Source organism: Sardina pilchardus, chromosome 3 (genome assembly GCF_963854185.1).
Source record: "Sardina pilchardus chromosome 3, fSarPil1.1, whole genome shotgun sequence".
Classification (NCBI taxonomy): Eukaryota; Metazoa; Chordata; class Actinopteri; order Clupeiformes; family Clupeidae; genus Sardina; species Sardina pilchardus.
This window is the reverse complement of record NC_084996.1, coordinates 34,275,350-34,346,318: the sequence shown is the minus strand read 5'-3', so window position 1 is coordinate 34,346,318 and position 70,969 is coordinate 34,275,350. Positions and strand designations below refer to the sequence as shown.

The window sequence follows — 70,969 nt, the reverse complement described above, 5'->3', positions numbered from 1 at the left end:
TGTCGCAGACATCTTTGGTGCACCTGCTGAAGACGGTGCGTCTGCTGCGTTTGCTGCGGCTGCTGCAGAAGCTGGACCGCTACTCCCAGTACAGCTCCGTGGTGCTGACCCTGCTCATGTGCGTCTTCGCCCTGCTGGCCCACTGGCTGGCCTGCGTCTGGTACGTCATCGGCTACAAGCAGCTCGAGAGCAATGACCCGCTCACCTGGGATATAGGTATGTCTAATGTGCCTCTATGTGTGTGTGTGCATGCACATAATGCATGAGTCTGTTTCCATGTCTGGGTATAAAAGCCCTGTATATGAATGTGTCATTCATAAAGAAAGCTAGACATAAACACATGAATAGTATCTATTTATGTTGTGTTTGTGTCCGTGTCCTTTTGTGCGCTAGGCTGGCTGCAGGAGCTGGGGAAGCGTTTGGAGGCCCCGTACACTAACGGCACCACGGGGGGTCCGTCCATGCAGAGCGCCTACATCGCCTCGCTCTACTTCACCCTGAGCAGCCTGACCAGCGTGGGCTTCGGCAACGTGTGCGCCAACACGGACGCAGAGAAGGTCTTCTCCATCTGCACCATGCTGATCGGGGGTGAGCCTGCCACACTCACACATGCACTCACATGGATGTACACACACACACACACACACACACACACACACACACACAGACACACACACACACACACACACATGGACCATGCTGATTGGGTGTGAGCCTACCACAGTCACACATGCACTCACATGGATGTACACACACACACACACACACACACACACACACACACACACACACACACACACACACATGGACCATGCTGATTGGGTGTGAGCCTACCACAGTCACACATGCACTCACATGGATGTACACACACACACACACACACACACACACACACACACACACACACACATGGACCATGCTGATTGGGTGTGAGCCTAACAAAGTCACACATGCACTCACATGTATACACACACACACACACACACACACACACACACACACACACACACACACACACAGACACTCACATGGCTCTTAAGAAAGCCATAACAATCATGTCAAGACTTGTATGGACTTCACAATTTAAACCATGAGGTGAGATACAGAAAGAGATGATTAGGAGCCGTAATAATAACCCCCCCCCCCCCCCTCCTCTCTCCATCTCTCCCTGGCAGCCCTGATGCACGCGGTGGTGTTTGGGAACGTGACGGCCATCATCCAGCGCATGTACTCGCGGCGCTCGCAGTACCACACGCGCATGAAGGACCTGAAGGACTTCATCAGGGTGCACCGGCTGCCCCAGCAGCTCAAGCAGCGCATGCTCGAGTACTTCCAGGCCACCTGGTCCGTCAACAACGGAATCAATGCCAACGAGGTATAAAAAGAGCCTCACTAATGATCCCACCGGATCCACTGCCCCACTCCCCTGGACACAGCCATGATGTCCTTACGTGGGGGTAATGACTCAAAGCTGGCCAGCAGCTGATAGGTATAGACTTGGTGCAAGATGGCGGTTTGGGAAGGAAGGTGGGAGAGGCTGCAGGATGGAAATGGAACAATCAATGTGTCTTACTTTTACCTTGCTGCTGCAAGTAGTGGTTAGTTTCTTCATAAAGCAGATTCTTGACTAATAAGCACTACTGTTACACTTGGAAAGATTCTCAGCATATCCCAAAATAATGTGATCTAAGAATTGCACTTTTAAGTTTGAGAGCACAAAGAAGCTATTAGCCCCACAAGGTCACAGGTTTTTAGAACAGCAGGGGTGTTGCAGGCACAGCATGATGGGGCTTATTGGTGACATGATGGTTGCTACATATACCCGGCAAGATTTCCTAAATATCATCACAACATCAACACATTCAATGATTTATTCATAGATACTCAGTCTTCCACCTAGAAATATATTTCTTTTATCAGAATGGTTGCCAAGCAACGCTGAGACACAGCAACTCCAACTTTTGTCTGAAGTCATGGCGCAGTGAGTTGGAGTTAAATGCAGTCGTGCAGCCTTGGGTTTTAGGATGGCATTGAACATGATTCAGCCAATCATAATCAAGGACTGGGACTATTCATTTAAAAATTCAAGTTTGAAAACCTAATCCAGGACTTGAGTGGTTTTGTGGATCCATATATATTGCACAGCAGGGCACAAGAAGAATACCATATGTTCTGTATTGTTTCTTAAACAGGCTGAACTGGCTTGCAAATAAACAAAAAACATGCAAACTTATTCTCCAGCATATAGAAATATTATATGTAAATATTATTATGAACTACAGTATGTGGGTGTGATCACAGGCTGCGCTGCTGCAGATGTAGAAACTGTGTAGGCGTCTAATAACCCCAAAATAAAATGTGAAGCCTGTGTTATATCCACCTTTTCCACAAAATTGCTAGCCTCTCCATTGGGAGTGAAAAAAGACCTTTGTTTGTGATGATGATGGTGATGATGGTGATGATGATGATGGTGATGGTGATGGTGGCGATGATGGCCATTTGGCCCAGTTAAAAAGAGCTGCAGATAATTAGTGGCTCAGCGACAGCGAAGCTGCAGAGGGTGGACTCTTTTACCCACACCCCCATTTAACACCAGCTAGATTTATGCACTGATAAAAACACACAGTCACGATCATACACACATGGACACACACACGCACGCACACACACACAAATGTACACCCACACTCAACACACTCTCAACAGACAGTTCACAGGAACTCTCTGAATTTAACACCCCCTAATAAGTTGTTGGCACTCAGCCTTTTTTGTATAAACACGCGGCACCACGTGATTTGGGAAAGTTTTCCATGAGATCAGTGCAGTGTGCTGAACATGTTTCAAAAGAGAGAGTAGCACATTCCTGTGGAGTTATGAGTCAGGATGACTTTTTGGGAATCAGGACGAATTAAAATGGCATTACTCCAGAAAAGTAATGAAGTCATGGCCTAATTTGTGTGCATCTTTTGTCCCTAGACTTGATGAGCTTTATCCTTGGTGTCTTCCTGAAAGCTTGATTTAGTGTACCATGAATAGGCCCTTGATTGGTTCGCCATGCTCGTTCTTGATTAGCGCCAATTTGTTGTTCCGAGTTCCATGATTATAAGCACCTAGTTGACTGGTTCTCACAGAGTCGGTTCTGATCAATAGAGCTTGTTTGGTTCTCTGCAGCTGCTGCACGACTTCCCGGATGAGCTGCGTGCCGACATCGCCATGCACCTGAACAAGGACATCCTGCAGCTGCCGCTCTTCTCCTCAGCCAGCAGGGGGTGCTTGCGCTCCCTCTCGCTCCACATCAAGACGTCGTTCTGCGCCCCCGGAGAGTACCTCATTCGCCACGGCGACGCGCTCCACGCCCAGCACTTCGTCTGCTCAGGGTCGCTGGAGGTCCTGAAGGACGGCATGGTGCTTGCCATATTAGGTCAGTGGTTGGTTGTGTACCGGTACATGGAAAATAAATTGGACGTGTACCTCTTCATAAGTGCCAGAAACAAAGGTTTGGCAAAAGGATATTCAAATCAGGTAGTTATGTGGGGCCTTTGCCAGTTTCATTACGGTAGATGTAGATAGGCATTACTGTAGTACAGTATGATTGTGCACTCATTGGTTTCCAGCATAAGCCAGTCATCTGGTAGCATTGTGAATGGGTTATATTGAGTGTGCTGATCTTCTTAGTAACTGTGATTTGATTTGTGCTGAGACGCTCTCTCTGTGTGTGTGTCCCGTCCAGGTAAGGGAGACCTGATCGGCGCAGACATCCCCGGGCAGGAGCAGGTGATCAAGACCAACGCAGACGTGAAGGCGCTGACCTACTGCGACCTGCAGTACATCAGCATCCGCGCGCTGCAGGAGGTGCTGGAGCTGTACCCGGAGTACGGCCACCGCTTCACCGCCGACATCCACCACAACCTCACCTACAACCTGAGAGAGGTACGCCGCGCCGCACCGCACCGCACCGCACCGGCCAGGGGGGGCAGTCACGACTCACTCTGTAGTCTGTAGTGGGTAATGTGACCGCTGATGGACTGAGTGGCTCTTCTTGTGTGAGTCATGACATGGGGGCTGAGTTTAAAGAACTCATTGACAAAATTGTCAAGAGCTTGTGTGTCACATCAATTTCTGTCCTCTCCACACACACACACACACACACACACACACACACACACACACACACACACACATATGGACACCTGTTAGTAAATCCTCTTCTGTTTTCTGGTTTTCATTTGTAGGGTATGACGAGGTTCTCTCGCTCTCCTCGACTTTCACAGGTACTAATTGCCTCAATAAACCCAGTTGCAAACACACACACACACACACACACCAAATGATGTCGTTTCGTTTGGTGTCACAAAATGAATGTGTTTGCACGCTGTGTGTCCCGGCCTCGTCTTTCATCCCGACATCAAAAGCACTGAGGCAGAACAGCTTATGTAACATGCTCACTGTGATTCTGGGAGGTGGGCTGGGAACAGTCCGTATCTGCACCCAGAGTGAACACAGAGCCAATATGGACAGAGAAAAATGAAAATTAGTATTCAGACTGACCCCTCAGTTACACACACACACAATTATGAGCAGAACAACAGCGCACAACCAGCTGTGCCACCTGCCCCACAGGCCACCCACATTAATCTACAGTCCGTCTGCTGCTGTAGCGCACTTGCTGCCCTCACTGTTATGGGAAACTTGGAACTTAATTATCTCTGTGTGTGTGTGTGGGGGGGGGGGTCTGTCAATTTGTCTGTCTCTATTTGTCTACCTGTCTAAATTAATCACACAAGTCTGGGTTCTGAGGGACACATCAGTGAATCTCAGACAGCTTGTTCTTTTCTCTCTTCACTCCACAAGCAGACACTGTTTCTTTTTCTCGCCCACTATGTTCTTAAAGGATCGTGCAGAGTCATCATTGTCGAGGAACTCAAAGCTCCCCTTTATCATTAAGTCTGAGGAAGAGGATGACCTCATCAAGGACACTGGGTTCTCCTCCTCACCTGGCCGATTGCCCCTGCACTCCAGTTTGGGCAGCCCCTGTCGACAGTCCTCCCTGACCACCATGTTGGGGGAGGAGCTACGCCACATGAACATGCTCCGCCACTGCCGCTCGCCCACTCAGGGCTTCCGAGGTCGGAGTCCCTCCCCCCAGCCAGCCAAAGAGGAGCTGTCCCCCAACCACTCCACCAACAGCAGCTCATGCCAGAGGCCAGCCAAACTGCTCATCCCATCCCTGACCTGTGTGAGCCCACTGGACCTGAGCCCCAGGTGTGATATACACACACAAACCAAGCATGTTGTCCTAAAGACATCCAGACTTCCTGTTCATAGAAGCTTACATAGATATTTTCAGTGTTTTTAATGTTTATAATAGGTCATGTTTAGCCACACTCTAAGAAGAGATGTGTCATTTTGACACATTTATGTGTGTGCTCAGGGACGACACATTTTGTGTCAATTTCAACACAGCAATTGTGTGGCTGGCTTGGTGAAAAACAGAGTTCAGCTATCTTAAAACAACAAACAGAATGTGTATCTACAAAAATATGTAACTTTTTGTTTTTTGTTTGCTTGTTTATATTGTTTTTGTAGCTACACGAAATTAACACAAAATCGTGTTGTCCCTGAGCTCACACATAATGTGTCAAAATGATGAGAATTTAACAACCATGCATGACCTATATATGTATGACTCACCGCTCACCGTTCACCGCTGGCTTTCCGCTCCAAACAGAGTTGTTGATGGCATTGAGGATAATGGGAGAGCTTTTCACTTCAATGTGGAGCAATCTGCAGGTTCTGCCAACACAGGAGTCAAAGGTGAGATTAGCAATACAACTAGATACATAATATCTAGTACATAATATGACTGTCACTCAATCCTGCATGCTCTATCTGCAGATAATAGATCGATTTCTTTCCATCCCCTACTCATGTAACGCAGGTGTGTCTGTGTGTACATACACTTGTGTGTGTGCCAATGTGTGAGTGGGTGACAGACCTGCTTGTGCTTTGTCTCTCTATCTCTCGCCTTGTAAAATGTGGGCGTCGAGCCAGGTGGTTCTTGACAGTGAGTCAAGACAGATATACTGTAGCAATGCATGACTTTGTTCTAGTATTTCAACTAATGTATTATTGATATACTGTAAGTCAATTTGGACAAAAGTGTCTGCCTAATACTAATGATATATACACTGTATTGCCAAAAGTATTGGGCCACCTGCCTTGCCCCCCATGAACTTCAGTTACATCCCATTCTTACTGTAATCTATAGGGTAGAGAGAGAGAGAATGTACAGTATGTGTAATAGAACATGTAATGGCTAGCTAAGTTTATTGTCAATCTTTTCACTGATGGACATCAAATCTTCCTACTCTGACTCCCATCCCCAGACCCTTACCAGGTGAGCGCCAACCTGCTGCTGGAAACCGAGGATGTCAGACAGAGTGTCAACCAAATCAACAAAGAGGTACCTATTCATGAGGGCGTGTTTCAAGTAGATACACCTATATGAACACACAGATATATAGCACGAGCACTTGTTCCTAACTTGATGACTTTATTCCCCCTGTTCCAGATAAGTCATATGAATCAGGAGGTGTCCAATTTGACTAAGGAGCTCCATGAGATGATGCACTTTCTCCAGACTCACGTCACCCTGCCACACTTCCACTCGCCCCTGTCCTCCTTCCCTTCCTTCGGACTCCAAGTGGTGCCCACTCCCTCGGTGAGCAGCACCCTGGCTGCCACAGCTCCAGACTGGCAGCCCCGGATGCCAGTGAACATGCCCACTGGTCCCGCATGTGTTCACCCAGACTCCTTGACCAGGGACAGCCTGGCCCACAGGGGTATGTGGGGCTGTGGTGGAAACACTGCCCAGGTCAGGGCGTCCGTGGTGGGCCAGGAGGGAGAGACGGCTAGCCAGCATCCACCCAACAGTCCGCAGTCCCCCTGTCCACACACCTCTTGCTGCTCGGACAGGGACCAGGCTGCGGGGCTTGGAGCGGACACCCAGCAGAGTCCCTTTCAGACCTCCAGGACAACGCCGAATTCTCCCTATCTGAGCCAGCAACATGCCCAGCCAGCACCAACCCGACTGGGCCTCAGCCTCTGCAGCTCTGGGCTGATGCAGCCAATTAGCTTTGGCGGCTCAGTGGCAGCCCCAAGCCCTTCACACCCCATTTACTCCCATGGCAACCTCAGCCGGTCCCACCCATCCCTTAGTTTACCAGTGACCCCTGAACTCTTGAGACCACACTCCGGAATCCCTACCCCGATCCACACCTCCCTTACACCGATGGGGCAGTCTCAGCTCCATACTGTCGTCAGCCCTCTGATGCACACTGGGATTTGTAGTCCTGGTTCTAGTCTCGAGCTGTTGCTGGGCCATGGGCACCCAGCTGGATCCAGACAAAACAACCTTGTGGGTTCTAGTCCAGTCCGCACGCCCCCATCCTCCTCCACAGCAGAACCACCTACATCAGAGAACATTGAAACATCTGGAATGTAAGGGCAGAACTTTGGCCCTAATGATTATAACAATTATCTGAAAATACTGTGTGTTGGAAACTACAGTATTTGAAATCTTGAATGTTGTTGGTATCAGCTAGTTAACTATGAACTATCCAAGTGATACCAGTAACTAGTGGTACTAACAAGACACTGTTCACTAATTGTTTTGTGTTTCATCTTGTGTGGATCATGTTAACATGGATTATCCAAACTGAAGCACATTTGCTGACAACATGCTAACAGTACACAATACGGTACAATAGGTTTCCCAGGCTTCTGAGCCACGGTCTGGAACCTAACAGTGTCAGTGGTGATTCACTATGGAGCAGGTTTAAAGGCAGAGCTCATGGTTTAGGTGAAAGGTTGTTGATAGCCCACCACGAGTTCACGTACGGAACATACTGTACATGAGGAGCAATTTGCAGAATTTGAAAAAAAGTGTGTTGGATTGTATAAAGTATTGGACTGTACTATAAAGTGATGTCTTAGTGTTACAGGTATAATGCCAATCAGTTACCAATTAGTCTAGTTAATAGTTAACAAGAACAGAAGGCTGAAAAGACATGATGATACAGGGGTCAGGTGGAATGTTATCTATATGTTGTCATATAATCATACTCTCAACTCTTCTAAAACATGTTTGCGCATTGTCATTGAATGTCACGTCATGCTGGTAAATGTAAAAATAGGCTTGGTTGTTGATGGGCCACAATGGGATATCGACTACCTATATCACAAGAAATTTGACACTATTCCTGAAATGAAATATACTTGCAAAACCGTACAAAAAAATGACTGCAGTACATTTGCGTGCATTCTTGTTTTCTGACATGCATGGGTTCATATTCTGAGAACAGTTTCATTGGTAATGTATCTAAAAGGAGATGCATCTTTGCGCATAAATGTTTTTCATTTCTGAGTCAGGGCAAATTCAAGACCGGTATTTATATTGCCCATAGTGATCCTTTATACATTTGCTAAATGACAGTATCTCTTTATGGAGGCATAATAGCGATAATCAGCTATATTCAGCTGATGTGAAAGACTATTCAGAAGATCTATACTTTCCAAAAGGTACCAAATCTGAGATTATGCCTATAGTTGGTTTGACAGACATGCAGATGTGACATTGGGCCCTATTTGGGTGATCAGAAAAGATGGTCAGAGACGCATAGTTTATAGACATTAAAGGTGTGTCCAGTCCATATTCACTCATTTAATGGCGTGATTTGGGAGATCAAATGCTGGGCGCCAGGCACAAAAGAATTGTCTTACATCTCTTAATCATTCATGTGTTTTGGGCGTGACACCCTTTAAAACAATGAGAATGTCATATCCTTCCTTTTAACAGCAAGAAGCGCAACTTCAGACAGCAGTATTTTAATTGTCAGTGGTGCATTAGAAAGAATCTGATCTGCTTGCACCTGAGACTGTATGGAACAGGGATTCTACTGAACCTTGCTTTACTAAAAACCTGTTTGTGACCAGCAGAGTATAGCCTGTACGCATCTGCACTCGCCTATTTGAACTCATAGTCAAAGTGAAACTAACTCTACCGTGGTCTCATACTGTAGTTAATGACAAAACAGTTCTACACAGTTAATTACTTTCACTTTTGACTGACAAAGGGTTACCATTGAAAATATAGCGTGAAAAAAGGAACACTTACTTAACCCAATAATGTTGGAATAACTGAATAAAAATCTTAAAGATATTTGCAGCGGAGTTGCTGCTTACATCTCATGAGTTCGTCTTCAGCTGTGTGCCTTTATATGCACACTTATAAACCAGGTTTTTCTGGTCAGTGCGTAATGATTTTAGAGGGGTGTAAGATAGCGATTTTTCGATCAGGCGCCAGACCATACTGTACCTTATGTTGTTAATTGCCACACCCCTGGGCGCAAAATGTAACAAAGGTGGAGCGCATGGCAAAAAACTCCTCACTTTATTGAGCGTGAGATACCACCTTGCGGCCGGTGCGCGCTGGGCCCATTGGGTTTCTGCTTCATGTACTGTGTATTGTACCAAGTGATTGTACAATGTTGTGTTCACTGAAATTATTTCTTAACATCATTGACACTATATGGCACATTATGTGTTTTTGTTTACTTTGCTTGCCTTCATTTGGAAAATGTAAACTGTGGTAATAAGGCCTATAACTACTGTAACTTTTTATATGTACTTGGGTATATACTGTAGACTTCATTATAAAAGCTGAATCTGCATACAGTATCTCCCACTTAAATGGATTCACCACAATAAGAATGAAACCCCTTAAACATACAGTGGGGAGCATATGTATTTGAACCATGCTAAAGTAACATGAAACATGCTAAAGTAACATGAAACATGGTAAAGTTGACTAAAAAGAGGAATATAAAATCAACATTTGACAATTGATCTTAATGGCTTAATTAAAAATCTAAGGACACCAATTTTTTTGTGATTGAAGAATGTATTGTAAATAAATAAATGTTCTTCCTTAAATACAGGGGGCATAAGTATTTGACCCCTGTTAAATTCCCATGGGAGCAGGAGGATTTTTTAAAATATGTTTTTATTTTTAAAGGCCAGCTATTTCATGGATAGAGGATATTATGCATCCTGATAAAGTTCCCTTGGCCTTTGGAATTAAAATAGCCCCACATCATCACATACCCTTAGCTAGAGATGGCATGGTGTTTTTTCCAGTTAGCCTATTAGCCTGTTTGATTTGCATTGAGCTCAATGAGAATTTTTAAATTAAGGCATTAAGATCAATTGTCAAAAGATGATTTTATATTCCTCTTTTTAGTCAACTTTAGCATGGGTTCAAATACATATGCTCCCCACTGTATTCATCAATGACAAACAGTTGTTAAAGATTATGCCTTGTGCAAACAGTGGGGAGAGACCATGAGACCAGTGTTTGTCAGGTAAATCTAAAACATGGCACTCATTTTAATCTCAACCAGGGACAACATGTGACATATTAGTGTCCTCACAGTGTTCACTCTGTCCCCAACAAAATCAATTGTTCTGGGACCTGTGAAGAGCTACAGTATACAGTATATTGTTGTTGGGTTTATTTAAGAATGTACGCACTTTACTCTCCACTCCTTTATTACAGTCCCCTGACCGCATAAAGGATCTTAAAGCTCATATCAAATAAATCACTATTTTCAATGGTATTTCCTCAGTTGTCACGTCCAAGACCAACTTTCTTTACCTGCAGTTCTTGGATGCCCTGTTCTTTATTTCTATATTCATGCACTGATGGATAATAAATAGAAAATAAGGGTGTGGGCATTAAGCCATGCTCAGGACTTGTTATGACATCGCAGTATACGGATAATTCAAATAGTCCAATTGTGCCTTCTAATTCACAATGAGTATGGACTGTTTCAGAGCAGTAACTGCTGGTATAATTTTGATTCACAAGAATTCAACAGCCAACAACAAGTCTATGAATTAAATTGGGATATGGCTGATGGTTTCACAGGCCTTCTTATTTGTAGATAATTAAATAAAATTCCATTCAGCGTGATAGGAGCTGAATGGAAAACTGTAAAAAAAGAATTATAATAATAATAACTGCAGAGCTTTTTAAACAAAGCAAAAATCAAAATACAATCAAAGTAAAAAATCAAATAGCCTACAGTTAAAGAAATAGGTTTACTATATGAAAAATAAATCCATTGCATCAATGTGTTAAGATTAATTCTCCTTGTTTTTCTTAAATGCTTTTGGTGCCACCCTTTGGTAGCATGGAGTGTGGCCATGGTATGAAACGCAGCTTCCTTTAGACATGATCTTAATGATCTTAATGATCTTAATGATCATAATGATCATAATTATATAATTAGTAAGACTGAAACAAGAAAACAATCACATTACATTAGATGTCCATGCTGTTCAATCATTTGATTATAATAAGATGAAGGCTATGTCAGTATTGCATTTTAGTAGGCCTACAGTCCCCCAAAAAGGCCTTTTTTAGATACCTCCACCTGAGGTAAACACAACCATGTTTTTTGTATCTGAGCTATGTGCAGTTTATTAAATTGATTGTTGTATAACAAAATTTTACTGCTCAAGTTTCTTTTTGGATGGTATTTGGATCCTCCAAAATTCTGGACTCTGAGACTCTGAATCTTTTGAAATACCACATTTGGATTGCATGTCCATTTGGATTAAACAATGACGTGATAAATGAACCAGTTTTTTAACAAATACATACAGGGCCTATAGAAAGTCATCATACCCTTTTGAAATAGTTACTTTTTTTTGTCTTACAGCCTGAAATCAAACCCATTCAACTGTACCCTTCAACAGATATTGAATGTAGACAGTAATTGAAAAGGTAAAGCATATGACATAGCCATATGTTTGCAATTTAGAAAATAAAGGCATTACCATTGAATATAATTTACAGTAGCCTACCCTCTGGTGTCACCAGCCACCAGCATTGTGCAGTTAAAAAATACAATGGGGCCCTATGGGTGTAAATAAGGGCACATCATGTAAATGTACATTGTAGAGGAACATAACATTTTAGAGGAACATAACATTTGTGTACAATATTACTACTACTACTATATGAAATGTGGGTCTATCATTTTAGTGTCATATTACCCTTGGCAGGATAATAATCAAATTAAATGTACGCATTTTCCAAACATTATACGTCCTTATTTACACCCATTGTCATTTTTAACTGCATGCACGGTGCTGTGGCACGAGATGTTTGGTGGCTAGAGACACCAGAGAATCAACTGAATTGTCTAACAACTAAACAACTTGTTCCTATGAGCTGATAAAACCATCTCCTACTTGTAAATTAGGCCTACATTTTAATGGTGATTTCTGTTTTAAAATGACAAACATAGGCTTGGCTAAATAGTCATTCCTTGGTTATGTCTAATATGTTTTATTGTCAACTAGGGTCCAAATTTGGTGAGTTTGTCATAATTTCTAAAGATTAAATGACAAAACCAAATAATGTCCTTGACTCCTTTCCATAGATACAAATATTTTGGGGACATAAAAGAAAGTATAGGCTACAGTAAAATATGTTTTACACAACAATCCATTTCATAAACCACATCAAGTTTAGTGTAATGGTGTGTTTTGTTCTACCTTGGGTGGAGATAGCCTATCTCAACTTTTGAGGAGCTCTGTTTCTTTAGCCTACCATTTGGCCTGCCCTCTGGAATTGTCAAAATAGTTACTTGTGACTTCGTTCACACGTGTCAAAAAGTGGGAATATATTGCTGATGATGTCCCAATTTAATCCTTTGCGGTAGGCCCTATTTGCCTACATTTCCCAATAACTGTGAAAAGTGGCCACATAGCATATGGTTTACTATTGATCACTGAGAATGTCTATCAAAAAATAATCCCTCCTATGAGGAAGTAGAAGGATCACGGAAGTCGGTTTGGTGTAGGCGGAAGAGAAGGCCTGGGCCTCTGAGTCTGATGCAGAGTAGCTGAGAGCTGCGAAAGGGAATTTTTGTTTAGGGCTGGATCTGTGGAGATTTGGGTTTACAGAGAACACTCTGGCGCACCAATAAAAGACGCTCATATTGTCTCTAACAAGAGGTAAGCAATATGTCTATTTGCTTATAAACTTATGTTGTCCAGTGTTTTTTCATGTCCCCTGTATTTAACGTTAGTTGAGTAGCAGTCAAGCTAGCGTCAGGCTGCTGGGTGCTCTCTGACTGCGAGACAACTCGTCAAGCAAAACTTCGATTTATTTTCGATAGGAGAACGAGTAGTTGGGAAAATCAGATGACAGATATTCTCGGAATATCGGTCTTTGGAAAGTGAACCAGATTGCAGTAGAGATCGTGAAGGAAACTGGACCCAACTTACAGAATAGTCTTAGAATGTATCTATGTAATGAGTGTGAGAGCAGGAATTGCTAGCCAACGTTAACGTTAGTTTATCTGCTAGCTGCTGGCGGCTGGCCTGCTAATGCTCGGATTGCTCGCAGTAGTTATTGCAGTTTCGATGGTGACGGTTTTTGATGTCCTTATCTAATGTTAGTTTTCTTATTAAAGACTTATCTCAAGGTAGTCAGTATTGCCTATTTTGTTGTTTTAACGTCTCAATGGATACGTTGTCACTGAATTATTCGCAGCGGTAACGTTGACGTTAACGTTTTGATAGGTGAAAGCCTCCCTAACATTAATGTTAGCTCCAAGTTACCTACGTTTATGTTTGATGTGTGTTATGTGTTCTAGTTGATTAAACAATGAAAACCTGGTCAGTGCTCAACGGACTTCAACATAAGCGATATGTTGCATTTTGTAAGCTTATGTGTCAAATATTTGCTGAGGTTATTCCCATTGTGTTAATGATAGCTTAGCTAGCACCGACCTGTCCATAAATGGGTTTGGCACGCCAGGTAAGAATGACTTCAACACCGCTTTCCTAGGCAGTCTGCATACATCATAGTTATCAATTTAGCAAGTGATCCATTGGCTACAATGATCTTGTGTTCATTTTATGATCATAATCACTCTTATCTTGTTACAGCTACATTACATGCGTCGTGAACGGCGTAATGTTAGCCAGTAAGGCAGACTGCAGATTTTTATGGAAGCTTGCAAACTAGTTGACTGTCAGGTGATGTCGATGTCAGCAGTCTTACAACTTTGCACTTGTACTCGAGCCGTTAACTTTACTTTGAACTTGGGAATGGCACGTTGACCAAATTATTTAACAATTGTCCCACACTTCTTTGTCCCTAACGTTAAGCATATTAAAGTTTATTTTCAATTTCAATGCCTACCTCAGTCAGTTGAATAGTTATGAGTAATGCATCACATTTGCATTATTAGATTAAGCGTTGGCTAATAATAACAACAATAACAATGAAAAGGGTGTCTGTCAATGTGGGTGAGACACCTGTCACATCACGCCACTTTTCAAGCGAAACTATTCCACATTCCCGTTAGCAGTTGGTTGCTGTGTCACGCAGCTGAGTCATCGGTCGGGTATTCTCTGAAATTGTCGATGTTGGTAGATGGAATAATTCAAAACCTTGAAATATTTCTTTTTCATACAGACTGTAGGCCTTGCGTGTTTATTTTTGTACTTTTTTTGATGGTGATGGGAGAATTTGTGTAAAGGTTCATCCTGAAGTTAACCTTTGATATGAAAAGGTTTTGTAAAGCATGAACCTCAAATGTCTCAGACAGAGGACTGACTGCGTTGGACCTTGGCCTTTAGAGAAATAAATGCTCCGCAAGTTACAGGAGTGAGCTATACGATGTCAGCAAGAGAACGGTTCTGTCTGTGTATGCTCCGTGATGATGGACACCATTATCTCACTTTTCCAACTCTCGTGGTTCTTTCATAGGGTTCTTTTCAGCTTTCCTCTTTTACCTCTGCCGTTTCCTCTCGGTAGTAGGTCCAGTGTCGGCAGGCCAGGCAGGGACGTTCAGTGGTGCGTCAGAGCTGGTGTGAAAGGAGCCTGAATGGGAAAGCGTGTCAGAGGAGGAGCCTACTGAACTAGCGCAGTGGTCACCCGTGAATCATAAAGATAGCGTTGTGACTCCAATATGTGGGAAAGGTATCTTAAAAACATTGTGTGTGCTAAGTGGGATTAAGTTGTAGCAAAATATATAATTATCTGTTAAATGTTATGTATTCGGCAGAGAGTATTATAGTGACAACAAATACAGTGTGTGCAGTAAAATAGGAAACTAGTAGAGAAACTAAAACATCTAATCCACTTTGTGTGCATGCATGTGTACAGTATACTGCTGCATCTGCCAGATTGATGCTGCTGCTTGTGTTCCTTAGAATTACAGTACCTTTAAAAGTACCTGCAGCTAATTTACTTGGTAGCGATCTGAGCCTGGTAAGCATTCTCTTGCTATCTTTTGCATGCACACACTGACAGAGAGGCACACACACACACACACACACACACACACACACACACACACACACACACACACACACCTACCTATGATGGAGCCAAAGTGGACATTTAATGACCACTTTATTTCCATTATGTTCTGTGACTGTAGGGTCAGGCTGCATGTTTACGTGCTTCCCCGACTGAGATAAACCAAACCGATAGGGTGACCATTTTCAGAAACAGGAAATATCAAAAATAATCTTGTATAGCAGTCAGCTAGACAGACAAAACCATAGAAGCCTCATAGCTGCTTTAACATCCTTATTGAGTCAGATAATAGGTACATGGCAGAAGCGGCTTAATTCTTTTAATAATAGCCTTAAGCCCAGCAGGGACCACACCCTGACTTGGCGGTTTTTGTGTGTGAGAGTGACTAATACCACGCAGAACATTTTTGATCCTTGAAGATGCATTCTCTTATCACCTTGAGCCAAGCCTGTGTGCTGCCAGATATCATTTAAGTCACTCTCTCTTTTACCAACTCTCACACGTGTACACACACACACACACACACACAAAGGAAATGTTTTCTTCTTCACTTTCACCCTGGCTCAACCTTTGCCAACAATGGATTTTCTGCCACTGCATCTAGACCTGTATTGCCACTATATATTTGACTGTTTTCTGTCAGGCTCACAAGGAGAAGGCCTCAAGAAGCAGTACCCACACTACTGGCCATTTTAATTAGGGTTTAGAGACCACGATAACATCATTTTGTGTGGTTTATGTGAATTCAGCCAACGTTTAATTGAATCTATACACTTGCAGATTATGTGTTTTGAAATTGGTCATCCCAGTGGGTCGGACTGTGGAGAACTGCATTGTTGAGATGTCTATGCTCAGTTCAAATGCTCCCCAGCAGGCCCATATCACTGGCAATGCTGGCTGCACCTCTGTATCTTTTGCTCTCAGATCTTTTCTGGCAAATGGCGTGAAGTCGCTGTCAGCTGTGTCTTTGAATATCGTGGATGAATTAATTAAAACGCTTAAAAATAAAGTCTCTTTCTCACATGACACTATGTGAGTTGCCGTAACAAAAAGACTAAAACAAACTGTGATGGATAACTTTTATGGCAAAGTTATGGGACTCCACATGAAGGCATTTAACAGGTTTGAATCTCTGTGCGTACCTCTGGAGAGGAGTGAACTTGCCAGAGTTATTATGTTGGCTACTCTAGCTGCACTAGTTTGCTGTGGTACAAATGGCTGCAGTATCTGTACCTCATTTGGGCCTCAAGTTCCCCTGGGGCCCCATTTTTTTAATCTGATCCGTGGTCATTTCCCGATCCCACCTTCTATCTCTCTCGCACTTGCTTTCTGTCACTCTTTGCTATCTTATCTGATTGAAGGTAAAAAGCCCAAAAATACACTTTACAGTTCATCAACATCGTCAGATATGAACAATACATGTGTGTGTGTGTGTGTATGTGTGTGTGTTCCTTGGAGAGTCTCTGACACATTTGCAGATGAACTCGCTGCCGGAAGCTGAGTGTTGCCACTGGACTGCTGAAATGACACAAATGCTAAATGAGTAATACTTGTTTGAACATCTTCAGTCTTTAGCCACAGACTCACACATTGTCCGCTGTCCTCAGCTGAGGAGGAGCCAAACATTAAGTTCTTCATCTGTCTTTGTTTGTCTTCACTAAGTGCCTCACTAAGTAGCAAGGGAGCTGAGCATAAATTTTTCATTCTCTCTCTCTCTCTTCCTTTCACTCTCTCTTTCTCTCTCTCTCTCTGTGTCTCTCTGTCTCTTTTGACCCACTTCCATTGGTATGCCATTAATTCTTCAGCGGAGCGGAGCTGTGCTGTGGTGCATGCTGGGCCTATGGAGGACTGATTGAATCCTTTGACTGAGCGCTCCTGTCTATAATGGCCCCACCGTTTCAGTCTTGAGATTCAGAATATCATTAGGCCCAATCATGGACTGACGTTTGTTGTTGGGAGATTATTGCTCGACCCTGGCCCAGTGTCCATACATTTCAGTTTTGCGCTGTGGTCACTGCAGAATCACACTGATGTGAAGTCAACCTCTAAAAGACACACACACACACACACACACACACACACACACACCTCCTCGTCTCATTATTGCAATGAAGAAGCACTGACCTGACAACGACAGGCACAGGATCAGTCCAAAGCATATTTTACATTTCTCTTTTTTCCCTTTTTATCTTTGTCCCCTTTTTCTGTGGTTCATGGCTTCCTCCTTCAGATAGTGGCAGCACATTTCAAAGTAGTGAACCCGCTCAGACAGGGTGCACACACTCATACACAAGTCACACATGCCATTTTGTCCTTGAATATTGAGTGTCAGCAGAAGCAATCCGTTTTTTTCCTTTCTGGAGTTCTTTAAGAAAACACATTCAGGATTTTACCTACAACTTCCTTTTTGAAAAGGTGATGGAAATGTTGAATGACATCCTCAAGTTCATTCAGATGGGTTATGGTCATGGGTAGAAATAAGAATCTATGATGGGTTCCAGTTGTTCCAGAACCTGTTGTACATTTTTCAATCCATCAAATCCGTGTGTGTGTGTGTGTGTGTGTGTGTGTGTGTGTGTGTGTGTGTGTGTGTGTGTGTGTGTGTGTGTGTGTGTGTGTGTGTGTGTGTGTGTGTGTGTGTGTGTGTGTGTGTGTGTGTGTGTGTGTGTGTGTGTGTGTGTGTGTGTGTGTGTGTGTGTGTGCATTGTCTGATACTCCTGATCTCCTGTCACATGCAGTGGATTAGACCTGACCTAAAGGCCGGCTGCCAAAAGCAAGTCTGCTCTACGCTCCTTTTTCCTCCACTCCCCTCTTCCTCCCTCCCTCCCTCCCTCCCTCCATCTCCTTTCTTCTCTCCTGCCCTGGTCCGCCTTGTCACTCCACACATCCCTCCGCTCCCTCTTCCCACACCATGCTTGTCACTTTTCTTTACCCCTCAATTTTGGTCAGTTGCCCCCCCTGTTCCCTGATTGCTCCCTTCTTCCCCTCCTCCTTCTCCTCCTCTTCTCGTTTCATCTGTGGTGTAGAACTCTGTCTCAGTCCTCCGAAGTCTGTCTGGGTATGTTATCTGCTCTGGCCTATAGACCGTTCAGTGGCCAATCAGGAAGTAAGCCCTGAGGTACCCCCCACCCCCCCTTTCCCGCCAGGCTGTGTTTACCTTTTATCTCCGGTAAATATAATCAAATGATAAGGCCTCCCATTCCCCGCCAACCTACCTGTCCTCTGTGAAGCTGGCTAATGTAGGTTTCTGTGTCATCAGACGCCTGTTATCACAAAGAGAACAGGGCATATGTCCTAGGAATGGCGCAGGGCTGTCAGGTTGTGTGCATCAGGTGCTTATGAGGTCGTCTCATGTCCGATAAGACCAAGGGTACGGAGGGGCATTTGGGTTTGTGGTTGTTCTAAGAGTATGAGATTACTAATGCAGTATTTTGAGGGAGGTGATGGGATGATTTGGACAACGTGAAGCGACATGACAATTAGGATGACAATGATGTTGATTATATTATACTGTACTCTGGAAATGATACCGCAAAGATTTGCATAATAATGTAACTGCGCACTTATCCATTTGCAGAAGAAAATGAAATTGCTCAATGCATGTTTTCAGTCCTAAAACTTGGGAAGATGATGGCCTGTTTATATGATAGTAACATCCCATGTTCTCTCTGTCCCTTCCAGACTGCCTTGCACTGCCCGTTTTTCTGGAGACTCCATTGGCCCGGTCCAGCTTGGCACAATACAGCCTAGTCCTGTCCAGTCCTGTCCTGTCCAGACGAGAGACCCTTCCTTCTCACCCACGCGGTTCTTCTCTCCACACACCCACTCCTCCAGATCCCTCGGACCCACCCTTCCACCGGAGTTAGCCCAGCCTCCCCTCTCCTCTCCTGGGGTTAGCCCTTTCTGCACAGCATGGCGGGTCGCGGAGGACCAGCACGGACCAATGGGGCAGCCGCAGGCAACAAGATCTGTCAGTTCAAGCTGGTGCTACTAGGGGAGTCGGCGGTGGGCAAATCCAGCCTGGTGCTGCGCTTTGTCAAAGGACAGTTCCACGAGTACCAGGAGAGCACCATCGGAGGTACTGTGTGTGTCTGTCTGTGTCTGTGTCTGTGTCTGTGTCTGTGTCTGTGTCTGTGTCTGTGTCTGTGTCTGTGTCTGTGTCTGTGTGGTGGGGATTGTTCTCTGTGGTATGGGAGCATTTTTCATGTCAGATGAGGGTTAGCTCAGTTCACTTTCTCAGGAGTGCTCTCAAAAGAGGAACTGTAATATTTGCTGAGCTCTTGGACGGTGGTCCAGGCCCATGACGTCATCTCTGCCCTCGTCAGCCACAGTTCCGATATGATAGCTCTGAGCTGCCTATCACATGACTGCAACATGAGCACACACACACACACACACACACACACACACACACACACACACACACACACACACACACATTGGGTACACAAGGAGTATGGAGGACGTTGGTGTCAATAGTCTCCTCTGTACAAAGGAAGGAAACTGACTAACAATGGTGGCTTCCTCGATCCAGTCTGCCAGCGCCAGACACTGTCTTTAGGCCAAAATGTGTGTGTGTGTGTGTGTGTGTCTGTTTTCTACCTGCGACTTCCTGGACAAAACACAGCAGGAACTACCACAGTAGGTGAAATGTAGAGATGGGGAGAGACGAGGAAGAAATACATCAGGATTGGGAATAAGAGCAGTGCACTAGTCTGATAACTGCTGGCAAGTGTGTGTTTGTGTGAGAGAGTGTGTGATTGAATGTTAGAAGACAAAGTGCAATACGGTGAGTGAGGGGAAATGTGACCAGTGACCCATAGGATGAATAGACTGGCCCAGAGCAAGTCAAAGAGAGAGAAAGAGAGAGAGAGACGGGGGGTATGGGCTTGGCTCTGAGAGACAGGATATGGGATGCTTACAGCAGCATGGGTGAAGGAAAGCGTCAGCAGGTTTCCTTTTTCCCCCCTCTTCCTCCCTCTCGCTGTGGTTGTTTCTTCAATATGCCGTCGTCAGTGGGCTGGTCAAAGGCCATGAGGCTTTATTGGTTAGACAGAGAGAGGGGCGAAGTCATGTGACTCAGAGGGCTGAGCAAGCACAAAACTCTCAAGTCTGCAGGATTACTCCATAATTCTCTCCCTTTCCACAAACCCCCCCCCCCCCCCCCCTCTCTCTCTCTCTCGCTCTCCCTATCTGTCGGCCTATAGTATAGTACCAGTGTTCTTTGGTGGGTTGTTTCTAGTTTGGCTTTAGCCCAACTGCTCCTCTCTAGTTTGGCCCTTGGGGTCTGAGGTGCTTAGCCTGCTTTACACCAGACTGATTCTCAAAAGAATTCTAGAGTTATCTTTTTTTCAGTTCCAATTTCCAAGTATTGTAACCAGCAGGGAAAATAGCTTACATTGAACTCTTTTCGGTAGTCTAGCAGATACATCCTTCTTGTGAATGAAGGTTTTTAAAGCAGTTGTGATTTCCTTGAAATCCAAGTTGGTGTTCCTTAACACTGAGCCATCAATATCACAACCATTGTGTTCATAGCACTCCTACCTGTACTTTCCTGTCTGTCCACGTATAAAGTCTGTATAAGCAGTTGTGGTTAATTCCTGGCTTTTCAGGTATGCTGGAGATTGTTGTGAATTACCAGACTGTGCTCACTGTTTTGTGTGGGTTCCCTCGGGCTATGAGATGCTTGTTTGCTTTACAGATGGCTGAATGATGTGTACGCATTGTGGGTTTGAGAAGATTCACCAGTAATTGATTTTAATATCATGTGTTATGTGTTTCATTGTTGGCATGTCAGCGAGAGGAAATGGTCAAAAGATGAGCAACAGTATTGTGTGTGTGTGTGTGTGTGTGTGTGTGTGTGTGTTTGTGTGTGTGTATTTTTGTTGGGGTCTGTATGTACACATGTTATGCATTTAGTGTTACTTGGGCATAACTGTAATTGCTCCCTCTCTTCTTCTCTCTATCCTTTTCTTTCTTTCTTTTTTTCTTTCTCTGCTTGTGTCCATTCCAGCTGCGTTTCTCACACAGACTGTTTGTTTGGATGACACAACAGTAAAGTTTGAGATTTGGGACACGGCAGGGCAGGAGCGCTACCACAGTCTGGCCCCCATGTACTACAGAGGAGCGCAAGCAGCCATCGTAGTCTACGACATCACCAACACAGTAAGGAACACACACACACACACACACACACACATACCTTACCATCTATCTATAATTTATCAGAAACGTCTGTCGATTATTCGCATTTCTCTAGAACCGTTTGTCCGATTGATTTCAAGCTTGGCAGGAGTCTTGCTGCGAGCTTCAGTACAGTGCAGTGCCAAGTTTGACGTTGTTTGGATTAATAATGCAAAAGATATCGGTAAATATATCGGTAAAAGAAGCACACATTGCCTTTCTTCGCTATACCGTATCCACTGCCCCTCCCACACAGCACAGCGCAGGACCAGAGACAGAGAGGATAAGCGCAGTTTGGCAGCGCTGAATCAGGCCGCAGCACAGGTCTAGATGTCTGACTCCCTGTATGCAGTTTGCTTGCATGAAATGATTCCGCTAATTTTGCAACAACCAACGGGTATGCTGTGGCCATTCCAAATGACATAAAACTGATGTGCAATAAACTGACACTTCAAATAGCTCAGACTACTCTGGACTTGAATAAACCAACGACAATTCTGACTGCAAGGTCCCAAATTGAAACGAGCAATAGGCTAATGTTACCCAATTTAAGGATGTTTTAGAATGCCACACAGCTAGATAACATCACATCGTTGCAAATTTCATAAGATGAGGCATCACTCCACAAAATGGGTTATCTTCTCTATCAGAAAGTTATTCAATAAGCTTCAATAAACATATAGCCTTAACTTAAAACAGCTGTTAGGCTTATGTCATTTTGATCTGTAAAGATGTCACATATAGCCATACCTAAATTCTGCTGACTGCACATTAATTATAGGCTAATACTGTATGTTCTGAAAAAATATTCAGTATTCTTTATTGAATGCCTAGCTGGGATGAGGTTTCTCCCCATCATCCTACTTTCAAAGCAGGCCTACCTGTGGGCATGTCATTGGGCAACAGGTTTTCTACAGGAAGGGCATGTTTGAACGGGCACTGCACTGGTATAGAGGAATGTAAGCATTGTAAACAACCACAGTGTGTGACAACTGAGCAAGACTCATGCCTGTGTGACAGGTGTGAGAAAGACATCCAGTCAGAGGAGCTTACGCAACTGTTCAGCAACCATACTATTGGGGGTCAGTCAGAACCGTAATATTTTAACCTACCTCCATGTGTTCAGATCTGCATCCCGTTTATTTTATGTAGCTTTTGGCCTCTTGTCACACACATACACACACAGACTATTTAAATTTAGACGATTTAGACTATTACATTTAGCCATAGGCTTGTTGAAACTAACTCTTGCACACGGATACACATATACAGTCACCTGCAGGAATGTGATTCTTTAGTCCGCTGACTACAACTAGTAGTTAAAGTTGATGATTGTTTTAATAGCTGCCACTCAGACTGGCCTTTGCTCCTTGTAAATGACATTGCTACCGCAGTGCTCCCAGCACATGTCTATCATGAGTGCTTTCTTCTGTTTTAAAGTTAGAAAATCACACTGAAAACAAAGCCTCCTTGACGGAGATTGCTAGTTATCTTTACACTGTACTACCTGTTTTTAAATAATTATTGTAATTTAACAGAGATTTAGGTGTCAACAGACTACATCTTGATGCAATATGGGATTGGTGGCTCAAAGAAAGCATAAGTCTGATTCACAAGCAAGACAGACATGGATGCCCACTGTTCTACTCAGTGAATCTTTTGCTGCCTTCTGATACTAGGGTCTCGATCTGCCTGAAGTTGCGTGCGTATGTGGTCCAGGGATGGAAATTAGCACCTGCCATATTTGGGTGATTTTGTGTGCTGCTGGGTCAATTTGGTCATAGCATACCACAAATATACGGTCAGTCTGGTCAAATTTTCATAGGTATTGACGGTTAAAAATAAGAAAGTGTCTGTAGGGATCATGTATAACGTTACCAGCCTATAGGAGTAAATCGTGCTGATTTGAAGTTATCCACAATAACTACCAGTAAGTGAGCCGCCCCCTTGCAGCAATCTGTCGCTATGCTTTCATGTACCACTGCTACGCTTATTTCCGGATGACTGCATGAACATAAATCTAGGGAGGTCTGTGGATCTGCGTTGCATCTTCACAGTGTAATTTTCTCACACAAATACCGGTCGTTATCTTTTGAAGTGGCCCACATAGCATTGCCTACTTTTTAATCCTGCCTGCAACACCTTCAACGGAAAACTATGGCACTTAGCTATTAAGACCTATGAGGCAGACGAACGCACATCTCCACACCCATTCGTTATGGTGGAGTATCTCACTAACTCCTCGCTCAACACATTACAGTCAGAATAAGCAGCAGACCTTTCTGAACACAAAGGTGTAAAGCATTCCCGTCTACAATTAGCCGTTCTAGAGTTGTCTGGTTTTAAAATTGTAGCAAATTTCTACATGCTCTCCAATTTTGTGCTAGCGTACATGATTTCATAAAAGGCCAAACACAAAACAAATGTTAAAATGATTACCTGGGTAACTGTAAATATTAAAACCAGAGGACATACAGAAGGGTGGTCAATAACTGTGACCATTCAGTGGCTGGTAAAAAAAGTTTTTGGTATATTTTGGAATCCACCAGCCACCGTGACAGGTGGGCAAAATCTTTCATTTCCATCCCTGGTGTGGTCATGTACACAATGTGTGGTTGCTTTTCCCAGGACACATTCACCCGTGCAAAGAACTGGGTGAAGGAGCTGCAGAGACAGGCTAGTCCCAACATAGTCATCGCCCTGGCGGGGAACAAGGCCGACCTCGCTAACAAGAGAGCCGTAGATTTCCAGGTACAGTTACTCTTTTCTTTTTCTCTCTGTGCTATCTATTACCGCACCTTTCTCTCTTCCCCTTATGGCTACCTGACATTTGCTCTGTTTGTCTCTCACCTCCATGTGGCCTTGTCGATCGCAGGAAGCACAAGCCTATGCAGACGACAATAGCCTGCTCTTCATGGAAACTTCTGCAAAAACTGCAATGAACGTCAATGAGATTTTCATGGCCATAGGTAAGGCACAGAAAAACATTGCCGCTATATAAGCCAACTGATATATAAAGGGATCAATTCTTGACCCATAAGGTACCGTAGCAGACGTTGTCTGTTGCTAGGTTACACTGTTTGCCTTTAGTGTAAAGGAAAATGACTGTTCTGTGAAATGCTGGCAGGAGTCTATTCAACAGACCGTACAGCATTCTCAAATGGTGCACTGCACTGCAGTATGCCAGTCATGCATGTGCAACAGGTTGTCCGTATTTCAGTCAAGTATCAGAACAGAGGTCGGTGCTAACCTGGTGCACTTTGGGAATATGAGTTTACCTTGCCCCATTTGGGATTGTTTCAAGTCATTGTATTCTGTAGGCTTCATTTTCAAACCATTGGTCCAACCTTTAACTTAGTGTGGTCAGTCAGTGTTGTCCACTTTGGGATGGCTATACCTCTCAACTCAAGCTGATATAATAGGCTTTTCCCAAACCTAGTTGGCAGCGAGACAACAATGTCTTTGCTCTCTGAATCATTTTCACATTCTATTTGCTCTGGCTTCAGTAGCATTGCTAGTACTGTTTGTAACACGTTTTCGTCTGACTCTAGCACAGCTGCTATTGTAGAAACTACATTTCAACAATGTCCTCATACTTTGCCACCTTCAGATTGCTGATTGGTTGGTTCATCGCTTCGTCTTGCTATAATCTCAAAGAAATCTGACCAGGGAACAGTTAGCGGGTGGAGCAACAGGCTCTTGGATCTGATTGAAGTCAGTTCTGATGCTCCGGTTTTAGCTTAATTCAATATGTGTGTAGCTAAACAAGTATGCTGGACAGGGATACGTGTATGGTGCAGAGAAGGCTTCATGTTGCAGGTCTCGGAACACTTTTGAATCAGAAAGACTGTTTGTATTGCTGCTCTCTGTGCATCACTCTGAGACGGCCATGTTTCCCTCCCCTCCAGCAAAGAAACTGCCGAAGAATGAACCACAGGGCGGCGCTGGAGCTGGCGGACGCGCCAGGGGCGGAGTCGACCTTCAGGAGGCGGCCCCTCAGAGCAGAAGTGGCCAATGCTGCAGCAGTGGGAACTAACTCCTCGACCAATCACAGGCCAGCGATAAACAAAATGACCGAGAGTATCAAGAGGCACACCAACAGACAGTATCAATGGATAAACACATACATACACGCATCTGTGTGAATCATCAGTTTGAAATGACTGTCAATCGAGTCCACATCAAAATTACCATTTTGTAGAGTAAAACACATATCTGTACACACGTAATGGCCATTTATTCCAAATCCAAATTTCCCCATATGCAGTGGGATATTGTCAGACCAATAAACTAGCCAACTGGGTTTATGAATTGATCTTTTGATATCGAAAGTGACAGTGTCTGGATAGTCTGCAAGCAAACAAACAAACACAAACACATAAACCAACCCAGCTGACTGTCTGTACAGAGCACACACACACTTTCATACTCCCATCAGACATACACACACACACACATACATGTGCGCTAGATATAGACCATCAACAAACAAAAATGAAACACAAGTCCTGCTCCACTGGATATGTGAATAATTGGAACCAGTCGCACTTCAGGGCCTCATGCTCTTCTCTGTGTCTGTGTCTTTCCTTTTAAAGAGAAAAGAAAATCACAAACAACACAGCTGAAAGGAATAACAGACACCCTCCCTTCCTCCCTCCCTCCCTTACTCTTTCTTTCTCCATCTCCGTCTCTTGGCCTTCTGTCATTGGTTCAGCTTCCATTTTGCCACAGTATTTCAATGATATTTTCAGCTACCCTAAGATCTTCCCACCCATCCCTCGTTTCTCCTGGGTGGGTGCATGTAGCCAAATGATTACGCTTTCCCTTCCGTGACCCTCTCCTCTTTTTCTTTTTCTATCATTTCTCATGCGGGATGAGTGGAATGAGGTTTATTTTTTTTGTTTGTTTTTGTTTTTGTGTATATGATTTTTCTTGAGAGAGGGATAGAAGATGGTGGGGGTTGTTTTTTTTCCTTTCAGGTCTTGTAGATTCTGTATTATTTCGTTGTCTTTATTAATGTTGTTATAATGATTATCTTTGTCATATTACTACTACTACTACATTTCTGGCACAAACAAATGGAATATGATTTCATAGGCTAGACCTTCTTTATATTTTTGTGCGTTCTGTTTTTTCCCCAATCATGTACCAGATATGAAACTATATGCATAGTGCATTAACAATTGTTATTACACAAATGGCATTTTAGCATTAATAAATCTTTTTTTAATCATTCAGATATGAAATTACAGATGTGAAATTGAAATAACAACATAGTCAGACCAGATTTCTTCTCTCTTTGACCAAAATCACGATTATGTGTATTGAGAAAAAAATATGATGTTGTATTTGTACAATGTATTTTTGAACAGCACTTTACACCTGAAGGGCCCAGCCACAGGGTACTGAGGCCTCCATTGTTGAGCTTCACCCCACACCTTCATAAGATCTACTTAATCATTAAAACAGCGATGACTGACTATGGGAATGGGGTGCCAGGACATTGTTATTGTCAGGAAAATAAGGCCCTTTTTGCCGGTTCAGTTTGACGTAGCCACCATTGTTCATGTTCTACCGATGAACATGCACGTTATTGCTTGACAATACATAGCATAGCTTTTGTGTCGGAGACGCCCTTCAAGTAAAGTGCTACTGTATTTTCTTTCTCCTCTTCATACATGTAACCAATCAGTAGTAATTGTCAATACAGTACCTTCCCAATATAAAATACTGTCATCCTCAACTTTTTTTCCTATGGAGAAAAGATTCCTCTACTTCTGAGGTCTATGGTATTGAGTGGTCTTGGTCTATCAGTCCCGCCATGGTTTTGTTTTGGTTTTTCTGTTTGTCTTTTTTTTACCTTGGTTATCTGTAGGGTTTCTTCTGAATGGTGTTGTCTGTCTCTTTAGGCATCTCAGACTAGCACAAAGTCTACTGCCAGATGGACAACTTTTTGTTGTGTTTTGTTTTATTTTTTTGTTTTATTTTTTTGGGGGGGGAGGGGTGGCAGACCAACGGGTATGGGAGATGTCATAAAAACAGCTAATTGTAATTTTACCAATAAACATGGGGGAAGGTAAGTCAATGTGGCTCTGTCTGGTCACTAACATACACTATATGGACGGAAGTATTGGGACGCCTGGCCATTACGCCATACATACAAGTCTACGACAGCTTCCAGTCTCCTGTGTGCACTTTCCCACCACAATATTTTGGAATTAATATGTTTTTGCCCCTTAATCATTAACATAAACATGAATCATAAACATTTTTGAGGTCAGACACTGATGTTGGTAGAAAAGGCCTGGCTCTCGCAACCTCCTTTAGTTCATCCTAAAGGTGTTCAATGGGGTTAAGGTCGGGTGGACAGCTGTGGGCCAGTCTAACACCAAGTTCCCCCAAACGTATCTTTATGGACCTTGCATTGTGCACCGTATAACAGTACCTAGCTCGAATTCACTAAGCAACCCATTCTGTCACAAATGTGTATGAATACAGACTGCATGACTAGGTGCTTGATAATGCACTCCTAGGCTGTGGCAATGGGTCTGAATGAAACCTGACTTCAGTGAGTAACTGGTTAAGTGTCCCAGTACTTCTACTGTCCATATAGTTACAGTGTATCATGTTGTATTAATTGAGTGTGATGATGATATATGTTCACTGTCGATTGACAGATTTGGTTTATGAGCTTATGCATAGGACTAAAGTGGGAGCCATCTTTTCATCATGTGTAAACGCAAGCAGTAGCCTATGGGTTTGGCTTGAGTATTGCATGTGCAAATCAAGCCCAGGCAGGATGAGCCCACATGACTCGGTTTGACATCACACATGAAGCCCAGCTGGCTGCCCAATGCTGTGTGGAGCGCTAGGTTCGCTCTCTGGTCAACAGTGAATCCTGTGTCTCTGATTTTTAAGTCCTCATCAGCATTTAAGGAACAGCGTCCTGGGCCGGAAGCCTGCACAGACAGCAGCGGAATGAAGAGAAACCCATATATGGCGTGTCTGGAATTCGACGCATTCTCAAACTGAATTTCTCGATTCATCTGACCTCACAGAATACGTGTAGCCTACTGTGAAACCAACACTTTTCATTAGGGGTCTTTGCAAAATACAAACCACACTTCATTACGGGTCTTTGCAAACCACACTAAACCAATAAATGAGTTTAATGTGTGATAGCCTATGTATAGCCTATCATCTGGTATGTTTTGATATGGAGATTTGTTTATGCTCATACCTTTAGGAATCATGCACTTTTTACATTTTAAGAGTAATCCATAGGTTATCTTACCTGTCACCAGACTAAAACCATCAGCCAAGCGTCTTGGTCATTTACGTCCCCTACAGGCCAAAACATTCATTCTTATGGCCAACTAGGTCAGGCAATTACATCTACCTAGACATCGTGCAATTTTCTTTATATGAATGTAATTTAATTCAATTTAATTGTATGTAGGCCTATTCATTTATTTACTTATTTACGTTGGTAATGATAGGCCTTATAACACCCTAGTACAAGGACTAACTCCTCTTGTTTTTGATCTTTGCTGTACCCTCATGACACACGACAGTGCACTTAGCCTACTCAAAGAAGACTACAAAGAAGCCTAAGCTGTCTGTCAGTGATGGTCGCTGGAATCGGCTGGATATGAATTTTGAACTGTCATGTCTTAATAATAGCCTATGAAACAGTCGCTGGAAAACAGACAAGAGACACAAACGTAAAATGCGTCGTTAAGTTAAAAATGGTTTGCATTAGATGCATCATCACCAATGGTATTTAAATGACAACGACAAACATTCACAAACTGACCGAACCTGAACCGATTCTCACAAATCTCTCAAATAATAGCCTACTCATTTCGTTTCAGTTAAGTATTAATAGTCTACTACAATTCCCAGGTATCAAAAGATAGGCATTGCGCATGCGCACTAACGTCAGCTGCCTTGTGGAGACGTGAACATCGCGAAAGCATCAATAAACTTTATTGGTACCCAAAACAAGGAGGGGAAGTGTGCCGATTGCGGGAGTGAGGGCGCTGTTATGGCGGAGCCGGCGTCTCAGGCCTCCATGCAACCCCGGCTACAGCAGGCGCAGTCTGGTGGGACGTCTGGGTCGAATTCGACCACGGGGTCCGCGCCCGGGAATAGTGACCCAGCCAGGCCGGGTCTAAGTCAGCAACAGTGGGCAAGTCAAAAGAAAGCTCAAGTCCGGGCTTTTCCGAGAGCGAAAAAGCTTGAAAAACTGGGAGTTTTCTCAGCTTGCAAGGTATGGGAAATGGCTAAATGTTATCTCGTGCTCAATTTAGCTAGCTTGGCAAAGTCCGTTTGTGTTTTTAATGTGTGCAGCAAACGTTTACGTTTTACAAACAGCATGCATGGATAACGTACAGGGTCCCGGAAAGATTTAGCAAGCTAGCTGCAATTCTACCGTGCTAGCATTTATGATTCTTGTGAATGAGTTGGCTAGCTAGCTATAGCAGACTAGCTGTTTCATTCGCTAGCTACATAAACCAACGTAAACCGACAACCACATTACCATTAAAACAACTCTTCGTGTCAATAGCTCGTCTGTACAATTAATGGCCCTTAAGAAATGACAACCCTGGACATATACACCTTAGCCAGAGGACTGTCAAGGCGAAATGGTAATGATCGTCAACGATATGTTTTCTAGCGTGTTTGCTAGCTAGCAGTTACTGCAAAGCTAAACAAAATTGTATCGAGAACTTAAGGTATCTGTCTGTACGATCACGAAAATAATCATATCTGTTGTTATAGCCTTTTTGACATAAGTTATACATGAACAGTGTTTTTGCCGAGTATTGTTTACGAGAGGCAATGCTCAAGTGCACAGTTAACCGGATAACGTTACTCCTTGCACTTTGGCGAATGACCAGTTGGCTTTGTAGGTGCGAGGTCTGGTCGATGCACCTGCAACGTCAAAATCAGTTTACGTCCTTAATCTAAAATACTCCACAAGTAGTAACCTTGCAGGTCACAGCTGTGCCTTGAACTTAAAGTGATTAGATAATACAGAAGCGTAGTCATGACAAACTACTTTCACGACAGGCGAACGATGCTTGCAAGTGCAATGGATGGAAGAATCCTCACCCTCCAACCGCATCTCGGATGGACGTTCAGCAGCAGGCAGCAAGCCTCACCGAGCCATGTCGCAGCTGCAGCCACGCCCTGGGTATCTTTTCCATCTTTCTGCTCATAGTTACAAGCACACACCCCTACAAGGCATTGTCAGTTTCTCAACATGTACAGTCAAAGTTGCTGAGTATATCTATATAGATATTAACACACAACAAATCTAACACTTCTTAATGGGTCTTAGATGTGGAGGATGAATCTCTAGTTTTGAATCTCTCTCTGGCAGTGGATGTTGACATGAGTTAACATGCTGCATTTTGGCACACCTGTAGATCTCAATCCTTTTTAACTTGGCCAGGTCATGTTTGGGTGGTACATGGTGCAATGTGTTCGGTGATGGTCTAACATGGCTTTTCTCCCACTGGTGATTCAGCCGACCACGTGTCTCACCTGGAGAACGTCTCTGAGGAGGAGATGAACCGCCTGCTGGGGATGGTGGTTGATGTGGAGAACCTCTTCATGTCTGTGCACAAGGAAGAAGATACTGACACCAAGCAGGTGTACTTTTACCTTTTTAAGGTAATTGCACAACACACACTTCAAACACTTGTCATGATTGTGTTGATAGCTTGTGCTGGGAAAAATACTGACTGTATGTGTACATCTACAACAAGCACCTTTATGAACGTTTGACTCAGCATTAACTGTGGTGATGCCGGGTTGCTGTTTTTGTGCTGTACGGTGTAGCAGTGTGTTTTCATTTTGCGTTTTAGCTCTTGAGGAAGTGCATCCTTCAAATGGGGAAGCCCATCGTTGAGGGCTCTCTGGGAAGCCCCCCCTTTGAGAAGCCTAATATTGAGCAGGTTTGTATTTTATTGCTCCGTTCTCATTTATTCTTCTCATGGTGTACTTGACCTTTTATGTTTTGTGCGCGGCACGGTCCCAATTCCCTGTTTGTCACTGTGTTTCTATTCCATGGCCTCAGGGAGTGTTGAACTTTGTGCAGTACAAGTTCAGTCATCTGCCCCCTAAGGAGCGCCAGACTATGTTTGAGCTGAGTAAGATGTTTCTGCTCTGCTTGAACTACTGGAAGTTGGAAACCCCGTCCCAGTTTCGGCAGCGAGCCCAGAAAGATGACGGCTCCGCATATAAAGTAGATTACACAAGGTGCCCCAATCAATTTGTTTTGTTTTGTTTTGTTGTTTCTGTTTGTCAGCTCTTGAGTCTGTTGGTGTTCAACACTGTTGTTGAATTGTTGGTGCTGCAAAATTCAGTGACATTTGAAAAGTTATTTTGTCAGATCATGAATGAAAGTGCATTTAATTATTTATATTTATTTGTTTCTACACTGGCCCTGAAAAGCCCATGCATTCTGATTGGACTCCTGAATACATTTCACATAGAAACACGGATGTGTTTTGACATAAAGTGATTCAGATGCAAAAAGTACATTTTTGCTTTCTGTGCACCCAAAACTGGATTTTTTTTAATTGTGTGTGTGTGTGTGTGTGCATCTGTGTGTTTAGGTGGCTGTGTTACTGCCACGTCCCTCAGAGTAACGACAGCCTACCGCGGTACGAGACCACTCAGGTGTTTGGCCGCAGCCTCCTGAAGTCCATCTTCACGGTCACCCGGCGGCAGCTGTTGGAGAAGTTCCGCATGGAGAAGGACAAGCTGCCCCCTGAGAAGCGCACCCTCATCCTCACCCACTTCCCCAAGTAAGATGCACAACCTCTCCAAAGCCAGCTGCAACAGTGGAACGTCATTTTTGTGTTGTCAATGTGGTGGATTATATATACAAGATATTTCTTCTTATTTGTCTTCTGATGTAAATACATTCTTTTACTTTTTGTTTACTTCATCTGACTCTACCATGTGAAGGAATTATGGACTGTTCTTCATTTGACAGTGTAACTGTGAAATATGTTGTATGTGATCAGTTGAGTTGTGTAGTATTCTTTGGCTGTGAATCATGGCCATCTGCCATCTAAATGTGCCAATATAAGCTGTGATTGTGGGATGCAGGTTCTTGTCCATGCTTGAGGAGGAGATCTATGGAGAGAAGTCTCCTATCTGGGACGCTGATTTCACCATGCCGGCACCAGAGGGGGCACAGCTGGGGCATCAGACAGGTGAGACCGCAGGCACCAGTCATCCTGTGCCAACTTTCAGCTGTCTGAAACACTCTCGTTGGTTTGCTCTTTCTTTTCTGTTTTTGTTTGTTCGTTTGTTTAGGGGGTGGGGGTGGGGGGGGGGGGGGGTGTTAAAAAAGGGGTGTGGGGTGGGGGTGGTCAAATGCAAGATGGTTACTAACAGAACACTGTAAGACAAATGTTCAGTGCATAGTTCAAGTAGAATGTTCAGACATAGAAATGTACGTACAAATCCCAAAATCTGATCTGTTTCCTGTCTTTATCATGTGACTGTGTGTGTCCGTGTCACCTTTAGTGTTGAGTCCTGGGGCAGTCTCAGGGTCTCCATCCTTTACCAAGAGCCTGAGCAGTGGTGTCTCCTCTCTTGGGAGCTTGGGGCTTGACTCTGCTGTATCTGAGCCAATCACAGGTAAGCACCCCACCTTAGTTCAACGAATGGTATGCTTCCTCCTTTATTTCTGCTGCCTCAGTGAACTGCAAGTGTACAGCATCACTCTATATGTTATCTAGGTGTGTGTGCAGTGTATGGCAACAGTGCATTGTGGAGGTCACTGAAGGTGGGCTTGTTTGTGTGCTGGGCCAACCTGGCCCTTCTCTTTTCTCTCTTTCTCTGTCATGGTTCAGGAGAGAAGCGTAAGCTTCCTGAGGCGTTGACCCTTGAGGACGCCAAGCGTATCCGGGTCATGGGAGACATCCCCATGGAGCTGGTCAACGAGGTCATGAGGACCATCACTGACCCTGAGGCTATGCTCGGGCCAGAGGTACACACACACACACATAGCGTTATGTAGAAATATTACATAAAAATTCCTACACATATATTCAGTCCATTCATTTTCATCTCCATTTTCATCGTTTGTTCATCTCCAGACCAGTCTGCTGTCGGCCAACGCGGCGCGGGACGAGACGGCCCGTCTGGAAGAGCGCCGAGGCATCATCGAGTTCCACGTCATCGGCAACTCGCTGTCGCAGAAGTCCAGCAAGAAGATCCTCATGTGGCTGGTGGGCCTGCAGAACGTCTTCTCCCACCAGCTGCCCCGCATGCCCAAAGAGTACATCACGCGGCTCGTCTTCGACCCGTAAGTGTCCCCCCCATGACTACACGAGGACCCCTGACCTTCTACTCTGAATCACCAGATGTGCTATCTGCATTCCTAACTCTAAACCAGTCTTGGTTATAAAATTGGATTTCCATAGTCTGGCACACACACCTTGACTGGCTCAGTCACACACACAGTAAACTGAATATGACTAAGCCAGAATGTGGATGTTCTTTTTCTTTTTTTCCTGGAGTGGATGAGTTGCTATAGCAACTGCTATCTGTGATCACAACTATCTTGAGTTCTTGTTGTGCTCTGACAATGGCTGGCGGCTGCAAACCCAGCAGTTCGACATAGTTCATTGAGGTCAATCACAGCTACAGTAACAGCTGCAGTAGAGCAGCTTGCATGCTTTGTTTAGTGCAATTGAGTACCCACATATGATGTTAGCACATTTATTGTGAGACCTTCATGAACTGAAACACAGCAGAGAATCGAGCATTCATTCTGAACGTGAATGTGTGTTGGTTACACTTGCGTTGTGCCATTTTGCTGCCTTCAGGAAGCACAAGACCCTAGCCCTGATCAAAGATGGACGCGTGATTGGAGGGATCTGTTTTCGAATGTTCCCCACTCAGGGATTCACAGAGATCGTCTTTTGTGCGGTCACTTCAAATGAGCAGGTCAAGGTGAGGTATTCGCACACTCACCCACGTATCCACACGTGACATGGACGCAGTGTTTAAGTGTTCTGAGATTTCCAGTCTGTGAAGGAAAGATATGCATTATATGGATCAGTAAACCAGATCAGATTATTGGAACATAAATTTGGACAAAATATTTGGAATTTGGAAGACACATGGTTGCTGAAAGAGAGGGTTTATTGTAATTCAAATCCTCTCCAAACAGCACTTCGCAGTAAAGCCGGCACAGAGTACAGGTTGCATTATTCAGTGTTCCACTCTGTGTGTTCCTTCCACTGCAGGGCTATGGAACTCACCTGATGAACCATCTGAAAGAGTACCACATCAAGCACGGCATCTTGTACTTCCTCACATATGCAGACGAGTACGCCATCGGCTACTTCAAGAAACAGGTGCGTCAGACCCCTCTAGCCCAGGGCTCCAGAGTGCGACCATTTTGGTCGCATATGCAACCAAAAATGTTAAAGGGATATTCCGCCATTTTTGGAAATACGCTCATTTTCCACCTCCCCTCGAGCAAAACAATCGATATTTACCTTGTTCCCGTTCATCCAGCCATTCTGTGAGTCTGGCGATACAACTTTTAGCTTCAGCCTAGCATAGATCACTGAATCGGATTAGACCATTAGCTTCTCGCCTGCTAGCTTCATGTTTAAAAGTGACTAAGATTTCTGATAATTTTCCCATTTAAAACGTGTCTCCTCTCAAGTTAGAAAGTGCAATAAGACCAACTGAAAATGAAACCTGGCGTTTTTCTAGGCTGATTTGACATGGAACTACACTCTCATCTGGCGTAATAATCAAGGCAACTTGCAAACTTACCATAGGCGCAGTGATATCGTACGCAGCATCTGAAAATAGTCCCCATAGACATCAAGCAGTAGTAGTGCCAGTAGCTGCAAGTTGCCTTGATTATTACGCCAGATGAGAATGTAGTTCCATGTCAAATCAGCCTAGAAAAACGGCAGGGTTCATTTTCAGTTGGTCTTATTGCACTTTCTAACTTGAGAGGACACACGTTTTAAATGGGAAAATTACCAGAAATATTAGTCACTTTTAAACATGAAGCTAGCAGGCGAGAAGCTAATGGTCTAATCCGATTCAATGATCTATGCTAGGCCGAAGCTAAAAGTTGTATCGCCAGACTCACAGAATGGCTGGATGAACGGGAACAAGGTAAATATCGATTGTTTTGCTCGAGGGAAGGTGGAAAATGAGCGTATTTCCACAAATGGCGGAATATCCCTTTAAGAGTGCGCCTGAAAAAAATTCTAGGTCAACTGGTGCACCTGACGCTGCTCGGGTGAAAGCATACATTTTTTGCACACGTTTTCATTGTAGACTATGCGTGCAACTTATCCAAACTGTGTAGAAGTAAACCCCCTCTCCTTGGCCCGCTTTCTCGCGCTCTCCCTCTCCCTCTCTCTCTCGTGCGCACTCAATGGACACCCGCCCCTCACATGCTCATTCAGAATCGTGAAAGCAATGACGCATAGAAGACGACAAACTAAAATTATAATAAAATCCGGTTAGCATCATAGCATACACAGGTTTCCTGTTTACTAACAAAACTAGATGCGCGCGCACCCACGGGGCAAAAGACGCCGAATGGCCGGTCTTAACGTTATAAAGTTAACCTAATAACCAGCTGCTGTACGCTATAATCGGCATTTTTTGTATGCCACTGTTGTCTAATTGATGATAACATCTCATTCATGAGCTTATTTCAGAGTTTGTCGTTCGTTTTCATTATTTATAAAACATCGTCTTTTTGGCGGTTTTGGTGGTTTCTGGCAAATATATGCATTACTTTACATTCCTGAACATTCTCTAACCATCGGCATTTCGAATAGTGCCGTTTTCGGCACTAAAATTCATTTTAATCTTTTCACGGAGAGCAGCTGCTTAATGCTGTTCATGGTGCTTTCTGCCCCTTACGTGCGCGCGCATGTTTTCGAGAAATCTATGTATACTGCACACATTTTATTAAAACTCTTGCATTCAAGTTGACTGATCATGTCAATGTTTTCCAACTCCAAGACTCAAAAGGGCTTGTCCCGAGGAGAAAAGGTATTATCCTACCTTGAAACTTAAACACACATGGGGAAGCTGAACAGTCCAACCGGTAGACTATAATAAGCTAGCCAACTATACTAGCCTAGCCTACTTTGTTTACAATATTTTGAGGCTTCAAGCTGAATTCTTCAGCTGACAGCTGAATTAAAGAGGCGGAGTTGTAATATGAATAGTCATGTCATGAATATCAGAAATTTCAGTATATAGAATATATAGGCCTAAAGAATTATATGAACACACACATACACACATATATATGTATATATATATATGATATATATGTATATATATAAAAATCTTTAAAAAATCTTAATAAATGATATGTATATTCCTTATATAATGTGTTTAAAATAAAGACAAACTTTTTCTACGCCTTATTGTTAAAAAATCATTCACATTATATGAAAGGAGAGCGATAAAAGGTGACCTTTTGGCGCTAAAGGCGATGCAAGGAAAGATGTGGGTGCACCTAAATTTTGTGCTGGTGCACCTAAAAAAAAAAGCTAGGCGCACCAGTGCAACCAATGCAAAAAGTTAGTCTGGAGCCCTGCTCTAGCCCTATCCACAGTGTCCATGTTCCTCCTACTCCCTAGTCCCTCCCATTAGGAATTGGGAGTAAACGGATGTGCTTTTTGTCATGCTCTCCTGGAGTGTGTCTGTGGAGAGGATACAGTATGTTCGAAGATGTGCTGGCACAGACACAGGCCGCTGGTTTGATTTGAACAAGTTCTGTGTGACTCCATTTGCGTTGCTCTTGCAGGGTTTTTCCAAAGACATCAAAGTGCCCAAGAGCCGTTACCTTGGTTACATCAAGGACTACGAGGGCGCCACCCTCATGGAGTGTGAGCTGAACCCCAGAATCCCCTACACCGAGCTGTCACACATCATCAAGAGGCAGAAAGAGGTGACCCTCTATCCATGGACACACACACACACACACACACACACACACACACACACAGTGTCTTTAACCATTAATTATTCACAAATATACATTCCAGTTTGATCATTCCAAAGCACATTCAAACGCTAATATGAAATCACATTGCCTTGAGCACACGTCTGTGTTCTAAATGGATATTTTTTGATGGCTCAGTGCTGAGCCTGTCAAGGTAATGCCTCTATGAAAATACATGCTTGTCTTCACTAACTCTTAAGATTTTGGTTCAAGTCTGTCGACCTGCAGTTACACAGAAAGTCTATTCTTGTCAGTAGTGACTCTGGGCAGTTGACATAATGCTAGTTATAGGCTGGAGCAGGCGAATCACTTCAGTATGTGGAGTGTGTAACCGTGTTGTTGATATTCTGTCTTGTGTGTTGTGTGTGTGTATTAACAGTGTATCTATGTGTGGTTTGTTCTTTTTGCTTGCTGCTGCAGATCATTAAGAAGCTGATTGAGAGGAAGCAGAGCCAGATTAGAAAGGTGTACCCAGGACTGACCTGCTTCAAGGAGGGGGTGCGGCAGATCCCTGTGGAAAGCATCCCTGGCATCAGTACGTCTAGCTGTTTATGTTTATATTCTGTTTGATAGTAGTGAGGGTCATTGGGTCCGTCTCAATTCAGATGAGGGTGTTGCTGCACCATTTAAAATGTTGTAAAATACTCTGTTCAAATTCTGTCTTCATATTTTTTAGCCCATGATATCATTTCAATTTTACAGCCTGAGCACATTTTCTGGAAAGCCATGTTTGGGCATGAATGCCTTGAAAAGTGTTATTCACAGCCCAGACTTTGTTGGATGGAAGACGAGCATGTTTTCAGTATGACTAAACCACTAAAACATTGTACAGCATGCTTGTTGGTTTTCTATAATGTTGTAGATTTGGGGGATGAAGTGCAAAGAGAGTGACATTGATAGTATTTTAAATTAGTTTTTTGTTTTTTTGTGTGTACCCATTTGGGTCATTGCTTTTTATTGTACCCATTTGGTATCAATATTTTTTTCCACATTCAATTGGCATGAAAATCTATGTGGGCGAAAGCTATTTACATTATTTTGATTTACAAAGTGCCAATGTTGTACCATAAATTAATATTTTAATTATAGTATAGAGTGACCACAAAATGACATTGCTCTGTTCTGAATCTAGGGCCTTATATAAAATCAATAGGCATGAAGTGCTAACTTCAATGATTAAGTCATTGAAAACATGTTTGTCTTCCATCCTTAAATCTGATTTTTTTCAGACATTTATGCCTAAATATTGCTTTTGAGATGGCATTTTTTGAGAGTGTGATAGCTAGGAAAAGGAGTGGGGTGATGGCATTGGAACTGATCATTTTTCAAAACTCTGTTTTTGGTAATTAAAACCATATTATTATTTTTAATATCTCCAGCCCTCACCTTCCTCATAAAACATAACATTTCTCCAACCCTATGCACCAGTACGCACCTGTTTGACATTTTGCGTGTGGGTGCACTGCTGTGTTTGTTGAGCAAGGTTATAGCCAACTAGCACTAGATGTTTGTTCTGTAGACACACAGACTGGACAGTTATTCCCTTAACGTGACATAGTGTATATGTTTTATAGCCAGTAGATGTCTCTTTAACAACGTTTGCCATGGTGTCATGGTTGTGTGAGTGTACCAGGAAGGCCTTTGATTTTGGTTCAGGAAACGGATATATTGAAAAAACAAGTGTGTTTTCATGTTTTTTATTTTTGGTTTTAAATGGAAGAAGGAATTAACAAGTTATACGCGTTCCTAAAATTATTCTCAAATCAAATGAATGACAATGCAGCTTGTCCTTCATGCTTTTCATTTATAAATGGTATGCTTCCTTTAAACCTTTTACTAACACTTAAATTAAAAGAAAAAAAAATAAAGAACGAACTTTCAAAAGATTTCCCTATTACATCTAAATAGTGATTAAGCCTACGAGATGACTCCTTTCTCATATCCTGTCATGGTCCAAGAGGAAGAGGTCTTGTGCCATCTTGTGGACTTGAGAAGCAGTGCTACTGGAGTGGGCATATGCGCTAACTATGGAATTAGAACCCTGTTATTGAATAAGTAAACTTTGCAATACTTGGCACCACTTTATATAAAAAAAAATGTCAGAGTCATCACTCAAAATATCAGTCAGTCAGAAGCATTTTTAATGTCCTAGTGTAAGTGTTCCTTAACCATGCTGCTCCTCCCCTTTTCCCCCTTTACCCCAGGAGAGACGGGTTGGAAGCCTGCAAAAGAAAAAGGGTGAGACTCTTTGAATGAGGAACCTTTGTGAATAACACTTTGAATATGACCTAGATCTGAATGTCAGCTAGCTAGTTAACCCACTCGTGCTACCGTTCATTTATGGGTTATTGGAAATCTTGAAACGTATGAATTATTCAGACATGCATCAGCAGCACATTCTTCAGTGTGTGTGTGTGTTGAGATGTGTTGTTACGGCTCTTTTACATGTGTTCTCCTTGATCCTGCAGAAAGGAGCTGAAAGATCCAGACCTGCTTTACAACATGCTGAAGAATCTCCTGGCCCAGATCAAGGTATGAAAATATCCTCGGTGATGTAGGGCTCTAGACTAAAGCGGTGTTCACACCAAGATAAGAAAAGTATCTCCTCATGTCAATGAATGTGATGGGTTCTGATTGGCTGTTAGCTTTTTGCGTGCTCAAAATCAGTCTGAAAGTGATCCCCAACAATATCGTTCATGTCGTTATCGTTGTAGTTTATGTGTGAACCTAGTCATTCATATTACAGTTTTTCTCAGTCGCTTTGGTACATTTCTCGAATCATCCTTGAGATTTGCTAAACAGTAAGTGCATTTCTCAAAAATATTTGTACAAGTGGCAAAACCCCATGGATTACCTGCAAAAGCCAGTTTCTTGCTCAAAATCCTTAGTCCATCTCTCAAAACTAAATATTTGTGTCAATGAACATGTCAGTGCATCAGATCAGAATGACAAGTCCTTGTGTCATTGAGTACGAATAAGGTGCTGTGTCCACCAAACGTGTTTTTTGCGCCGACGGCGACAATTTTCAATATAAAGTCTATGTAGCTCAGTGTTCACAGCACCGAGCGCCCTCGGCGGAAAAAAGCTCTCGGCGCTGACCGTTTTTTACCGCAGCGCTCAGAGCGCTCAAGTTGAAATCAGCGCCGGGCTCAATGTCACTTCTCGTTATAAACCGTCTCTGGTTTTGGTAACTTAGCAACAATAAACACTTATCGAAGCGCCGAGAAAAGGAGGTTGAGGGCGCTCTGGCTGTAAAAAACGCGTTTGGTGGACACAGCACCTAAGACAGTCAAATGGCTTACTGGTAGTCATGTTGTCAGTATAACAGTGTACTCTGGAGGGATGTTCTGATGTAAGCTATGGCTACAATTTTGATGACAATATTTGTAAATTGTAGGTTACACCTTAGTATGTGGGAGTTTGATCGACAATATTCACATTTACTCTTTTACTGTTTTTTACTGTAATTTGTTGACAGACGCTGTCATTGTGATACAGAAAGGAAAAGACAGCACTGCATAGTACATTAAGAAAAAAAATGATATAAAGTAGAAATTTGACCATAGGATAATCTCCTTAGGGAAAATTGTATATGCATTAGGGATGGCGAAAACTAAACATTTTCTTGACCGACCACCGAGGCTCATTAGCCGGTTGAAACCGGTTAACCGATTCGTTTAAAATAAATTATGCTTTTTGAAATAACAGCCACGCAATTTCCCAACTCTCATCTCTCTGTCCCACGCTCATAGCCTACACACAGCCCCGGCGCCGCCCTTTCACTCACGTCACTTTTTAAAATCCTGCAGCGCCGAACATGAGTCCTGCAAACCAAGGAGCTTGTAAGTGGAAGACAAATGGTTCCTTTGCTCCAAAAATGGTTTGGGTACATACAAGGTGATCGCGTTGCAAATAAAGGCTTTAGTCTAGCGTTATTAGAAGCTCATTTGAAGCTGAAATGGCCGCGGTTCACTTATGAAAATGACAGCTCCGAAGAGACGCAGCTTAGTTTGAGGAAGAGCTAACAATAATAACGAAAGATGATCATTACCTTATCTGTTACCATTGATGACCCTTCCTGAAATGATGATAAGATGTATATGTCTTTCCAAATCTAAGCCCATCTTATGCGGAAAGTTGCCTAGACTGCAACACGATAACACCGATGGATAAAATAGCGCACTTCCAGATTGCAAAAGACGCACCGGCCACCGCTGTGACCTCGTGCTAGGCCCTAGCCTACAAGCAGGCGTTATGAAAAATTGAGTGTGAGGGATAATTTGTTAACTTCACGCAAAAAAGATCTTCTTGGAATGAGATGGCTAGCTGTAGTAGCGTTTAGTCCACTGTCTTTAGCCTAATTTAAAGATGCCTCTTTTTTTCTTTTTTTTTTAACCGACTAGCGACAATTTTGGTCGGCTAACGTGGATACGGTCAACCATCGGTCAAACAGTCACCGGTTAACATCCCTAATATGCATTACTAATTACAGTGCAGTCTTCCTACACCTCCTGACGTTCCTGTCTTTTGGGCCACAAATTCTCATATGACAACATGTTCAACCATTTTGCATGTAAAGACTTATGTCATGAACTGATGGGGGTGAGACTATTCAGCAGAGAATTGTTCATAATAATTTGCATGGATGTACCAAAACATTTACAACTTGCTCAAATAAATGAGAAACTGCTTATTTGATGTGCACAACTGACACAATGATGTGAAGATTGAACAGGTAGTTTTTAGAATTTCAATTCTGATCTGAGAAATGTACCAACGCGACTGAGAAAAACTGTATCAAGAACAATATTTGTTTATTCCTAGTGGTACTCCTCAATTGTAAGTCTACTGTGTGTGTGTGTGTGTGTGTGTGTGTGTGTGTGTGTGTGTGTGTGTGTGTGTGTGTGTGTGTGTGTGTGTGTGTGTGTGTGTGTGTGTGTGTGTGTGTGTGTGTGTGTGTGTGTGTGTGTGTGTGTGTGTGTGTGTGTGTGTGTGTGTGTGTGTGTCAGACCCATCCTGATGCTTGGCCCTTCATGGAACCAGTAAAGAAGTCGGAGGCTCCTGATTACTATGAGATCATCCGGTTTCCCATTGGTGAGCATGTGCTAGCCTTTTCTGTTTGTCTAATGAAGGAGTGGAAGACTTGCTGCATTATCATCCACACAGGTTTATGCCTGTCCTCCTCTCAGTTTACTCACTTTTAATGGTCTAGGTTGATTGGACAAAATGATTAAATTTAGAGCACTGATTTGACATACACATAAGCCAAACCCCTTATGAATGCGTAACCAGGAAAGATGTGATGGAAGAGTGCTTTGTCATTGACATGGAGCTCATCTCAGCAGCCATTATTGGGCTGTTGGCAATGTGGTAGAGAAGTAATGTATATGGACTTATCATTTTTGGCTCTCTAGCTGTAGTTAGACAGACATGAAAGCTGCTGACTGAAGCCTAGTATGTGTGTGGAGTGTAACCCATGGCCTTGTGTCCCCACCCCACTTGCCCTCCCCCTCATGTTCGCTGCCCCCCTGCAGACCTGAAGACCATGACGGAGCGGCTGAAGAACCGCTACTACGTGACCAAGAAGCTCTTCATTGCCGACCTGCAGCGCGTCATCACCAACTGCCGCGAGTACAACCCTCCCGACAGCGAGTACTGCAAATGTGCCAACACCCTGGAGAAGTTCTTCTACTTCAAGCTCAAGGAGGGTGGCCTCATTGACAAGTGAGGAGGAGGAGCCCTGGGCTGGGCTGGGCTGGGCTGGGCTGGGATAGGTGTTGGATCAGGCGGGCGTGGGTGGGATCAGCGGTCATCAGTCGCTAAAGAGGGACCACTGAGCTGCAGCACAGGAATACTGTTCATGACCACAACACCACTTCAGCCACTCGTCGGCACACATAGCAGTGCTGTCTCTCTCTCTCTCACACACACACACACACACACACACACACACACACACACACACACACACACACACACACCTCTATGATGGAATACACACTCTCTTTCTCTCACTCTGTCACACACACACACACACACACACACACACAGTGAGGCACACAGGCTCTAGGAAGTTGATCTAAATGTGTTTACATTTGCCTATTTAAACAAATGTATCTTTGGGCATATATCTATATGTGTGCATACATGTTAAGACGTGTGCAGACAGACACAAGTGTAGAATAAATAGTCGGTGTAAAAGACGGTGAATCCAATACGACTGTCCTAATGGACAGGGTATTGCCTGTGTGTGTTCCATGTGTGTACATGTGGAGGTTTCCTCTTATGTCACTTTGTATAGTGAAGCGTTTGGGTTTTTTTGGTCTGTTTGTTTTTTTACTGTTTTGGACTCCTGATGCCAGGCTACCAGTGCTGGACTTAAGGAAAAGGACAGTCACCATCTCCCTGTACATCATTTTCTTACTACCTTTACCATTCTCGTCTGTCTGTCACACACATAAATACATACACACATACATACATACAAACTATGAGTACAAACGTGTTTACTGTCTTCTATAGTTTTCAGAAATAACAATACACACCACACACTGGTTGTTAGATTATCAGGTCATCTTGTCTTTTATGAAGCTGTCATTGACAGAGGCATCATCTGTGTCCTACACAAACTGAAAGGGGTTTATACTGAGGAGTTTAACTCATCAAGACTCCTTAAGTCTTTTGAGTATGTAGAGGTTGTCACTTGAACACTGGACTTTGGAAAAGGAGTATCACTTTAATAGGGTAGAGAAAAAGAAACGGTAAATGGTCTGTTACCCAGAATTGGATGCTTTTCCCCCCTCTGTATGAGGAATTCCAGGCCTTCTGTCGTAACATCCTAACGAAATGTTATCCCATGAGAGGATATGTGTCGTCCTGCAAGAATAGACTGTCTTTCCACTCAGTAACGGAATTGTTACTCAGAAAGCAAGACCAAGAGTGCACACATTTGTTTTCATATGTAGCTCCCAAGAAATATAATTAGCTTCTTCTTGTCTATATATCTTTTAGACATCCCCTTTGCATTGCATCTCAGCCCTAGTTGTTGTAACCATGTGAAAAGATTCTTATGAAAGTGAAAGGCCATTTAGTTGTAGTCTTGTTTTCCCTCTGGCACTTTTGGTTTTGTGTCTAGTTCACAAGCATTCTGTTTGCTCAGTAGCGCTGCTAGCATATGGTACAGCTGTCAGTCAGGATGCTGGCATTTAGGTGTTGTGCTCTTCTCTGGCTACCACAGTCAGGTGGCACTGGAGTGGTGGTAGATTACATAAAATGGATTTTTTTTTGTCTTCTTTCAATAGTCTCACCATGAGTCATCACGTTGGCTTTTCTTACTGTATACGGACCATTTAATTATTACAAGTTAAGCACTTGTTCATTCACACATAGTTCATTCCATTTCATCATTGGTGTGGTTCAGTTATAGTTATCCGTCACAATCAGATACTGTAGTTGGGAGAGCACAGACGATGGTTAAACCAAACGCATGACTCTAGTAATGCCCACCGCCTCTCAAAAGGAAGGTGCACCACTCACTCTTCAGTCTGTGCCTTGTTTAAAGCCTTCTTCCCACTGCTATTTTATAGTCAATGAACACTTGTCAATGAAAACTTGGCAATATTAAGATTTGTGATTCTGCCAAACTATATGTATCGATTTCGTTTTGTTTCACTTGAACGTGTACTTGAATCATGGCAAGCTTTGAGGAGCTGTTCGGTGGGTTTTTCAGACCTTAACGTTATTTTGTCAGTTCTCCTCATGGTCTCCTTGAAGTATGCTGCATTTCTACTCTCAAAACGTGGATTAACCTTCTCATTGATGAAAAACGTTTTAAAAAAAATTTACAAATTAGGAAAAGAGAAATTCCTTTTCCTCAGTTACATTTGAAAGATGCCTGTGAATTGCTACAGCTTGATGTACTGTACCTCTGTTCATTCAAATAAAATGTTTTATATTAAATATGTGAATTCTTTTATTAGACCAAATTATCAGTCCTATCCTATATGTAGAAATCGATGGTTTTGTCATTCTTTCTCAATGTTGCCAGTCCTTTCTACTTCTCTTGAGCTATAGTGCAATATCCTCTCAAGAGTAGACTTAAGTGAATAACAGAAGATCTCAGGGGTGAGATTGGTTGGATATGATCTACAAATGAACCTCTGCTATGGGAACTTTGAGTTTGATCCTCCCCCCTGTCTTCAGACACAATATCTCCCAGCTCCATCTCATCGGTGACGTACACTCGGATGGTACCTACTGTGGAGTTGACCACAGTGCAGCCTTCCTCCAAAGGGCGGGTTTGTGGTGAAGTGTCCAGGTCCTCAAAAGAGCAGTTGTGCTGTACAGTGAATGGGTTCCTCCACAATGCTACTTTGCTGTGTGCACAGTACAATTTTCCTCCACCATTGAGTGGTATTACACCCAAGTTGGATTCTGGTTTATAGTGCAAAAATGTCAATGCTCCCCTTAATTGTATTTCAGTGAAAAAGATCTGTGGAGCAAGTGAAAGTGGCAATAATAGTTTGCTTTGTTATGAGAATATATATATGAATTGCAATTAGAAAGCATCTTTTAGAATCTGACATGACATGGGGATGAGGGTGGGTGGCAGACTGACCAAAAGCCCATGTCAATAACACACGGTGAAAAGATGGAATACAGTTGGGGAGTACCCATCGTCCACACTGCTCTGATCTTTTGAGCCCCTAAAATAAAGCGATTGTTGGTAATGCTGCTGCAGGGTTGTGTTCTTGATACAGCTCATGGTTCCCATCTTTGTCTACAGGAATAATTAAGCTCTAGGGCTGTAACTAATATTCATCTGTTGTTCTTATTGATAAAATGTCAGTATTGAAAGAATTGTTATGACCACACACCAAAGAGAGTTTACTGTCTGAAAATATTCAAGTTTAAAAAAGTTGTGGTGTTTGCCAAAATAGCCTGTGATTTAATTATTAGTTAATTCCTGATTAATACTTAATTTCTTTAATCCCTTTTCCTGACTTCTCTGTTTAACCTAATGAGTACTCAGTAGTGTATAATTATTAACTTCTGTCCTCATCTCAACTGAAATTGGACAGTTCTTTCTGATGAGATTGCACAGTACGGTAGCGTGTCACTTCCTCTTTTTTTTTTAAAGAATTTCAGGCCTATTGCAGTCTGTCTACTATAGTAAATCCATGACCTCAACGAATGTGTAGTCTTGGGCCGAATGTAGTCCTCCAAACAGTACACTTGTGAAGTAGTATAGACTATTTAAACATCTCCACCAGTAAAACTAATTTTAAACATATTGACATGTCTATTTGGTGTTTCTAAACACTGCATATCAGCAGCACAATAAGGCTGTGGCTGAGTATTTCTTCTTTGGAACTGATGTGATCCAAAGACTCAAAGTGGACTGACTGACCTGAGACAAGAGTACCCAATAGCCTGGATTCCAACCGATCCTGATTACTTGTGGGATATGTAAGTGTCTGTGTGTGACAATTTGGTAGTGAAACTGTTTTGTCATACATATAATAAGGGCTAAAAGGCTCTGTGAATGTTAAAGGCACAGTCAGTGATTGTATGTGATTTCAAGCCCATAACATTTTTTGTTACATTCAGCAATCATCTCCTCATGACCGAGTTGAGTGAGTGCATGTGTTGCCCATTCTGTGAGTACACTGTAAAACAACAACCTGGTCCCTGGCTCTGAAAACTGGAAACAAGCGAAGGCCTGTCCCCCAAACAAAAACGAAACCATGCATGCAGTTCCTTTGGGAATACTGAAGGGAGGGGTAAGCTACCTTTCTGGTATGTTGCTGTTGGTCCTTAGTTAAAATATAATGATAACCACTTATATTTTTGGACAAAAGTGGCTGATAATACACTTGAATATTAACGTAAACAGAAACAAACGTGACTTCCTGCACAATCGCTGACTACACTTTTACGGGAAAAGAGATGTAGAGTTACATCCAAGCAATCCAATGACCATGAAGGAGTTTTTCTCATGAAATGATATGTCTAAATAGGCCGGTCATTTTGAGGAACAGAGATTCATTTTTAGGTGCCGATTAATGCCTGAAGTGGGTCTTTCACAGAAACACAAAGAGTGGCGTACATTAACTCAGCTCCTGTATTAGTGAAAGTAATGTTTAAATGGCTGTTAAACAACAGGCTATTAACTCAGGTCAATTATTGTCTGTGTTAAATTGATGTCTGTGTTCTCGATTTCACAGTCTAGCAGTTACAGTTTCCTTTTACTTTGAGGAAAAGAGTGATTCTAAGTTTCCCTTTCCTTATTGGACGGCAGGTCGGAGTGGGGCCCTCTGAGGGGATCTCTCAGGTCCTCAACAACAGGCTCGTTCTCAATTCCTCTCTCTATTTCTCTTCAGCACTCAAAATGTTCAGGAGAAGATTACAGTTCTGTGCAACTGGCATGCACCAATCTCTGTAGTAGTTATGTGTGTGCATTTTACAGGCAGATTGAACAGAATCAAAGTAGTTCTGGAATCCTCACCTCACACAGAGTCACTGGTCTGTGATTTTGTTTGTGTAGGCCAAATATACTGTATATATACTGTACATTCCTCACTGTCTGTAGGTCAATATACCATATGTATTATATGTACCAACCTCATGTAGTCATTGGTGGGTGTTTGGCTAGCTGGCTCATGAGTGGATAACATGTGATGGTCTGCAGCAGCACTCTGTCACTTCCTGGTGTGACTCCGCTCGCTGGCTGTCCCTCTCTCCCCTGCAGGGGCCCCTGTGTGTCATTATCGCTTTCGTTTCTCTGACAGCCTCGAGCAGACGGCCCCTATAAAACACAACAGAACCGGCTTGGTCCTCACAGCTGAGCGTCCAACTGGCGATCCAATCCACCCCTGTCTCATCTGTGAATCTGAAAGGGTAAGAGGGTAATCATTCATAGTGTGACACTAGCTCACAGTGAACTAGGATCAAGGAGCGTGTGAGGGCTCACTTGGGCAGTCTTTTGTTTACAACTTTGGCAATCCATGGTTCTTGGAGTGTGCTGGACAGAGTTTATGGCTAGAAGTTGGTCAGTTAGTATTGGTCAGTTCTGAACCCCTGCTGCCATCAATGTCGGCGTACAGATTTTTAAATCGCTCGGTGCTAATGGGGTTTAGAAGAATAGATCTGACTTTCATAGCAGCTTGGTCAATTGTATGGTATGGGGAATTATATGTACTGTATAGTATACTGTAAACTTTAGGTTTATGAGACAGTGTCCTGTGACGCATGTTGTCATCACTTGTATGTGTTGTGTTCTATAATATCACTTCAGGATTGCAGGATTTCATTTGCTTTGAAGATGTGGAAACTGAAAGTTATGGAGAGTTTTGTTTATGGTGAATAGAAAACAGAATTAGGACAGGAACAGGATTTGACATTTATCTCCAGATCAGACATCACATTCATGAATCAGCTGCATTAGGTGATTAGTGATTGTTGTTATGATTATGGCTATTTGGCAGATGCCTTTGTCCAAATCTTGTTGTGTCTTCATTCTCTTGGTAAATGGCGTAGCTGCTTCCAGTAGTCTGCTACCATTTATTAGATGCCCATACGTCAACAGTGTATATCTTGCACTGAGTGAAACTCCCCTTGGCAAAATGGCATGGCATCACAGCCACCTCTGCCAGTGATGGGCCCCACTAAGTGGTGTGTCCCGCCATGGGCGTTCCCTCTGAGCTCCTCCCAGCCCTCACCTCTGATGCGTCATGAACCGCTTGCTTTGTCTGTCAAATGTGTGTGTGTTGTTCTGACAACTTGTGATGGATAATATTATGCCCTGGATTTGAATTGAGAAGTTACTGTTAGCTATTGTGAGTTGAGTATATACTAGGTATCCTACAACATGACATCTCATCTCTGATGCAACTTTATTGTACTGTTATTTTTAAGCCAACTTGAGCTGCATTTTATGTATGCTTGTTTTTTTACCAATGCTTTGCAGGCATTCTCACCTGATGATCTGTGAGGGATTTTTTAGACTTCCTCGGCAGTTGTTTAATAAAATTGTTAATTATGATCATTTTTGTTAACCATGAGATTTTCCATGAGATTTGATTGCAAATGTCAAATAATTAGATAGATAGATAGATACTTTATTGATCTCCCAGGGGAAATTCCCCTTGAATCCCCTACCCAACACGCGTGCATTAAGAGCATTCCCTGTGGCCCATGGTAGATGGAGGATTTAGGGCTTCGGAACTATCAGCGTGAAGTGGTTGAGCGGGCGGTGAAGGGAGAGAACATCATCATCTGGCTGCCAACAGGTGGTGGAAAAACCCGCGCCGCCGTTTACGTTGCTAAGAAACACCTGGACACCACGCCCAATGCCAAGGTTGCTGTCCTCGTCAATAAGGTATGACTCTCAGGTGTCCTACTTCCCTCATCCGTTCTCCCACGCAGCACTCATTTTACAAACACATTGGAGATTGATGTAAGAGAATCCTTGCATAGCAACCTATTTCTGAGTCAAAAAGACTGGACATACTGTACTATATCTCTGTTCCTGCGCAGGTGCACCTAGTTGACCAGCACTATAACAATGAGTTCAGCAGTCCCCTGAAGAGGTACAAAGTTGTGCCCATCAGTGGTGACTCAGACGAGAAGAACTTCTTTGGGTGCGTGGTCAGGGACTCACACATGGTCATCTGCACAGCACAGATCCTCCAGAACGCCCTGAGCAATGCTGAGGAGGAGAAACACGTGGAGCTCACAGGTGAGAGGATGAACCTTACCAATTTGATATACATATATGGTGTATGTCAAACATATGGAATATTAATCACATGGTATACTGAATCTAGCCCATATGCTACATAAAGGAGTATTCCTCTCACACGTAGACACATGGGAAGTTCAATAAATTCACTAAACTTAAAATGGCTATGATTAGATCTTCATGTAGATATTGGGCCTATACATGCATATTTTCAAGGTATTTCATATTGTCTTGACTATTGATTTAAAGGTCAAAATTATGACACACATACAGGTTTTTCCATACTGTCTGTGGGTTTTTTCTTCTACATTTTCTAAGACAACAAAAAAACAAATTATATTTCAGGCCACAAATTATGTCTAAATTAAAATGGGAACAGTGGCGTTTAAACCCTTTGGTGTATAATTTTGATTTTCTATAAAGCCACTACACATACTGTAGCTGTGATTGGAGGAGTGCCAGAGAGCTGTAGATCAGCCGTTCAGGAGGCAGCATGTTGATAGATGTTTGTGATGTTTGCTCTTCTGTGTGCAGACTTCACACTGCTCATCATTGATGAGTGCCACCACACAAACAAGGACAGTGTGTATAATATGATCATGGGCCACTACCTCAAGCGCAAGATCGAGGGCGAGAGACGACTACCCCAGATCCTGGGCCTCACAGCATCACCAGGGACAGGTGGTGGAAAGACTCTCGACAACGCTGTAAAACATGTGCTACAGGTGTGTGTGTGTGTGTGTGTGTGTGTGTGTGTGTGTGTGTGTGTGTGTTTGTGTGCGCATTTACCCCCCTCTAAACTGGAGCTACTTGCCTCTCTGAGCCAATACTGTACATGTATAACTTTGTTTTACCTTCTCTCTTGCAGATATGTGCAAATCTGGATTCCGTGATCATCTCAACAGAGAACTACAAGCCTCAGCTGAAAGAGGTTGTCCCCAGGCCAGTGAAGAGATACGACATTGTAGACAAAAGATCTCAGGTGTGCCTCTCTTCTCTTCTCTCTGACCTCCATCTCTGCATCGGTCATCCTAAGTGACCCCAAATCTTGACATAGGGTATTCAGATTCAGATTCAGATTCAGATAGTTTCCGAGGGGCAATTCGGTTTACACCAACCCATCCATGAAGGGGTTAAAAGTTTAAAAGTGCATTAGCATTCACTTTATAAAATGGATGCAATATTAAGAATAATAAATAGACAAATAAATAAGAAAGTACTGCAGCAGTCAACATCATCTGTCTACACACACACACACACACACACACACACACACACACACACACACACACGCACACGCACACACACACACAGGTAGTCCAAACCAACATATGAATGAAGGCTTGATAGAATGTACATAGAATTAATTCTTTGGTTTGCTCGCTTAATAACACTATCTGTGTTTTCACTGAATTTCAGTTGTGGGTCAAACACTGTGTCTAAGTACGTATATGTTTGGACTATTTGAACATCTTTGCTACGTATTACACTCGGTTTTTGTTCCTCACCAAGTTCTTTAAATCTTTAGTTTTAGACACATTTAGGTCACGGAAGCTGACAAACTCCGCAAGGGCTCTGTCATGGTCAGATTGACCGCCCTGGATAAGAGACAACAGGGCTGAATCGTCTGAAAACTTGACCAAGTAGCTCTTGTCCCAAGATGACCTGCAGTTGTCAGTGTATAATATGAAAAGCCGGGGGGACAGCACACAGCCCTGGGGAGAGCCTGTATTGGATACCATGACAGAGGACATGTTTGCATTTACAGTACATAGACCTGCTGCCTTCTAGAATTTAAAACTAGTAGAGGGATCTGCTCGGGTAGCTTAAAATATGAGGCTACGTTCAATTAGAATGTGAGGCTGCATTTTGTGAACTGAAGTCAGCAAATAAGTCTTGCATGTGATGCAGGTTGTATGTTTATACACCCTGTCAAGAATGAAGAGCTCTGCATCCTCTACATCCTTGCCCGCGTGATAGGCAAATTTTAGTGGATCTAGTTTGTCTGTAGTTAGGGAGATTATGTCTATATGTCCATATATGTCTATATGTCTCAGGGTAGAGTATTTTCCCTGCACACAGGAACCAAGAACAATAGCCAACTTAGCTAAGTCTGTCTCTCTGTCTGCTGCCGTAGGACCCGTTTGAGGAGCATCTGAAGAGCTTGATGAGAATGATCCATGACTTCATGGCTGGAGAGGAGCTCATCCCATTCCGGCAGTTTGGAACACAGGAGTACGAGGGTGATGTGGTGCAGCTGGAGAAGAATGGTGAGAGGCGCTTTTCATTTCGACACCTAGAGTCTAGTTGGAGTTGGACAAACAATGCAAACTGACTGTGTGTGTGTGTGTTTGTTGTCAGGTGTGATGAAAAAGAACAGACTGTTGTCTCAGTGTGCACTCCACCTGCGAAAGTACAATGATGCTCTTCTCATCAATGACACCGTTCGCATGGTGGATGCTCTGAGAGTCCTTGAGGAGTTCTACAACTCCAAGGAAGGTTTTGGTCTGGATGGAACAGATTTGTTCTTGTCTGGACTATTTGCAGGTCAGAGCAATAACTTGGTCTTGGAAACTGAGTATAAAAAAAAGTGTTTATCCATTGGAAATTAGTAATTAGTCACAAAACAACAAAGTACATTGTCTTCAGTTAAATTTGCAGTTTGATTGATGATAACCATGTTGCTGATCCTCCTCAGAAAACCGTGCAGAGTTGAAGTTTCTGGCAGCTGACAAGCGTTTTGAGAACCCCAAGTTGGTGCGCCTGGAGCAGACACTCCTAGATCAGTTTAACGCCCTCAAAGAGGACAAGGGGGCTCATAGCCCTCAAAGAGAATCAAAACCCACAAAGTGCATCATCTTCTCAAAGACACGCCAGGCCACCCGCTGTCTCGCAGACTGGGTGTGTGTCAATGCCAAGCTGATGGGCGCCAACATCAGGGCTACCATGCTGGTCGGCGCGGGCACTGGCGATACTCACATGACCCAGGTACAGAGACTGTAGACATGTAGTTCTAACATTAGTCCATTAACCCTGCTCACGGGTACTCCCACTCCGCACCTCTAGCCATTAGCGCTAGCACAATTTAACATGTTGTACCGCGTAGGACTGAACATCATTTGATAATATTACTTTTTTCGTTGTATATGATGGCAGAGACAGATATCGTTTGTTTGTCTGTTTCCTGTGCATTTGTTACAGTATCTCTATAACATAGGAATGACTGCTGTTTGTAATTCCTTCTGCAGAACAAGCAGAAAGACACCATCTCCAAGTTCAGAGACAACACCTACAACCTGCTCATTGCCACCAGTGTCGCCGAGGAGGGACTCGACATCCCAGAATGCAACATGGTGGTCCGCTATGGGCTGCTGACCAATGAGATTGCCCAGCAGCAGGCCCGGGGCCGAGCACGGGCTCAGGACAGCGTCTACTCGGTGGTGGCCTCCGAGGGAAGCCGTGAGGTCCGCAGGGAGAAGATCAACGAGTGCCTTGAGGAGTTGACCAGCAAGGCTGTCGCACGAGTGCAGCACATGGAGAAAATGGACAATCTGGAGTATCGGCTCAAGGTCAGTCCTCCACTATCCCAGAGTGCTGCTGGAGGACACAGGCCTGGGTCATGATGCTTGTTATGGACCATTAACCCCTCAATATTGACATAATAATAATATAATAATCAATATAACCCCTCAGTAAATTCAATCTCTAAAAAACTGAATGGTCCCCCAACCTTGTCCTTATTTGAGCCCCAAACGTTATCCAGTCTCTCTCTGTCTTTCATGTGTTAGATAAAGGAGCTCCAGCAGGCTGCTGTGATTGCTCGTATAATGGAGGAGCGGACGAGGGACAAGGCCAAACGGCGCTTCTTGGCCGACCAGGTACAGCTCAACTGTCGGGGGTGCTTCACCGCTGTCGCCCACGGACACGACGTCAAAGTCATAGAGAGCACACATCATGTCATTGTCAATAAAGCCTTTGAGTGAGTATACACGGGAGACTGGGTCATGCAAAAAAGGTCTAGAAATTACTTAATAATATTTCAGTCTGTACAATTTATTTGACAATGTGTAGTTACAGTGCATAATGTATGGTGTGTTGTTGTGTCAATTTGTGTCATTTTGTGTTTTAAATTTGTGTACGTGTGTCAGGATGTACTACACAGTTGGAGGACAGATAAACTTGGGAAGACAATTTGAAGACTGGGAGCCCGGACGGAAGATCTTCTGTGCTAAGTGTAAAAAGGTACATCAACAACTTCTATGTGTCTGTGTCTGTGTCTGTAAGTTTGTAAATCGGTTTAAATGACAAAGCTTTTCTGATATGTCTTTCTATTCTCTGGTAAATGTATATAATAAATGTTTAGAGAGAAATTCTATATTACAGAAGTCATTCTACCTCATTCTCCCTCACTCACTCAGTGTGTGTCTAGTTGGAAGTGTATCTGAATATGTGTAGGTGGAGGCTTGCAAGGACAGCACCCTTCCATAAACAGTAAATCCAACCCCGTTCCTTTTGTCTACTTTAGGACTGGGGGATGGAGATCAAGTTTAAGAGAGTGGCAGTTCTTCCCTGCATACAAATAAAGAGCTTCTCCATCAAAACTCCTGAGGACGATAATCTCAAGTCTTGTAAGAAGTGGAAAGATGTGCCATTTCCAGTGGAAGAGTTTAACTTTACTAAGTATGCCAGTGGCTTGGGCTTTGACCTAGACTGAACCAGCTAATGCACTAACACCATGTTTGCAGGATGGGTGATTGTCACAGTGGTAAAATGTGGTCATTTAATAAGGTGTGAGACCCAGCACCTTATTAAATGACCACTGCACTCCTTTAATCTTTAAGCGATTACTAAATGCAGCTGTTACATGTAAGTGGTCTTTTGAGTGCTGCATCTGCCACCGTGACCACTAGGTGTCTATGTTGTGCTATATTCTAATTGAATTTTCAACAGTTTCCTATTCATCCAGTAGACTATGAGATTGTACTGATTGAATGTCAGTTTGTCTAAAATCTACTTGTGTCAGTAAGTAATCTTAAAACATGGTTCACAAGTAGGAACTAGCCTATTTAATGAGGCATACTCATATTATCCTCATGGATTTTTACATCCATTGCATTTTGCATTAATGCATGAACATTGTAATATTTTAAAAGTATCAATCATGGATATAAACTATGTTTTGAAAGTATACTGTAATAATATATTGCCATGCGTAGTGTGACAACTACTGTCCTTTATTTCATGAATTTAGTAATGCCTCACTATGTAAAATAACTGATTTTCTCTCGTGAATGTGAATAAAGTGTATATTTACCTATGCTCTGGTGCTACAATTTGGTCTAACTGCCTTTGAAAGGGAATGTCCACTCTGTTGAAACAGATTTTCTAAAATATGGATATAATTACTGCTTTGTAGTGAAACTACAGAGTAGATGACCCACCACCTTATCATTTTAGCACACGAATCAACACAAGGTCGTTTGAAAACATTACATGTGGCTGTAATATATTCACGAGAGTATATGTTTTTTAAATTTTTTACATTTTGTCTATAATTTCCTTTAATCTTTCAGGTGAATTTCATCAAGTCTATGCACATTACTATTGATATATAGAAAGTGCTCTATTATTATCACATTCTTTAGTGCTGCACGATGTTGGTAAGTAACCAGTGTTCACAGCATTCCTCAACTACAAAGGGAATGCTGTGTGGTTTTCAGATCTGCCAGCGTTACCATATCTGCTAGGTACATCATAAAACACGTTCCGGTTGGTCTATCAGCCATCACACTTCGCTAATTTAAATGAAGTGTGCACATTCTACTTCATTCCATTATGTGTGTCCAGGTATGAAATGTCCAACGGTTATTTTTAAAATAAAGTGGGTTCAGTCACCTATTTACATATTGTATATCATATGCCATTATCTGCATAATGATATGATCTGGGAAAACCCATCACATTGTACTTTGTGCACTGGTGCATAGTCATGTTGGAAGAAGCAGGGGCCACCCTTGAGTTGGGCTTGGTCCCATAGTTCCAATGAAAGGAATTCTGAATGCTTCAGTATTAGCCAAGAGATTTTGGACAATTCCATGCTCCCAACTTTATGGGAACAGTTTTGGGATGGTCCCTTCCTGTTCCAACATGACTGTGCACCAGTGCACTAAGCAAGGTCCATCAAGACATGGATGACGGAGTTTGGTGTGGATGAACTTGACTGACTTGGAGACTCCTGACCTCAACCCATCAGAACACCTTTGGGATGAATTAGAGTGGAGACTGAGAGACAGTCTCCTCGTCCAACATCAGAGTGTGACCTCACAAATGCGCTTTTAAAAATTCCCATAAACACACCTAAACCTTGTGGAGCCTTCCCAGAAGAGTTGAAGCTGTTATAGCTGCAAAGGGTGTCATATTGTCATACTAAACCCTATGGATTAAGAATGAGATGTGACTGAAGTTCATATGTGAGTCAAGGCAGGTGAGCAAATACTTTTGACAATATACTCTATTTCTATAACTGATTCTACATATGACCTACAGTATATGTTATGCCTATGATAAAGGCATAGTGTAAATCTAGAAGGCCTGCCTGTACTATATACGAACCTCTTATTATATTGTATAACATATTCTTATCACTCATATCTATTTATTGCCATATGTAAAACGTACAATTACGTAATGATAGCAGAGTTGCAAAGTGGATGCTTTAAGGGGAAATGGGTGAGAGACCACTGTGCATGTACACGTTCTAAACTGCCCCATTCTGTGTCCAGTAAATAGAGCTTCAGTTGCCCCATCCTTCTGTGTGTGTGTGTGTGTGTGTGTGTGCGTGCACACGTGTACACCATACACCCTCCCTTGTCCATTCAACTGGTCATAACCACTCCACATCTGCTACATAAAACTGGTGTCGTGACAATGCAAGAACTATGTAATAGCCACTGGAATTTTTGGTATGCATTATTGAGCATGCGGAACTTCGACTACATTTAAGTATTGCATAAAATATGCGAGTGGGTGGATCTAATACCCTCAAGGATGTTTTCTTTGTGCGTCTGGTTTGTTCAGTTGATATGGGTACAAGATGCTACTCGCAGAGCTCAGATTACCATGGAGAAGTGCCATCATCCAGCTATACGGAAGGGACACACCATTCCCAACGTTCCGTACTTAGACCACCAGAGCTCCTCATGCATCAGACCTACAGTCTCTCCAGCTGTGAACACTATATTCAGCGGTTTGAAATATTTGGTACATTTATACTTCATATAGGTTAAATATTTTGTCAATATATATTTTATATAGATTATATATCGCTGAAAAAATAAACTACAAATTACCATCTTAAAACATGTCAGTACATGCGTATGGCAAACATTGGCCTGTCTGCACCTTAATGTGAGGCTGTTGATGAATGTAATGCTGGGGAATTTCCCTAGTACATCCTGGTAACTTGAGAAGACAAATTGGCTTGCATGACAAGGAAAGGACAAGCCGATTTTATTTCTAAACCGGTTTGAGTGGTGTTCACTATTTTCAGTCCAAAGAAAAACAAATCCTCATTATATGCAGACATCACATGGCCAAGCAGAATGCAAAAATCGACCGCAGAACTTGCCCAAGAGGGGAAACAGGCCTTCTAGGAGAAATGTGTTCTGAAACTCGAGCTCAGTTTTGAATGTATGCAAACATCTGGAGAGAAATTATGTAAATCAGCCTTGAGCACATTTTTTCCAAATTGATTCATATCCGTGTACACACCAGAGTACATTCAAAATTACCTTTATTTATTTTAGAACTACTTAAAACATGAACTGCCTTGTATCAAAACAATAATTGAAGACATGAACTGGTCTCCATTAGATTGGTAAGCATCGGAATGGTATAAAAACAGTCAAATTGTCAAACACAAAACCTCCAAATTCAACAGTGGAACATCACAACATTCATTGTTTGAGGCCATTTAACCCGATCACGAGTCCATGTTGGCCATTATGGCTGCCAACTTTTATGCCGTTCTCCCGGTCAAAAAAACACGAACCCAACATTCAGGGCCACAGTGGTGCAGTGGCGATGTGTGGTGTTGTGACGGATGAGGCTATGGCCGTCTGCTGGACCTGCGGGCCCGGGACGTGGAGGGTGTAGAACTGGGCGCAGTGTTCTCCTTGGCAGAAGGGGGCTGACTTTGAGAGGCTGGAGGCCTGTGGATTTCTAGACACCAGGAGGACAGCGCCAGCAGCAGAGTCAGACAACCAGTATGGGATGTGTTAAGTTATCAATGCAACATGCTGTCCAATGTAAGCAATACTCTTTTATATGGCTACTCTTTACTCTACGCTACTCAATACTTCTTTATATGGCTACTCTTTACTCTACGCTACTCAATACTCTTTTACATGGCTATCAGGTGACTGGGCGTGGCACATGGCACAACACTGAGAAGAGGAAGCCCACAAACCTCCAATGGCCTACACAATTCTAGAATACACACACTGGAATTATTATTGTTGCTGTAAAATGCAGCATTTCTCAAAGCCAATCCTCAAACTGCATACTGTATTCATGTAATTCTCTATTATTACTATGGAGTATTGCTCTAATACACTATGTTGCCATAAGTGTTTGCTCACCTCCCTTGACTCACATATAAACTTCAGTCACATCCCATTCTTAATCCATATGGTTTAATATGATGTCGGTCCACCCTTTGCAGCTATAACAGCTTCAACTCTTCTGGGAAGGCTTTCCACAAGGTTTATTAGGAGTGTTTTTATGGAAGTTTTTGACCATTCTTTAGAAGCGCATTTGACTCACTGATGTTGGATGAGACTGGCCCTCAGTCTCTGCTCTAATTCATCCCAAAGGTGTTCTATTGTTCTTTCGTTACTGGTGCACAGTCATGTTGGAACAGGAAGGGACAATCCCAGAACTGTGCCCACTAGGGAAGTAACGATTACCGGTGTAACAGTAAACCATGATAAAACTGTTGACGATAACAATAACGATACAGTGTTCATTTCAAATATCATTTCTATCACAGTTGATAACCACGGTGTGACTTCATCCGAGCCTGCTTTTGACATAGGCCTGTAGGCTACTATACAACAAAACTTGGATTGCCCTGCTGTGAATGATCTGTATCCTGCTTAAGGCAGTAAGGTTTTGCCTATATTTTTGTAATGTAATAAACACGGTCACACTTTTTAAAACTATTTCAGCTTGTGCAGGCCTATCAGTGCTTTCTTAACACATTGAACACACATTTTTTTAAATACCGCGATAATACCGAAAACCGTGATAATTTTGGTCACTATAACCGTGGGGTTCAATTTTCATACCGTTACATCCCTAGATCCCACAAAGTTGGGAGCATGGAATTGTCCAAAATGTATTGGTTAATGCTGCAGCATTCAGAGATCCTTTAACTGGAACTAAAGGACCAAGTCCAGCACGGGGACGGCCCCTCCTGTTCCAACATGACTGTGCACCAGTGCACAAAGCAAGGTCCATCAAGATATAGAAGACAGAGTTTGGTGTGGAGGAACTTGATTGTTCTGACCTCAAAAAATTCCATAAACACATTCCTAAACCTTGTGGAAAGCCTTCCCAGAGCAGTTGAAGCTGTTATTGGTGCAAAGGGTAGACCAACATCATATTAAACCCTCTGGTTTAAGAATGGGATGTGACTGAAGATCATATGTGAGTCAAAGCAGGTGAACAAATAATACAGTGTAAATTACTATAGACTCTATGAACACAAACGCAACCATGCACATTGAAGTGCACCAGTACTTGTGTGTGTCTGTATCTGTTTCTTTCACCTGGGATCTCGTGGGGCCAGAACTCGTTGCAGGCTGGGCAGTGAGGGTCGCTGCGTCCTTTAAAATAGCGGGCCACGCAAGGCAAGTGCATCCTGATGCCGCAGTCTGGATTCTCACACATCTGGCACTGACCACCGCAGGACAGAGAGAGAGAATTCATCAGATAAGAGCAGTTCAGTCCATCAGTACAACTATAATCAGTTCAGTCAATCAGTTTAAATAATACAAAACTACTTCAGCTACATCAGTGTTATTCCCCGAGCGCTGCTGGTTGGGCAGGCAGCTCACTGCTCTGGGTTAGTCTGTACTTCACCTCACTGTAATCACTGTGTGCTGTGTGTGTTCACTAATTCACAAATTGGGCTAAATGCAAAGACCAAATTTCCCTCACAGGATCAAAAAAGTACTAAGTATATAGTACTAAAGTATATATAGTCTAGTAGTATAAGTACTTTATGGTCTCTCATTGCATTCCACTCCACTACTAACCTGGCTAACACCAGACTGCTTATCAAATTGAGGTTTAGAATGGGTCTTGGGGCCCTTGTTTCACTTCTGATTTCAAAGGGCCGTAACCAGCAATGACAAATTTAAACTGGTACATTAAACTCTTTCGGCAAACGCATCTTTTTGTGAACAAAGGTCTCACATGCCGTTTACTCAATTCCAAAGAAAATACACATCCATTTCACATAACTCTGATGCCATAGGCAACAGGCAACATAGTGTTGCTAACTCTACTCTTCTGTCTATGATCGTATAAAGCCCGCCCTATGCTGGATAAGCGGTTGTGATTGGTTCCTGAGTTTTTGAGTTTCAATGGTCTAAAGACGTGGCAGACAAATTTAAATTTGCTGACAGGTCTGTCTGGGTTTACCAAGGCACTACTGCAGTTTAACCACTACAGTTTGACAAATAAGAAAACAGTTAACAAGTGTGATTCTTGGTTATTTCTTGGTTGACTGTTCCTGTCTGAATACAACTGGAAAACAGGATCCTATTTTGCAAATGGGAATACTGTGGCTGTAACCAAACATCTGGTAATACCTTATGCATTAAACACCATTTTGATTCAAGCACTGTGTGGTTTACCTGGAAGGCAATGTTATGGCAAACATGACAGTCTTTGATGAGATCCTGGTATAGGGTACGCATGTACTGCTCCATCTCCATAATGCATCGAGTGCTCAGTGAATACTCTCCGTGTTTCTGCCAAGACAAGGCACAGCTGAAGTCAGTTTATAGCACTTTATTGCATTCATGTAAGGTATGCTTTTTAGAACACTAAAAATAGGTACAAATGCCTTTCAGGGAAACGTACCTCAGTCAACCACTTATTTTGGACAAACTTATTCAAAACTTGTTCTGTCTCTTTTTTCTTTAGCTTTTTTGACAGGAGAGCATCACCCGAGTTCAGAATGTCGGTAGACGAGGCCGTGCCATTCTCCGACTCCGCAACCAAATCCATCTGAGAAAACAGGATGACAGTTCATAATTACAGGTGGGTTACCACAGATGGGTGCAAGTGCAACAGTCAGAAATGCAATCAATAAACTATGTGGTCATGAACTAAATAAAAACATAACTTACTATTTTCCTAAACAGCTCCAGCTCATTGTCAGCATAATCAGATGACATGCGGGTCACATCTGTCTCCGCTAAATTTACCTGTATGAAAATGTCAACAGATCTGAGAAGATCAGTGGTCAAACACGCACACGTACTGTACAACCTACCAAACACAACAGATGGATAGATAGATGGATAGATAGATGCTTTATTGATCCCCAAGGGGAAATTCACACATCCGCCACCATTTTACCTACCAAAGCATAATACTGAAGACCATCTTCCTCTGACATTCCCTTTCTGACATGCATGAACATGGGCTGCAGGTGCATGTTAATGACATCTATGAACTCATCCAATTTGTCCTGACTATAGTTGGCTGCATGAGTAAGGCAAAGAGAAGATAATGAATGGATAGTATAGCAGACTAAAGTACACCATTTTTCGCTTAGAGAGAGGGGGGGTCTTATTTACCACCAGCAACTTCACAGCAGTGTTTATGTAAGGCTTTGGCCTGGGAGCCATCAATAATGCCATTACTCATCATCGTTTGAAGGAACCTGCGGTGACTGTCCCCCATTGGCCGTGCCATGCCCAGCCAGAAGACAAGGTCATATGCCGACCTTGCTGTATCTTCAGAAAATAAGAACTGTTCAGATAGCATAGCATTGTAGTTAGTAAGACTGGAGGAATAACATTATAACATCAATTCATAACCCCCTCCCCCACCCTCACACACACAGATGAAATCAATTCTTTCACACAAACATACAGCATTTTTGGGAGGTAACCAGGCGTTAAAGGGATAATCCGGAGTGAAATGCACTTTAGATCAATTTTTCGGACTATTGGGAGTACATACGTTGAGTTGACACCAAAATCATGTCATTCGGATGTATTTTGAGAAAGTTCGAGTTCACCGTTTTTAGCCAAAACTCGTTAGCCTGGAAGTGACCGGGGCAGGTCCTTTCGCCACTACAAAACGCTATTTTTATACCTCTTCTACTGTTCCAAACAACACTACACTTACGTGGTAGTGAGTAGAGGGTCCCTAAAGCCAAACCGAAGTATCCCCACGTCTTTATGTGGTCGGATAGAGAGTCCAGAATGAATTTAATCGAGTCAGTACCTTTCCGGAAATGTTAGTAAAGTGTTGTTGAAGCGTTGCGCAGCTGCCGCAGCGGCATTTCCGGAAGGTACTGACTCGATTAAATTCATTCTGGACTCTCTATCCGTTAATACTGAATACTGTTAATACTGTTAATACTGAAGCATTCAAAGTTTCTTTCACTGGAACTAAGGGGCCAAACCAAGCTCGGAGATGGCCCATTCCTGTTTGGTGGGGATGCACTTGACTGGCCTGCACAAAGTCCTGACGGACCTGACCTCAACCCAATAGAACACCTTTGGGATGAATTAGAGCAGAGACTGAGAGCCAATGTCCTAATTCTAGTGTGTGATTCACCTCACTGTGTGTTCACTGTGTGCTGTGTGTGTTAACTAATTCGGTTAAATTGGGTTAAACGAGAACGAATTTCCCTCACGGGATACAACATCATGTGTGACCTCACAAATGCACTTCAGGAAGAATGCTCAGAAGTTCCCATAAACACACTCCTAAACCTTGTGGAAAGCCTTCTCAGAAGAGTTGAAGCTGTAATAGGTTCCCTATAGCTGTAAGGCTGGACCAATGTCAATGTCATATTAAACCCTATGAATTAAGAATGGGATGTCACTTAAGTTGATATGCAGGTCAAGGCAGGTGACCAAATACTTTTGGCAATATAGTGTATTTTATCATGTTCATTTGTATAGCGATAGCACCATTTTTATAGCCATCACATATGTGTTCAGTTTGGTAGCTATAACGGGCAGATGTCTAAGGTATCTAGATTTGTTTTGACGTTGACCAAAGAGCCCGTTTCGAAGTCAACTGATAGTCCAACCAAACTGATAGTTCAACCAAAACACCTCCAAGTGGTCTGGGACGTAAGCTTGTGTGAAAGATTACAAGTACAACAGCAGTTGAAGCCCTCCCTTACATTGTGCTATACGTAAATATTGGCCATAAACATTAACTTTATTCTGCCTGTTGGCAAGCTACAAAGGTCTGTCGATGCGTAAAGGTCTGTCAAAACTCGAGATCAGCTATGACTTCTTGAGTTGCACGCTGCCTCAACAAAACGCCGACAAGCAGCACTTCAACTGGGATAATTGTGCACTTTCAGTCTGTCTTGGTGGAGGTTGCACGAGTTTGACGTGCCCAAAAGTCTGGTCTGTCGAACTGCACTTTGGTTTTCTAAACGTACGGCTGCAACCACCACCTGCCCAGTCATGTTTACAGTTAGACATCAAAGCATGGCTAAAGTTAGCCATCTAAACAGATAGCAGTATAATCTACAGACAGGACGTAAACTTAACTTCTCGAAGAAAGTTTCTTTCTCCCGTAAAGTTATTATCACAATGCATTTTAATCAGTAATAGTGTTGCTTAATTCATGCTATAGAGCTCATTACAGAAAACTGATTTACCTTAGCTTAGCTAGCTAACGTTATATCCCCCTGTTGTTGTTGCAGGCCCAGGGACAACTGAAATAAAGACGTCAATGAAAACATGTCGCCAGCCGTGTTGTAATAGAAAATGTGCCAATCGTCCAACCTTACCGAGCTTAACCAGCTGAGTGACACCAAATCAAGACCAGGAGATCCCTCTATTTCATCACAGCTTAAACCATACAGTAAAAGTTTAGCTCATCTCTGTTTGAAAAAAACTCTTCCGGTACGTCAGTCCCGCGCGGCAGAATTTCTACCATGGCGCGTGTTCAATAAGATAGGGGTTCACATTGTACGCGCAAGCGGCAGCGCTGCGCTGCGCTATGAAACCCATGACACTGACAGACTTTTACTGCGTTCATGCACCTCGGACCTTCGGAAATTTCTGACCTCCGATAGCGGAAAAATGACATGAACGCTAGGTCGGGTTGGATTTTTTGCTCGGAGACTCGTGCGGAAGTTTTGTGCCCCGAGGTGTCCGACTTGACGTCACTATCATATTCTCCAACCACGACGGCCTCCCTTGCAACAACACAAGAGGTGAATTTCACTGTCCTTACGAATAGGCAAGGTAATTTGTCACTAAATGAACAACACAGATAGAAACACTCGCCCAAAACAATTTCCTTCTTGCTCAACCATACTAAGCAGTTGTAATAATGTATTTATGCGTTTCCTGTATTTATTTTCCGAACTGATCTCATGAACACAATTTTTTCGGAGGTCGGGACTTTTTAAAGGCAGGTCCTCCGAGGTTCCGAGCTGCATGAACGCAGTATTTGATCAGATTTGGGAGAGATTCTCGAAAGATTGTAGTCTTTTAACTAAAGCCCCTCATTCAAGCTTTACTCAAAAGACTACAATCTTTCCCAAATCGTGTCAACGTCTGTCTGTGTAAAGGCAGGCTTAACGGATGAAATGGAACGTGCTGCACTTACCTGTTTTAGGGGGAAGATGACCGATTGGATGCATGCTGCAAGTGGGCCTCGAAAAGGTCGTAGCTATCTTTGAAGAAATATAGGCCTACGTTACCATTATGTGTTTTGCTCTTTCCAGTTTACTAAGTGTCACGAGTGTAGTCAGCTGCCCGTGGCTGACGATATCTAAATTCTGCAATCTCATAATAATAATAATAATAATAATAATAATAATAATAATCCTTATTTATAGAGCATGTCAACAACATCAACTAAACGAACACCTCTATCACTAATATGTAGGGCCTATTTCCAACAACTAGGTGAGATAATTGCTATGAAGTTCCACCCTTTTATATGGGAGATGTAGTGTTAGCTACTACGAGCTAAATTCATCCTCAACATTGGGAAATTAGAAACGAGTTAGGCCCCCTACATTGCACCCAGCATGCTATGAAACCATACTTTCAATAGCTTGCACTCGCAATAACAGGTGCATTCAAGTTGGGCAAACAGTGACGAACATTCATGTTTTGGTGCTAACATTTGTCCAGCATATGTTCAACTACCCCCTCAAGGCCCCATCACATTACAGGCGGCATGCGCTGCGCTCACCGCTAGAATGCTCTTGGTTGAGGTAACGTTCTAACGTAGGGTGACCAGTGGGGTGTCCTACGAAGCAAGTTAAGCCTACCTTACATTGCCAGACTTTGCAAAGATTTGGAAAAGATTTTTGAAAGACTACAGTCTCAGACCCTCTCACATCTAAAGACAATTCATTGAGTTTTTAGTCACAGACTAGTCACAGGCCAGTCTCAGATTAGGATTTTGCAAAGACTGTGGTCACTATTTACAAGACTGCTGCTAGATTCCTTCAAATTATTTCCATCGTGCACTAGGCTATACACTAATCCAGCGCGAACTTTATGGGCGCTGCCATCTTGAATATCGCCATTCCTGCGTGCCTGCGAGTATGACGAGTGACACTTGCCTGTGCTTTTCAATGAAAGCATCATGTCAGAGAATGTCTAACAAGGGGTCCCGCTCATGAATGAAAATGTCAGGTGAAAGGGAACATTGGATCAATGATGTCAGACTGTACCAAAACTTACCAGTGAAGGTAATTTATTAACACCATAAAGTATTAAGACGTGTATTAATAACAGCTAACCTCTGCAACAGCCGCCTATGGAACCAACGGGCTAATTTCTTAGCAGCCAGGCACGCAGTAATGGCGGTTTTGTGTTACTTCCGTGTTTCGCTGGATTAGTGTATACGTCATCATCAACAGGAACTCACATGATAGGCTACTCATATCAAAGTAACTTTTTCGCGTTTCTGCAGCATTGTTTGATAGTGTGACATCACTAACAGATATAGAGTTGTTCTGTCACGTAGAATAGCCGACTAATAAATTATAAGAAATTAAATAACAAATAATCATACAGGCTACAGCTGTCGCCTATTTTGCCCCTTCCGTTTTCGTGTTCGTCGACCGAGGTCACTATTGGTTTTTAATGTTCACGTCACTATTTGCATGAGCCACGACTGAAAAGACTTACGATAATAGGTGCACTCGACATGTCAAGTCGGCTGCAAACGCATGCAGTCGAAACGTAATTTGAGTCATATGCAGTGCATGCTGGTTAGACGTGTTGTTCGACTTGAAGAAAAGTTGTGATAATAGGCGCGTTCAAGTTGGCTGCGCAGCACAAAAACTGCGCAGCACAAGATGCACGTGGTTAAAAATCTGTCCACGATGGTCTAGATGGGCGTGTTTTCGACTCGGCAGTCGGTATCACATGGCCTCAACTTATCGCGGGAGCAAGGCGTGGCCAGGCGGCTGCTCCGCAAAAGAGCAGCCGGTCTGGAGGTACTGCGGAGAGCAGCGGAGCCTAGACCCTGCCTTCATGACGTCAGGTCTTTGCCCTAATTGGCTTTTACATCCCTGACGTGTGTGCAGGTGTTTAGATGCCTCCCCATATCCACAAGAGTCCGTGCGGGTCCGTGCCTCGTGATTCGTCACATGGTCAAGTCTAGCCAAGTCTACACTACGGGAAGTAGAGAGTGTACAACTTCATAGCAGCGTTTGCATCCCCGCCCCTGCTGCCACCGGCAGCTCTCGTTGCTGCAAAAGGTCATTTGGAGTTGAACTTGAACACGGCTCATGTCACAAAAATGCGACCATGTCACGTCACTCAAAACTCGCGGGATGAAGACGCGAACAGTCACTTTGCGCAATTCTCCGCATCTAGTTTGAAACGCCTGCAACCGGCTGGATCCCACCCCATGACGTCAGTTCAAAGACGTGATAGGTCCGTTTGGAACAGGTTTGGAAGGAATCTCCCCATGACGATTATGACAGGGGTCTCGTTCTGCCTGCTTACCAAAGATTCTATAGCGGAGCAAGATGGATGCAGTTAACATTTTAGGACCAGCACAGCCAGCGTCTGGGATGACACCTGAGCTTGTCAAAAGTGATCCATCTTGTTCTGTTGCAGAATCTTTGCCCCTTACGTTAGAATGTACTAAAATGAACAGATATGGAAGGGATACCTTCTTATTTGTGATTTCTGGAACAGCGGTAGGCTATCCTACTGAAAAGGTTTTGATATTCTGCTATTTTATGCTGTTGGTTACATGTACACGGAAAATCACACTTGATATTTAATTAATGTGCTACAATGCAGGCCTGTTAACTGTATGACAACAGTGGTTTATTTAAACTACTTCATATCAATTTATTTCGTCAGTCATCATGCTCATTTTAATGAGTAAGAATGAAAGTTAAATACTGTATTGAATGCACACAAATTCCGCGATATCTCCCACGAGGTCTCACGCGAATTACGTCTGTCAAATTTGCAAAATCGTGTTCGGGACCATCTGCACCTAAAACTTTCGCCCCTCCCGGTGACACTCAAGCTCTCGTTGACGTATGCAGTCAGCCGAAGTCAGCCGTTTCCGAACTCGAATGCACCTACTATCAAACATGTTTGATATTGTCGTAACGGCAAAACTAGAAAAAGACTGACTCCGACGGACTTAAAACCGCTAAGATTGGCACCTTACACTAAACGATTTAGATGACGGGAGCGCGCCGAGATTCTAGTACAACTGGTAAAATTTTGGAAAAGTAGTCGGCGACTGTTAAAACAGACCAAAATCGTGCAATGTAAGCCAGCCTTTAGACAAATCTAGGTTATCTAGACATATCGAGGCTGCACAAAGCCTTAACTCGGGTATTAAGTTAAGTGATCCTACGACAGCAGGTATGTGATAAATTTGTCAAACTAGGCTTTCAGCTCAGATCTGTGCGCGTTCTCGTGGTTGGGGTGATTTTGACCAATCGGGAAACGTGGAGACGCACAAGACAGCCTAGGTTTAAAAACGATTACTTCCGCATTTATGAGCGGTAGCGAAATCTAGGGTGGTCTTTTTTAGTGTCTAACCTATAACATCAAAAAGTCGATGGTCATCAGATATTGCATGGTATGCATGTCCATAGTAGTGACATATTTGCACGCACAACATACTTAAAAGCGCCTTCGAGATTCAAAATGTTTGCAGAGGCGGGGCCGAACCTGTTCAAAGTATGACAAATTAGCACACGTGAGATAACTTCGTTGTTCAAGATAATCGATTGGTTAGAATTGGTCAGAGGGCGGTGATATTTCACAATTTGAGCTATAACTAAGCACATAACCCGCTCCCGAGCAGGTTTGGTTGCGAGCATAAGATACCATGGTGATACAGCGACGCTAAAACAAATCCACTTTCGTATGACAGCATACCCTGGTTTTGAGCGCAACATATCTCGCTAAGCCACTAATCGAGCTTCGTAGGACACCCCACAGACGTCCTCTTTTGCCCGGACATGTCCTCTTTTTGAAACCTAAAAATGTGTCCGGGCGGAATTTCAGAATCGTCCGGGATTTTGTTATTCTAGCCTAACGTGTTTTCACCGAATTTGCATTGCTCTCTCTTTCATTCACATAGTAGGCTAATCACGCCCTCCCCATACAGTTCGAGTTGAAGTGTAGAGCCTGACCTTAGAGCTACCGTCATTGGTCGATATTCTCGGCCTAAACATTTAATTGGTTATAGAGCTCCCCAGTCCCGCCCCTCCTCCGAGAGAGGTGCTTGTCCGGAAGTAAATTTCTCATTCATTTCTCCCATTGACTTCTGGAAAAATCCGGATATAAAGAGTTTTAGACCATGCCTTAGGCTAACCAGCTACGATGTGACTCATAAGCATATAACTTGTAATTTCGAGTGAAAAAATTCACAGAAAATGTAAAAAAAGCGAAAGGTACAAGACTGTGTACATATCTTAAATTCCTAGTTAGAGAACTCAAATCCCAGGATGCTTTGCAAACGTACACACATTTCCAACATTTGCAGCCTAACCATAGTTTAACATGGTTCCATATTAATCTGAGAAAAGAAGATGATTACTTCCTACCGTTTCCATTGAGTAAATTCAACCTTCAAGATGAGAAAACTGTTCTTTTTCGGAAGACCACACATCGGTCCTGACAGCCCTGCAGCCATTTTAAGTTTTGAAGTTCCAGCGAGACGCTAGCCGGACGATAGGCGCGGGAAAAGTTGAGTACAGTTTGTTTGGGATTGCCATGGCAACGGCGATCTCTACCAATCAAAGGCTCTGCTTTCACCAGTTTTACACGGTAGGGTGTTGGGTAGTGTAGTACCAGAGACGGTTTATAAAGCGAGACGATTCATATGAGGGTAAATTCTGGTTTCATTGTGACGCAACTGCCACTCCCATTTAGGAGGCAAACGGAGGTATTTATATGGGAGAAATAATTCTACACCTTTCTAAACCGATTATTTCGTCACTGAACACGCCCCTTTAGGAGGCAGGAAGTGCTGCTATTTTGTTCCATTGAAAAACCCCTTTATGATTCATCTTAGTAACTATACGATCTTTGGTAGTACTCTCTCGTTAAATCGTGAATAAAACATTGTTTTCTCAAAAACAAGGTTGATGCCCCGTTAACTTCCGCGCAAAAGACCATTGACTTACAGCGCGTCACAGTCAAAGTTCAACATATTTCAACTTTGACCGCGGTACGCGCAAGAGCGGCAAAGCGGCAAAATGCCGCCGGTGTTGCGCTTTGCTGAGCACAGTGGCAGACCCGTTTTTGCGCTCTCAACCCATTGAAATTAATGGGTTTCATAGCGCATGCCGCCTGTAATGTGATCGGCCCTATACTGAGCGCAGCGGCAGACCAGTACTTGCACGTTCAAACCATTGAAAGTAATGGGTTTCATAGCGCATGCCACGTGTAATGTGATGGGGCCTTTAGGCGGCATGCGCTGCGCTCACCGCTAGGTAACGTTCTAACGATTGTTGTTGTGGTTACCGCTGGGTTCAGGCCCGATCACATTACAGGCGGCATGCGCTATGAAACCCATTCATTTCAATGGGTTGAGAGCGCAAAAACGGGTCTGCCGCTTGTCATATACTGGGTTACTGCATGCTGTAATGTGGGAGCATATTATTTGTTACACTCAGGAATATGTTTTGTGTGACACACCGGAAGACTATGCTTCAGTTCATGAGTTTGATAAGTAAAGAACACATACACGTTGGAAACTGTCTCGGAGTGATTTAATTCGTTCGGTTTAATCCTGAAAATACAAGTAACAGTTAAAAGTACAGATATAACATTGGCGACGAGTATAGCGACTACGCGTGAAAAAAGAAAGAAGA

The 70,969-nt window shown here is 43.0% G+C and overlaps 4 protein-coding genes across 8 annotated transcripts in view; 3 read left to right on the top strand and 1 right to left on the bottom strand.

The window, feature by feature from the left end:
• kcnh4a (potassium voltage-gated channel, subfamily H (eag-related), member 4a) overlaps nt 1–7,504 on the top strand; it is a 27,291-nt gene extending 19,787 nt beyond the window's left edge. Inside the window, exons 7-16 of the mRNA XM_062531009.1 lie at nt 9–216; nt 394–588; nt 1,176–1,375; nt 3,172–3,421; nt 3,731–3,930; nt 4,233–4,275; nt 4,923–5,262; nt 5,729–5,814; nt 6,387–6,463; nt 6,572–7,504. Of these exons, the coding sequence (XP_062386993.1) occupies nt 9–216; nt 394–588; nt 1,176–1,375; nt 3,172–3,421; nt 3,731–3,930; nt 4,233–4,275; nt 4,923–5,262; nt 5,729–5,814; nt 6,387–6,463; nt 6,572–7,504 (2,532 nt within the window). The remainder of the gene's footprint in view (nt 1–8; nt 217–393; nt 589–1,175; nt 1,376–3,171; nt 3,422–3,730; nt 3,931–4,232; nt 4,276–4,922; nt 5,263–5,728; nt 5,815–6,386; nt 6,464–6,571) is intronic.
• A 5,421-nt stretch (nt 7,505–12,925) lies between these two features.
• rab5c (RAB5C, member RAS oncogene family) lies at nt 12,926–27,317 on the top strand. The gene is made up of 6 exons (XM_062533000.1): nt 12,926–13,086; nt 19,088–19,484; nt 21,420–21,571; nt 24,218–24,340; nt 24,465–24,558; nt 25,498–27,317. The coding sequence occupies exons 2-6, from the start codon at nt 19,319–19,321 to the stop codon at nt 25,623–25,625; spliced, it is 663 nt and encodes a 220-aa protein (XP_062388984.1). The 5' UTR covers nt 12,926–13,086; nt 19,088–19,318; the 3' UTR covers nt 25,626–27,317.
• A 2,237-nt stretch (nt 27,318–29,554) lies between these two features.
• On the top strand, nt 29,555–55,684 carry kat2a (K(lysine) acetyltransferase 2A). 2 transcript variants are annotated; one of them, XM_062532997.1, is made up of 30 exons: nt 29,555–29,861; nt 30,665–30,788; nt 31,125–31,270; nt 31,465–31,554; nt 31,677–31,858; nt 32,218–32,409; nt 32,717–32,823; nt 33,140–33,253; nt 33,469–33,605; nt 33,715–33,923; nt 34,447–34,573; nt 34,870–34,980; nt 37,425–37,568; nt 38,043–38,157; nt 39,827–39,860; nt 40,091–40,154; nt 42,632–42,716; nt 43,157–43,346; nt 48,413–48,521; nt 49,825–50,001; nt 50,160–50,361; nt 50,899–51,089; nt 51,233–51,346; nt 52,502–52,634; nt 52,726–52,911; nt 53,063–53,352; nt 53,613–53,933; nt 54,153–54,343; nt 54,513–54,606; nt 54,890–55,684. In XM_062532997.1, exons 1-30 carry the CDS (start codon nt 29,637–29,639, stop codon nt 55,076–55,078), a joined length of 4,593 nt encoding a protein of 1,530 aa, XP_062388981.1. In that variant the 5' UTR covers nt 29,555–29,636; the 3' UTR covers nt 55,079–55,684. The 2 variants fall into 2 exon arrangements, with proteins under 2 accessions (XP_062388981.1, XP_062388982.1); XM_062532998.1 differs by lacking the exons at nt 48,413–48,521; nt 49,825–50,001; nt 50,160–50,361; ... (7 more) ...; nt 54,513–54,606; nt 54,890–55,684 and having other exon boundaries at nt 43,157–45,581.
• A 2,455-nt stretch (nt 55,685–58,139) lies between these two features.
• Nucleotides 58,140–64,576, bottom strand: nsmce1 (NSE1 homolog, SMC5-SMC6 complex component). Of its 4 annotated transcripts, none has more exons than XM_062532993.1 (9): nt 64,427–64,570; nt 64,295–64,351; nt 62,238–62,412; nt 62,021–62,142; nt 61,785–61,862; nt 61,516–61,662; nt 61,287–61,403; nt 60,195–60,321; nt 58,140–58,584 (listed from the first exon to the last, which is right to left on the bottom strand). In XM_062532993.1, the coding sequence occupies exons 3-9, from the start codon at nt 62,353–62,355 to the stop codon at nt 58,472–58,474; spliced, it is 822 nt and encodes a 273-aa protein (XP_062388977.1). In that variant the 5' UTR covers nt 62,356–62,412; nt 64,295–64,351; nt 64,427–64,570; the 3' UTR covers nt 58,140–58,471. The 4 variants fall into 4 exon arrangements, with proteins under 4 accessions (XP_062388977.1, XP_062388979.1, XP_062388978.1 ...); XM_062532995.1 differs by having other exon boundaries at nt 62,238–62,396; XM_062532994.1 differs by lacking the exon at nt 64,295–64,351 and having other exon boundaries at nt 64,427–64,576.
• Between the last annotated feature and the right edge of the window lie 6,393 nt (nt 64,577–70,969).

Bases quoted from the DNA above. Each gene is read 5' to 3' on its own strand.
- rab5c (XM_062533000.1), top strand. From the start codon at position 19,319: ATGGCGGGTCGCGGAGGACCAGCACGGACCAATGGGGCAGCCGCAGGC. The intron at 21,572-24,217 runs GTAAGGAACACA...TGCTTTTCCCAG, and splicing joins TCTACGACATCACCAACACA to GACACATTCACCCGTGCAAA. The intron at 24,559-25,497 runs GTAAGGCACAGA...CCTCCCCTCCAG, and splicing joins TGAGATTTTCATGGCCATAG to CAAAGAAACTGCCGAAGAAT.
- nsmce1 (XM_062532994.1), bottom strand. From the start codon at position 62,355: ATGGCACGGCCAATGGGGGACAGTCACCGCAGGTTCCTTCAAACGATG. The intron at 61,663-61,784 runs GTAAGTTATGTT...CTGTTTTCTCAG, and splicing joins TGGAGCTGTTTAGGAAAATA to ATGGATTTGGTTGCGGAGTC. The intron at 60,322-61,286 runs GTAAACCACACA...TGCGGTGGTCAG, and splicing joins GCCATAACATTGCCTTCCAG to TGCCAGATGTGTGAGAATCC.
- kat2a (XM_062532997.1), top strand. From the start codon at position 29,637: ATGGCGGAGCCGGCGTCTCAGGCCTCCATGCAACCCCGGCTACAGCAG. The intron at 32,410-32,716 runs GTAAGATGCACA...TGTGGGATGCAG, and splicing joins ATCCTCACCCACTTCCCCAA to GTTCTTGTCCATGCTTGAGG. The intron at 34,574-34,869 runs GTGAGGTATTCG...CTTCCACTGCAG, and splicing joins CTTCAAATGAGCAGGTCAAG to GGCTATGGAACTCACCTGAT.